Genomic DNA, 71,845 nt, shown 5'->3' with positions numbered 1-71,845 from the left:
TACAAGCACTTGATCATCACCATGGCATCACCATCATCATGATCTTCACCATTGCTTCATCACTTGGAATAGTGCCACCTATCTCATGATCACTTAGATAAACTCACTTAGCACTTAGGGTTTCATCAATTCACCAAAACCAAACTAGAGCTTTCACTATTCAAGAACTTGTCCATGTTGAGCAACCACTGGGCTTTGAAGATCACAAGTTTCCCAACCATGTCTACAAACTCCAAAAGACGCTCTATGGGCTTAAGCAAGCACCAAGAGCATGGTATAAATGCCTTAAGGAATTCTTACTTAAACAAGGCTTTGAAATAGGCAAAGCCGATATTACCCTTTTCACTCACAAAGTTGGCAAAAATATATTTGTATGACATAATATTTTGTAGTACTAATCATTCTTTTTGTGAGGAATTTAGTAGGATCATGACCAAGAGATTTGAGATGTACATGATGGGTGAATTGAAGTTCTTCCTTGGATTTCAAATCAAGCAAGTGAAGGATGGAACTTTTATTAGCCAAACGAAGTACACCCATGATATACTCAAGAAGTATGACATGGTGAATGCCAAGCCTATCAAAACTCCCATGCCAACCAATGGACATCTAGATCTCAATGATGAAGGTAAAGCCATGGATACTAAGGTATATTGCTCCATGATCGGCTCTCTACTTTATTTGTGCGCATCTAGGCCTGATATTATGCTTAGTGTGTGCATGTGTGCTCGATTTTAGGCTAACCCGAAAGAGTGTCACTTAGTGGTTGTTAAGAGAACCTTGAGATATTTAGTACATACTTCTAACCTTGGCTTATGGTATCCTAAGGGCTCTAGGTTTGATCTACTTGGGTATTTAGATTCTGATTACGCCGGTTGCAAGGTAGATCGAAAAAGCACTTCAGGGACATGTCAATTTCTTGGACGGTCCCTAGTGTCTTGGAGTTCTAAAAAGCAAAATTTTGTAGCCCTTTCCACCACCAAGGCCGAGTATGTTGCAGCCGGTGCATGTTGTGCTCAACTACTTTGGATGAGGCAAACCCTTCAAGATTTTGGATGTCACTTCACTAAAATCCCACTCTTGTGTGACAACGAAAGTGCCATAAAGTTAGCCAACAATCCCGTAAGCCACTCAAGAACTAAGCACATAGACATCCTGTAACACCTCGGGTGTTTAAATATTAAAATCTGACATGCCATCATATGCATTGCAAAGCATCTGGCATTTGGTGAAAACTTTGATGTATATTTACTAAAACAAGTTTACAATTGTGTAATGAATGTTGAATTGTATTGTTTGACTCAAGTTCAATATTTGTATGGATTTTGAATTTTTCTAGAAAACCCCGCTTTTCGACATTTAGATCCTACCCTGAAAATCCATTTCTAAATCTAGGCATATTTTGGGGTTGAGCCTTAAAGCAAAAGTGTAGGGCTTGACTAGTTAAGCAAAGTTTATCTTTGGAGTTTTTCAAGTTGTTTAGAAAAATTTTGAGTAATTCAAAAAGGCGTAATTCGTTAAATATCCCCTATTCAAGTTCAAAAGTTCATTTCAAAATCTAGACCAAATTAGGAGATGGTTATAGAAGCAAAGTTGTAGAACTTTTGATTTTGAACAACTTTTGTTTTTGGAGATTTTTAAGTTGCTATACAAATTTGAGAGTAATTTGAATTTGAAACCGAATGGCAAATCTGTAAATTCGGTGAACAGTACTCACCGCCCTAGCTACATGGCCGGCGATCTTCGGTTTGCTTCCAGGCGCGGTCGTGGCCATCTTTGACGTCGCGCTGGCGCGGTGAAGGCCACAGCGCAGCTTCCTTGCGCTTCTGAGCCGCTCTACTTAGCCTTGGTCGTCGTCGTTTGCCTCTGCTCTCTTGCTCTGTTTTTCCGACGCCACGGCCATAACACCGGCGAGCTCGTGTCGATGTCGTAGTGCTTCACCGTCGCTGATAAGCTTGTCCCGGCTCCGTCTCATCCTTGCGCACCTAAATAACTAGCCCTGGTCGCTTGCCATCATTGGGAAACGCCATTCGGCGCTTTTCTTCCTCACGGCCGGCAGCACCACCGTGGAGTGCACGTCTCCGTGGTTAGCGCGCTACGGTGAGCCTCTGCCCTTACTGAGTCTTGCTTCGGCTTCGCCTCAATGATGTAGTGCTTTGTGAACCTTTGAATTCTCATTTTGACCACCACAGCTACCGGAGCATCACCGTCGTCGAAGATCACTCCGCCGTGACCGCTGTCAACGTCGACCCGTGTCACCGAAGCTTGTCCGGTCCCGTTCTTTGTTCCAACGTGTTCGTGGTGAGCTACTGGACCTTCCCATGTCCTCTGTTTCACCGTTTTCGGCTTCATTTCGCCGGCATAGCGTAGCCGCGCCGTCGTGGCCGCCATGGCCGACGTAGTGCTCGGTCCAGTCCATAGTTAGTCAGGCTTGTGCTCAAAATGGATGCGCCTAGTCTCGGGGAGGGTGTAGGTGTCTTGGCCGTCGCCGTTGGACTCACCAGCGGCGAGATATCGCCGGTCAGCACCATCATCGCCGTAGTCAAAGCGCGAGGTAGAAGATGACAGGTGGGGTCACCATGTCAGTGACTGTGTAGTTCAAAAATGGATTTTTCTATTTTCAGATTTGAATGAATAGTGTCTATTTTTGTTATTTTTGTGTAGATTTATTTATAGCTCCAAAAATTATGAAAATTTTTGAGTGACTTCTATGTGATGTATAGTATTTAATAAAAATATGAAATAATGTTTTTCAGTACTTTTTGAATGTGATAAAAATTGCTCAATTTATTAATAAATGGGTTTCCATGATTTTTCTAGGCTTATTTAATTGTCCAAAAATTATGAAATTTGTTTTGCCACTTAGTTATCATGTAATGAACATTTACTAAAATTTTGAGCTCAATTAGAATAAGTTGATTTATTTCATAATTTTGAATTAAATAATTAATTCATAAAAGCAAATAGTAACCTTTAATGATTTAGGTTTTGTTTGAAATTTTGGATTGAGTGATGACCTTGGGTCATTTGTTGATAATGATCCTTGACAGTTGATGTATGGGTTACGAAAAAGATTTAGTTTGTTTGACTTGCAACTGTACCGCGAAGGAAAGTTGTATTCAAATTGTTAATTTTTGTATCCATCATCGAGCATCATGTTTCGTATTCCACATCATGTTAAACATGGCATTGTTATTATGTGTAGTTAACGAAGGTGAAAACGTGGTAGTTAATCAAGCTGTTGAAGAGGTTAATCCGTCTGTTGAGGTCGGATCGAATACTTGTGTAACGTCGCAGGAACCGGACTTTTCCGTCAATGAAGGCAAGCCCCGGATGCATACAACCCTACCTTGTGTTTTATAAATTAATTTCGCTTTTGCTTTCTGTTACTGCATTAAGTGATTAGGAGTTAAGTAAGAGCCTAATTGGTGCATTACCACCCTTGTTATTCCATATTTACCATATTACCAATTTTAAACTCGTGTATACCTAGCCTTGCTTAGCTATGCGTAGAACGAGGAAAGTCGGGTGACTACCTGCCACCTGCAAGTTTAAACAGAACATTGGTTAACTATGTTAGCATGTGATATGGGAATGTGGAGTAATAAATCTAGACCGGGCGGACTCGGTGTGTGTGAGCCACAAGACATGGAGGTCTTGTGAGTAGGGTCTTTCTGCCTGTGTCAATTAAGGCACGTCCGTTGTTGAATTGCATGAGGTGAGAATTTGTAGTACTAACCACATACTCCGGTAAGCCTGAACTTGGCAATTCTATTACGAGAATGGCTACTCGCGCACTGGGAGTGGAGAGATGGCGGGAATAGCGTGTACCCACGTGGCCATGGGCTAGAATGGTGGAGTACTGTGTTCTCGGGTGGCGCGAACCCATTCTTGTTTTAGGGGATCCGAGGATAGGTTGGTATATGTAGGTCAGGGACCTGCATATGTCGTGTGGTCTGGAATTCCCAGCTGGGTTTAATCGGTTCGAATCATCATTGCTCCTTGGTTAAGGAGACTCAACTCACTGTTCATCATCGTAGAATTAATAACCGGAACTTGAATAAGGCTTGTGAAGGTGTTGGATGTGAAGTTTCATGATCACAGTGCGGATCGTGTCAGCTTTGTATATAATTCTTGAGAAGTTTTTGATATAAAGAATGTTGTTAAAAGAGCTTTTACGCAAAAGAACTTTGATCATTGTTAAAGCTATACCTTGAATCCCTGAGCATGCATTACTGAGTTTATCAGTTAATATTTCGGATAAGTCTTGTTAAGTACTTTTGTACTCAGGGTTCGTTGACCCCTTGTTGCAGGTGAGCCTCATGAGCAGATCTGTTTTGGATCGTGCTGCATGACTATCATTCGTTCTGAGGATGAGATGTAAATGTGTGATCCTTGGGCAAGATGTTTATTTTGTGTGATATGTCTATATTAATTATGCCACTCCACTACTACTATGGGTTGTAATAATCATCGAACTTAGTTTGTAAGGTTTGAAACAACTGGTTTGTAAGCTATGTTATCGTAAGACTTCCGCTGTTTTTACTCTGGTTTTGATATTTGAATAAATGTTGTAATACTGCAATGACTCTGTAACATGATCCTGCTCGGAAATCATGGATGATTCGGGGTTCCCCGAGGACACCCGACAGTCTTTTTAAGTTAATGGAAACATATGCATAAATGTCAAAGGTTGTCGGACAGTGACATGTGCATGTGGGCCCTATAACTTAGGAGGTTCTGCCACAGAATGGTATCAGAGCCTCGTTACAAGGTTTTTGTTGTATTGTTTTACAAAAACTTCAAAATGATTTGGATGACTAAATTTAACTTGGTAATTTAGTCCAAATTGCTTCTGACTTATCTTATTTCTTTCTCACCATTCCCTATTTGATTAAAAGGTTTTTGTGTGGTGGAGTAGTAATCATACTGTGCCCTATATAAAAATAAATGTTGTTTATGTGCATTATAAACTTTGATGTTTTTGTTCATAAGAACGATTCATGCATCAGGAATAATTCACTTGTTACTTCCTTCACCTCTTAGTCTGGAATTAAGTAGTGAGTCTGGTTGGAGGAATGTAGTCCATCTTAGCTACTCTTTGGATTTTGATCAAATGGGCTTACTTGGATTAAACTGGCTTCCTACAGTATGGCTCGTGCCAAGATGACGCCCTGTAAGTCCACCGGACCCAAAGGAGTTCCTCGTCACCAACTTGCCCCGAGAAATGATGGTGCTAGCAGTAGCAGCTCTAGGCCTGATCCCCAGGCAGAGATACTAAGGGTTTCTATGGAGTTAGCACAATCTACTAGAGATAGGGCTTTGGATGTTATACAAATAGGAGAATTACAGGGTCAATTGAGGCAGCTCACCACCGCGCATAGGAACTATGAAAGTATGTTAGTTCATACGATGGAAGGAAGAAATGAAGCTTGGCACAGGGAAAATGTAGCTAGAGCTAGAACTCATGAGCTAGAATTCTATGTAGAAGATTTAGAAGAACATAATACATATCTACATGAGGAAGTTCATAGGCTTAGCAATCTATTAAATCCGAATCATGAGCCTCAAGCTGATGCCATGGACCCTGGTGTCATCCTTGCCGATGATGATGAATCGGGAGAGGAAGAAGAAGAAGATCCTGAAGAATTAGTAATGATCGATGAAAGTGATGATGAAGGCGGTAATAATTCCAGAATGGATACCGAGCCTAAAGTTTGAAGAAATTGAGGAGAAGAGTAGAGTTGTATAATAGTAGCTCTAGTTAAGCTTTGTAGTTCTGTTTTCGTACTCGTGGGTTTGTTTGTACATTAGTAAACTCTATGTAAGGTGTCTAGAGTAAGCTTTGGTACAATTCAATAAAGACATGTGAATAAAGTTTGGTTTGTTATGAGCAGATGCGTCGTACACGGGGTTCGTTTATTCCGGGAACTTCACAAGATGAGGACGGTATTCTAGATCCGCCACCAGTTCCAACCAATTTAGCTGATGCTATAACTGCACTTGTCAATGTGACGGCTGAAAATTCTCGTTTGCTTCATGAGATAGCTCAGAGTAATCAGAATCAGATGTACGGAAATCGTGGACGCCACCATAACCGACAGGAGGCTACATATGTTGATTTTACAGACACAAGACCCCCGGTGTTCACCAAGACAGATGAACCATTGGAGGCTGATGACTGGCTTCGAACCATGGAGCAGAAATTTGACCTTATCCCATGCACGGAGTATCAGAAACCTACGTTTGCCGCCCAATAACTTAGAGGAGCAGCAAGTGCTTGGTGGGCAAACTTAGTGGCTATGCAACCAGCTGGCATTCCAATAACTTGGGCTGAGTTCCGTACATCCTTCAGAGCCCATTATATTCCCAAAGGAGTGATGGCTATGAAGCTAGATGAATTCCTTGCTTTAAAACAAGGAGATCAAAGCGTGATGCAGTATGTGGGAAGATTTAATCATCTGTCCCAATATGCATCCGAACATGTCAATACTGATGCCAAGAAGAAGAGGTGGTTTATGAGAGGCCTGAATACCAAGTTGTAGACTATGATGACCACTTGCACCAATGTCACTTACCATGAGGCAGTAAATATTGCAATTGCTTCAGAATCAAAGTATCGGCAGCATAAGGAGCTCAAAAAGAAAAAGAGTGTACCGTCTGGATCTTTTGGGGGAAATCAGAAGAGGCAGAGGGTGATTTATCATCCAGTACATCATAATCGTCCTCCTTATCGTCTGCCGCCATTCCAAGCCAGGCAACAGTCAAATGTCCATCTTGCTATAACCTATCCGAGTTCACAGTCAACCAATGCTCCTGGTGGCAATGCTCCAACATCCCAGGGTCACAACTATCCGTGCTATAATTGTGGAAGAACTGGTCATTTCTCTAGGGAATGTCCATATCCTAGGCAGGCTAATCAAAATTATCAGAAGGCTCCTGCCAATCAACAACAGGGTCAGGCACCAAACAAGAACCCCAATCAGAATGCTCAGAAGGGCAAAGATGAGAGGAAGACAGGACGGGTGTTCTATATTCAAGCTGGAGAAATTCCGGAAGGGGAGCCAGTGATGATGGGTATGTTTCCTGTTGCCAATCACCCTGCAGTTATACTTTTTGATTCTGGCGCATCGCATTCATTCATCAATAGAACATTTGTCGTGAAGCATGAAATTTCAATTGGGGCAACAAAGGAAAGTTTCTTTATACAGTCACCCGGGGGACATCTGTGTACTAAGGAAATGGTATACCAGGTACCTATAAACCTGGGTGGGCATATTTTTCCCACTACCATGATTATCCTTAAGGATCAGGATATAGATGTAATTTTGGGAATGAATTGGATGTATCAGCATAAGGCTGTTATAGATGCTTTGAATAGGACCTTACGAGTGAATTTGCCTGATAGTAATTCTCAACTTCTTATCCAACTTCCAACCCTAAGAAGATCAGTGAGCAAGATTTGTGCAACTATTATCAAAGAGATTAGAGATATTCCGGTAGTGTGTGAATTTCCGGATGTGTTTCCTAAAGATTTACCCGGTCTACCACCTGATAGGGATGTATAGTTCAATATAGAATTACAACCTAGAACAGCTCCGATTTCTCGGAGAACTTATAGGATGCCACCTAAGGAATTGGCCGAGTTGAAAACTCAGTTACAAGAATTGATTGAGAAAGGGTTTATCCAACCTAGTTCTTCACCTTGGGGATGTCCGGCAATTTTTGTGAAAAAGAAAGATGAGACCCTGAGGTTATGTGTTGACTATCATCCATTGAATGAAGTGACCATCAAGAATAAGTATCCATTACCTCGGATCGATCTGCTTTTTGATCAACTGGCCGGAGCCAAAGTTTTCTCCAAGATAGATTTGAGATCAGGATATCATCAAATCAAGATAAAACCTGAGGATATTCCCAAAACGGCATTTACCATAAGATATGGATTATATGAATACTTGGTAATGTCTTTTGGTTTGACAAATGCTCCAGCTCATTTCATGTATCTAATGAACTCAGTATTCATGCCTGAACTAGACAAGTTTGTAGTAGTGTTTATTGATGACATTTTAGTATATTCCAAGAATAAGAAAGAACATGCGGAACATCTCAGAATTGTTCTGACCCATTTGAGAGAACATCAACTATATGCCAAGTTCAGCAAGTGTGATTTTTGGCTTAAGGAAGTGCAATTTCTTGGACATGTCTTGTCAGCCGAAGGAGTTGCAGTTGATCCAAGCAAAGTGAAGGATGTGCTTGATTGGAAACCGCCAACCTCAGTTCATCAAGTTCGGAGTTTTCTGGGTTTGGCGGGATATTACTGTCGGTTTATTCCAGATTTCTCAAAGATATCAAAGTCCATAACTGAATTGTTTAAGAACCAAGTTAAGTTTGTCTGGTCATCAGATTGTGAAGAGGCTTTCCAGACTTTGAAGAGACTGTTAACCACGGCACCAGTATTAGCCCAACCTGATATCGAGAAGCCGTTTGATGTTTATTATGATGCTTCAGATATTGGTATTGGATGTGTGTTGATGCAAGAAGGCCAAGTCATTGCCTATACATCTAGGCAACTTAAGCAACATGAAGAACATTATCCGACACATGACTTGGAGTTAGCAGCTGTGGTTCATGCTCTAAAGATTTGGCGGCATTACCTACTTGGTAATACGTGTCATATGTATACAGACCACAAAAGCCTAAAGTATATCTTTACTCAGTCAGAGTTGAACATGCGACAAAGAAGATGGTTAAAACTGATTAAGGATTATGATTTGGAAGTACATTATCACCTTGGAAAAGCAAATGTGGTTGTAGATGCCCTCAGTCGCAAAAGTTATTGTAATTGTCTGACAGTGAGAACAATGGGTTTGAATTTATGTCAAGAAATGGAAAGGTTGAATGTAGAAGTAGTTCAACAAGGAAGTTTGACCAACATAATTGTTGAAGCCACTATTCAAGATCAAGTTATTGCTGCTCAGAAGGAAAACAAGGGTATAGCCCATATCAAGGAAAGAGTCAAGAATGGAAAAGCGGAATGCTTTAGTATTGACAATGAAGATGTGTTGTGGTTCAAGGATCGCCTGGTGGTACCAAAAGTTTTTGAGTTGCGGCAGTCAATTCTAGATGAGGCACATGCTACTAGGTTATCAATCCATCCGGGAAGCAATAAGATGTACCATGACTTGAAGCAAAGATTCTGGTGGACTAAAATGAAAATAGAGATTGCCAGATATATAGCAAAGTGTGATACTTGTCAAAAGGTGAAAGCTATACATTTGAGGTCTGCTGGTGAATTACAACCATTACCTATTCCCTCTTGGAAGTGGGAGGACATAAGTATGGACTTTATTGTTGGTCTACCCAAGACATCAAAGGGATTTGACTCAGTTTGGGTTATTGTAGATCGACTCACTAAGTCAGCGCATTTTCTTCCAGTCAAGACAATATATCCTACGATCCAATATGCCAAAATGTACTTAGCAAGAATCATGAGTCTCCATGGAATACCCAAGACTATTGTGTCAGATAGGGGTACACAGTTTGTCTCCAACTTTTGGAAACAATTACATTCTTCGTTGGGTACTAAACTTCTATATAGTACAGCTTATCATCCACAGACTGATGGACAGACTGAAAGAGTTAATCAAGTGCTTGAAGATATGTTAAGGTGTTGTGTCCTTAACTATTCCAATAAGTGGGATGAATGCTTACCTTTGGCCGAGTTCTCATACAACAATAGTTATCAGGAAAGCATTAGAATGGCTCCATTTGAAGCACTCTATGGTCGTAGATGCAGAACATCATTGAGTTGGTCTGAACCTGGAGAAAGAAGATTCTTTGGAGTTGACCTTGTGAAAGAAACAGAAGACAAGGTTAGGCAAATACAGAGTAATTTGAAGATAGCTCAATCCCGACAAAAGAGTTATGCGGATAGAAGACGGAGACCATTGGTATTTACCAAAGGAGATTTTGTGTATCTCAAAGTATCACCAATGAAGGGAGTTACCCGTTTTGGTGTTAAAGGAAAGTTGGCACCTCGATACATTGGACCATATCAAATTTTAGAGAGGTATGGAAAAGTGGCATATCGCTTGAGATTACCTGAACATCTCGTAGCTGTGCATGATGTGTTTCATGTTTCTCAATTGAAGAAGTGTCTCCGAGTGCCTGAACAAAATGTTGAAGTTGAAGGAGTGGAACTAGAACCGGATTTAACTTATTCCGAATATCCTATCCGAGTGTTAGATCAGAAAGATCGTGTTACTCGAAGACGGACAATCAAGTTCTATAAAATACAATGGAATCAACATTCAGAAGAGGAAGCTACTTGGGAATCAGAAGATTACTTGTTAGAAAAGTTTCCAGAGTTTTTAGCGTCAATATAGAATAGAGTAGTGTTAGTTGTACTCGGTTACTACAAGTTGTGTTTTGTAAAGGAACCTCAGCTGTTTTATAGGCAAGTTTTGGATGTTTTTGGACTGACACATTTCCTTTTCCATTACTTACCCTATGGCTTTGAATCTCGGGACGAGATTTCTTTTAGGGGGAAGGATTGTAACACCTCGGGTGTTTAAATATTAAAATCTGACATGTCATCATATGCATTGCAAAGCATCTGGCATTTGGTGAAAACTTTGATGTATATTTACTAAAACAAGTTTACAATTGTGTAATGAATGTTGAATTGTATTGTTTGACTCAAGTTCAATATTTGTATGGATTTTGAATTTTTCAGAAAACCCCGCTTTTCGACATTTAGATCCTACCCTGAAAATCCATTTCTAAATCTAGGCATATTTTGGGGTTGAGCCTTAAAGCAAAAGTGTAGGGCTTGACTAGTTAAGCAAAGTTTATCTTTGGAGTTTTTCAAGTTGTTTAGAAAAATTTTGAGTAATTCAAAAAGGCGTAATTCGTTAAATATCCCCTATTCAAGTTCAAAAGTTCATTTCAAAATCTAGACCGAATTAGGAGATGGTTATAGAAGCAAAGTTGTAGAACTTTTGATTTTGAACAACTTTTGTTTTTGGAGATTTTTAAGTTGCTATACAAATTTGAGAGTAATTTGAATTTGAAACCGAATGGCAAATCTATAAATTCGGTGAACAGTACTCACCGCCCTAGCTACATGGCCGGCGATCTTCGGTTTGCTTCCAGGCGCGGTCGTGGCCGTCTTTGACGTCGCGCTGGTGCGGTGAAGGCCACAGCGCAGCTTCCTTGCGCTTCTGAGCCGCTCTACTTAGCCTTGGTCGTCGCCGTTTGCCTCCGCTCTCTTGCTCTGTTTTTCCGACGCCACGGCCATAACACCGGCGAGCTCGTGTCGATGTCGTAGTGCTTCACCGTCGCTGATAAGCTTGTCCCGGCTCCGTCTCATCCTTGCGCACCTAAATAACTAGCCCTGGTCGCTTGCCATCATCGGGAAACGCCGTTCGGCGCTTTTCTTCCTCACAGCCGGCAGCACCACCGTGGAGTGCGTGTCTCCGTGGCTAGCGCGCTACGGTGAGCCTCTGCCCTTACTAAGTCTTGCTTCGGCTTCGCCTCAATGATGTAGTGCTTTGTGAACCTTTGAATTCTCATTTTGACCACCACAGCTATCGGAGCATCACCGTCGTCGAAGATCGCTCCGCCGTGACCGCTGTCAACGTCGACCCGTGTCACCGAAGCTTGTCCGGTCCCGTTCTTTGTTCCAACGTGTTCATGGTGAGCTACTGGACCTTCCCATGTCCTCTGTTTCACCGTTTTCGGCTTCATTTCGCCGGCGTAGCATAGCCACGCCGTCATGGCCGCCATGGCCGACGTAGTGCTCGGTCCAGTCCATAGTTAGTCAGGCTTGTGCTCAAAATGGATGCGCCTAGTCTCGGGGAGGGTGTAGGTGTCTTGGCCGTCGCCGTTGGACTCACCGGCGGCGAGATATCGCCGGTCAGCACCATCATCGCCGTAGTCAAAGCGCGAGGTAGAAGATGACAGGTGGGGTCACCATGTCAGTGACTGTGTAGTTCAAAAATGGATTTTTCTATTTTCAGATTTGAATGAATAGTGTCTATTTTTGTTATTTTTGTGTAGATTTATTTATAGCTCCAAAAATTATGAAAATTTTTGAGTGACTTCTATGTGATGTATAGTATTTAATAAAAATATGAAATAATGTTTTTCAGTACTTTTTGAATGTGATAAAAATTGCTCAATTTATTAATAAATGGGTTTCCATGATTTTTCTAGGCTTATTTAATTGTCCAAAAATTATGAAATTTGTTTTGCCACTTAGTTATCATGTAATGAACATTTACTAAAATTTTGAGCTCAATTAGAATAAGTTGATTTATTTCATAATTTTGAATTAAATAATTAATTCATAAAAGCAAATAGTAACCTTTAATGATTTAGGTTTTGTTTGAAATTTTGGATTGAGTGATGACCTTGGGTCATTTGTTGATAATGATCCTTGACAGTTGATGTATGGGTTATGAAAAAGATTTAGTTTGTTTGACTTGCAACTGTACCGCGAAGGAAAGTTGTATTCAAATTGTTAATTTTTGTATCCATCATCGAGCATCATGTTTCGTGTTCCGCATCATGTTAAACATGGCATTGTTATTACGTGTAGTGAACGAAGGTGAAAACGTGGTAGTTAATCAAGCTGTTGAAGAGGTTAATCCGTCTGTTGAGGTCGGATCGAATACTTGTGTAACGTCGCAGGAACCGGACTTTTCCGTCAACGAAGGCAAGCCCCGGATGCATACAACCCTACCTTGTGTTTTATAAATTAATTTCGCTTTTGCTTTCTGTTACTGCATTAAGTGATTAGGAGTTAAGTAAGAGCCTAATTGGTGCATTACCACCCTTGTTATTCCATATTTACCATATTACCAATTTTAAACTCGTGTATACCTAGCCTTGCTTAGCTATGCGTAGAACGAGGAAAGTCGGGTGACTACCTGCCACCTGCAAGTTTAAACGGAACATTGGTTAACTATGTTAGCATGTGATATGGGAATATGGAGTAATAAATCTAGACCGGGCGGACTCGGTGTGTGTGAGCCACAAGACATGGAGGTCTTGTGAGATGGGTCTTTCTGCCTGTGTCGATTAAGGCACGTCCGTTGTTGAATTGCATGAGGTGAGAATTTGTAGTACTAACCACATACTCTGGTAAGCCTGAACTTGGCAATTCTATTACGAGAATGGCTACTCGCGCACTAGGAGTGGAGAGATGGCGGGAATAGCGTGTACCCACGTGGCCATGGGCTGGAATGGTGGAGTACTGTGTTCTCGGGTGGCGCGAACCCGTTCTTATTTTAGGGGATTCGAGGATAGGTTGGTATATGTAGGTCAGGGACCTGCATATGTCATGTGGTCTAGAATTCCCAGCTGGGTTTAATCAGTTTGAATCGTCGTTGCTCCTCGGATAAGGAGACTCAACTCACTGTTCATCATCGTAGAATTAATAACCGGAACTTGAATAAGGCTTGTGAAGGTGTTGGATATGAAGTTTCATGATCTCAGTGCGGATCGTGTCAACTTTGTATATAATTCTTGAGAAGTTTTCGATATAAAGAATGTTGTTAAAAGAGCTTTTACGCAAAAGAACTTTGATCATTGTTAAAGCTATACCTTGAATCCCTGAGCCTGCATTACTGAGTTTATCAGTTAATATTTCGGATAAGTCTTGTTGAGTACTTTTGTACTCAGGGTTCGTTGACCCCTTGTTGCAGGTGAGCCTCATGAGCAGATCTGTTTTGGATCGTGTTGCATGACTATCATTCGTTCTGAGGATGAGATATAAATGTGTGATCCTTGGGCAAGATGTTTATTTTGTGTGATATGTCTATATTAATTATGCCACTCCACTACTACTATGGGTTGTAATAATCATCGAACTTAGTTTGTAAGGTTTGAAACAACTGGTTTGTAAGCTATGTTATCGTAAGACTTCCGCTATTTTTACTCTGGTTTTGATATTTGAATAAATGTTGTAATACTGCAATGACTCTGTAACGTGATCCTGCTCAGAAATCGTGGATGATTCGGGGTTCCCCGAGGACACCCGACAGTCTTTTTAAGTTAATGGAAACATATGCATAAATGTCAAAGGTCGTCGGACAGTGACAGGTGCATGTGGGCCCTATAACTTAGGAGGTTCTGCCACACATCCGATATCATTTCTTGAGAGACCATGAAGCCAAAGGAGATATCAAAATTCACTATGTGAGCACCGAAAAGCAACTCGTCGATATCTTCACTAAGCCTCTTGATGAGTCAAGGTTTTGTGCTTTGCGTAGCGAGCTAAATATACTTGATTCTCGTAATGTGGTTTGAACTATAGCACACCTTGATTGATGAACTAGCATGGATAGGAGAAATGAATTGAAAAAGTATAAATATTGTGCTTAAAATGTTTTATCATAAGAAACAAGTGCATTATGATCATTGTTTGTATTGATTATTTATTGTTGATCATAGTGTGCTTAAGATATGTGTCCATATCCTATATATATAGAGGTATTTAGTTAGTAGCTAAATTTACTGCACTGGGGAGTGTGGCTGTGCCACGCTGCCGCACTACGGTAGTGCCGCGTGTGGATTGCAGCAGTGCCGCACTTTGAAGTTCAACTAAAATTCAGCCCACGATAGCAGTTACTATGAGGGCCCATTTTCTTACCTCTTATTTCACCTGGCCCCTAGGGTAACCCTCTTCTCTTACTCAACGTAGACGCCTCTCCCTCTTCTCTCATGCGCACGCAGCCACTGCCGTGCCTCTGTCCAGCGTTGCCGCCACCTCTGGCTATGTCGTGCCCTGCTACTGCTCTTGCTCATCATCACTAGCAGCAGCTGTAGCTCATGGACAGCACCATTCTCTTCCTTTCCTCCTCAATCCGCATAAATCAAGGTGAAACCCTAACCTAATCCTGATCTATGCCATGGAATTTCTATATTTGTTGGAAGATGGTTTCTAGTGACTGCATGATTAGGGTATAAACTAGTTTGATGGATGAATTGAATCAAAATAATGACTCATTAGTTGAGCCTCATCTGTACCCACGACAGTGCCGCATGTTGGGTGCGGTAGTGCCGCACTCAACAGATTAAACTTGTAAATGCAGATGTTGTTCCATTGATGACTCTCTGTTTTGGTTGGATTTGTGCACCAAATTTGTTTCTATCTTAAACAAGTAGCCACTTTATCTATATTGTAGACAACTCTATGTATTTGTTTAGGTCTACTCATTCTGAGATTGTCTAGTGGTTTAGGAGAGTGTTTGAGAAATAGTCTGAATAGTTGAGAAGAATTGAATCATGGGAGAGGTGAAGCACTAGGTGCGACAGTGCCGCTCCTAGGGTGTGGCACTGCAGCATCCTCTAACCTGATTAGTTCAGAGTGCTTTCCTAACTCAAGATTTAAATCATCTCATCTATCTAGAGTGTTTTAAAAGTGCTCTTCTATACCCCTTATGTACAGTTTGTTATTGGGACCTATATTTGTTTGCATAGATGTCCTCCAGAGGTGATGATAACCGAAGGGGGAAGAGGAAGATGATCGAGCCTCAGGATAAGTAGATGCCTCATCATGGTCATGGCAGGACCATAGGGGGTAGCAACAGTGCAGCAGGTAGAGATGTTGCTAGAGACAGGGAGGAGAGATCATATGATCTAGGATGAGGAGAACCTGGAGAGGGCTGGTCACACCATTTCTCTAGGTGTTTGCCTAGATACTCCACCTCATCTTGAGGAGTTTGACAGGAGCTACATCAGAGAGTATTCTGAGGATGTAGTCATAAGGCGTCCTATTGACACACGTGCTCATCCCGTGCTCAACTATGCGAGAAAGCTAAAGATGGTGGAGGATGCACGTGAGAACAATCCCTATGAGCAGCCAAAGGATTTGGAGATAGATTACAGGTTTTGGAATGAGTTTCATTTCAAGTTCTATGCATCTGTGAACTTTAACTCCAAGAAATCCAAAGTTGTCAAGATACAGTATGTTGATTGGGAGGAGATGAAGGCAAAGAATGAGCCAGAATTCAATAAGGTGATCAAGGCTTGTGACTTGTTTGGCCTCACTGATATTATAAGGTTCAGATATAATTAGAGTGATGAAGTACTAGCCTAGTTCTATGACACTTTCTTCTATAGCATCTACACTGATGAGATTCACTAGATGACTAAGGGATTGCATTATAGAGTTGATTTTGTGACTTTCAGCTGGATCCTTGGTTTTGGAGAGGAGGAGCAGGGCTTCACTTATATTCATGATGAGGCTAGAGTTGAGATCCATGATATTGCCTATATGTGGATTGATAGGAGAAGTGTAGATGGGAAGGTCAGTGGCCTAAAGAGCTATTATTATATTCTAAACAATTTGATCAGGCACACTATTAATCCCAAGAATGGAGCAGCCTTTGATCTTAATGGCTATGTCAGAAATGTGCTTGCTAGATTTGCTCTTGGAGGTGACAGGTTTAAAGTCCCTTGCTTCATGTGGCGTGAACTAAGGAACGCCATGGAGGATGGGAGAAAGGGGATACCCTATGCCCCCTATCTCATGTTTATGATTGAGAGGGTCACTGGATATAGATTTGAGAAAGATGGTCTTCACACCGTCTACAAAATGAGAAGACCCGAGGGGCAGGTGCTAGCAAGGCAGTGAGACGCTCTCCATCAATTGAGGACGTGCCTGAGTCATCTCAATCTAGGCCTCGCAAGGAAAAGAAGATGGAGAAGTTTGGGAGATGGATCAAGGCCATCTTCACTTTCACTAAAATGTGAATCTTGGCTTCTTATGCCAATTTGAGAATTCAATTCTCTATTCACATACTTAGGGGGAGGCTCTACACCCATGGCTCAAAAATCTCAGTATTTATTTCATATCTTTTGTAAGCTATAATTGGGTTGTCATCAATCACCAAAAAGGGGGAGATTGAAAGTGCAATCAAGCCCTAATTATAGGTTTTGGTGATAATGACAATGCAATTAGAGAACTAATGAGATTTATCGAGATGATAAGCAGGGAATTTATGTTCGAGGATGCTACATGAAACGGAGGAGCCCCCAATTATAAATGTAGATGGCTTCAAACTCAAAGGAGGTTTAAATTTTTTTATAGTTTGAATTTGAGTATAGGAAAAGCTGTACTATAAAGGGAGACACAATGCTTAAGCTAATATGTGCTACCAAGTGCTCAAACATACACATGCATCCTTAGATTCATAGCCAAGACAGTCTACACTATAATCTTACCCTTGCTGCCTTGCGTGGTGCAGCACTGCCGCACTTTAGCTGTGGCACTGCCATGACTTAAATGATCGTTGGGGGCTAGGGGTATTTATACTCTTCCCCTTCCTCCCCAATGGCTCTCTGCCTCTTCTTCCTCACTCTAGCTTGTCCAAAACAGAAAGGAGCCTCTCTCTCTCCCTCCATTAGTGACCTTGAGCCCTCAAGCAAATCTATTGATTTCCCCATCAATCCTTGAGAGAAAAGGGTCCAAAACTCGATTAGAGAGCAGCTCCATTGATTCCTCAACTCAAAAGAGCGCTTGGTTCATGTTTTGTCCGGCAGTTGTGTTTGTTACTCTTGGAGCTTGGCTCCTAGCCGGCTAGAGCGTCGTCCGTAGAGCTTGCCAACTTGTGTGGCAGCCTCGGGAGGTTTGTAGCCATCTCTTGAAGCTAGTAAACTCACCTTTCATCTCAAGAGTTAAGTCTCTTGACTTGAGAACGAGAAATGATTGGAAAGCCCCAAGCCTTAGTGGCTAACCTCAACAACGTGGAGGAAGGCAAGCCTTGGTGGCGAGCCGAACCATGGGATAAATCATTGTGTCACTTGTGTTTGATTTATATTACTTATATTTTATATTGTTGGTTGAGGTGATTTCTAGGGTTTCTAGTCGATCTACTTGTGTGTGGTGTTCCTACAACTTCTAGCTCTTGATATGTGACTATCATACCTGCAGTAGGCTGAGAAATTTCTCCAATCTAAGCTTCCGTTCACTGATTTTGAACTGTAACTCAAAGTTGTCTACAGGTGCGGCAGTGCCGCTGTTCTGGTCTGGCAGTGCCGCCCTCCAGAGCGATAGTGCCGTATGGTGAATTTGATAAAAGTTTGAAAGTTTATTTTGACAGGCCTATTCACCCCCTCTAGGCCAACCAGAGATCCTACACATTGTGAACAAAAGCTTGCAACATATGTGTACAACTATTGCAACATATGCAATATCCTAGTCTACTTTTGTAACATCCTTATAAAATATTTGCAACATACCTATGAAACATCAGAAACACCTGAAACATAGGCATGCAACTTGTGTTTTTCACCCTTGCAAGCGGGGGATGGGCAGGTGGAGGGCACCGTCGTTGTGGCCCCTTCTGTAGGCGGACGGAGGAGGCGGAGGGGACAGGCCGCCGGCAAGCTTTGGCCAAGATACAGGCTGCCACCATCGTAGGTAGACGGAGGGGAAGGTGGGGACAAGCCAGCGATGGCGCAGGCCACCGTCGGGCTCTGGCTGAGCAAGCCTTGGCCGGGCAGGGGCGGGGGGATGGGGTCGGCGGGGAGCTCTGGCTGGGCAGACGACGAGAAGAAGGGGCCGGTGGCAGGCGCAATGACCGGCGATGGGCAGAGGCGCAACGATCGGCCGTGGATAGAGGAGCCATGAGGGATGTGTAGGATGGAGGCGCCATGGGAAGAGAACGAGCGGACAGGGTTTTTTGTTTCAGGAGCACGTCTGGACGGGAGTCACGGACAGACACCCTCATGGTATCATTATCGATTCACGAATAATAATTGACAAAGTTGGAGAGCTACCTTCCTAGTACCTGCTGAGATGAAGGCCAGCATGTGTTACAACCTTGCAGGGGGCGAACGTTTTGGATCGAGACAAGAGGAAGAAGATAATCAAGCATGAACCGCAGATCAACAGCCTGTGCTCGTTCACTAAAATCAGTTGGTTACACTTTATAATACAAAATATATTGTTCATACTTCGTACAACAAATATATTGTTTACACTTCATACAATATGTTATGTTTTGTGAGATCAAATCATGATAATGAATAGAAAAGTTAACTGAAAACGAGATTTGGCTGGGCACCCCTTTGCTGCCGCGCCAAATGGAGTAGGGTGAGGTCAAATTTGTGATGCTAACTTGGTAGCCTTGTCACACCAATACATGTGTGAACGTGTCACGACAGTGTGATTTAGTTATGCCACGCAGGCTGCCACAACTAAACAGGTCAGATCTAATTAAGATAATATCCTCGTACTGACCTCATCGATAGCATGGAGAAAAAAAAAACTTTTTGCGTTGCTTTGAGTGATCGCTTAACCATCTTCGGGTCCGAGCTTTTGTTGAACAAAATGGCATTATATTATTTTGAGAACAGGTAGCTAGGGATTAATCATTTCTTCATTTGTACCGCCAAAAATCAAATGTCTCCTACTTTTCTCTATATATTTCTCACAATTAAAAAGACTAAAGTCTCTTCTTTCATCACAGTAAAAAAAACTAAAGAATGTACATCGTTTTGGTGCGATATTTGCCTCCGTAGTTGTGCCTGCTGCATCCTTTTGGTGCGATCCCACACCCCTTGCTCTATCCTGTCCACCCTCACAGCACCGCCGCCGCACGTGCCCGCCCGGCTCCCGCGCCCGATCGCAACTTTCTTCGTGCCCGTGTGTTGATGCAGTTGCTACGGGATACACCGGTGACGAGGCCGGCTCCCTCCACGCGCGCCTCGCCGACGTCGATCCAGGACGCCCGCGCCAACGCCCGCGCCTCCGAGATCTTCACGGGCCACCGCGCCGCTTGGATAGATGCCGAGCGTCGCCTCCAGGTCCACGCCGCCGCCGCCGCCGGGGAAGAGGCCTCCTCCCTCCGCGCGTGCCTCGCTGACGCTGAGGCTGCGCCGCGCATCCCGCCTGCGTCGCACAGCACCAGGCTCAAAACCAAGGTACACACCGTGTCACATTTTCCACGTTCAACAAAAATATCCAATCAATTCGCCCATCTCATCTTAACCCTATACGAATCGCGGACTAACTGTGCTTCTGTTTCCGATTGCCCAGGCAGAATCGTTGATCGAGATGTTGCAGAAGCCGCGGAGCCTGAGCCTCCGCGCGCGACCAGCAGCTGTCGTTGAGGCGGAGTGACGGGCCCCTCCCAATCCCCCGCCCCCACCTTGGTCGTGCGTGCCTGCATCCTTCTCTTCTTCAGCGAGATGAGCCGGCGCCGGTCGGCCGGCCACCAGCAAGGTTCATGAGCGGTCGCTTGAGGAGGACATTGTTGCGACAAGGTGATGCGTTCTTGCTCTCAGCTCGCCTATTTTCCTTGCCAGTCTTCACCCGGGCGTTCAGTGCAATCGGTTGGTCAGTTATGTGTGTTCTTTTTTACATCGGTGCTGGTGGAATTGCAGAATAGTGTATTTGAATGTTCGACCATGCGAATAAGAGAATCACTAACTAATGAAACATTACGCATCCGACGCTGTGTTTTGGGGGTTGAGATACAAAATAAGGTTGGGCACTTAACTATGGATCAAGGGTACCCAGCTTATATATTTCTGAATCTAAATTGTAGGTTCATATGTCAGTGTCATGAAATTGAAAACTGATAGTTGTAGCATAGGAGTAGGACAGAATCATTTTCTGACTTTTCCGCTGCTATAGGTCACTTGATTATTTCTCCTAGGCATTATCCGGGCATAGATATTTATTTATTGGTTTTATTTTTGCCATGTAGGCAGATTGGTGGCAATGGAGGGGACCTGCTTTATGTCGTCCTTCGATGCAAGCGGAACTGCCTGCTGCTGTGCTGATCAACAACTCCCTGACCAAATTCGGGCAGCTTGGGACTGCATTGTTTGGTGCCATTTCAAAATACAGGAACATTTCAAGATTCATTTCTCCCATCACAGCCATCTACAAAGAACATAGGTCCATATTGGAGCTTCACCTCGTCTTCGGATGGCAATGTATACATGGCTGGGAACTTTAGCGAGAGTGATGAAGATTAGTTAATTCTAGTGTGCTAAAAGCAGGTAATTCTTCACACAAGGTGGTCTGCTTTTATATGGAGAATGTCATGCTACATTCAAGTTTTACTTAAGCTTTGTTTATTTGCTATGCTAGACTTAATTTTCCGATGTGATCAGTTGTTTGACTTCTATGTTCTGCTCATTTAGCACAAGTATCTTACTATGTGATTTTTTTCTCAAGAGTTGGAAATGGCAAATGTATTTGAGCTGGATTTGAAATTCTCATATTTGGATATGGTAAGGACTCAGGTCGTTCGGATATGGCCTATTCGATTCTTTATTTGGTGTCCTTTCTAGATGCGGCAGATACCAAACCAATAGAACAACAATTTTTGAAAGAACGATTGGAGCAGTCAGTCAAACACAAATATTTTGCCACCCAGATTTAACATGGTGATTCAGCTAACTCAAAAAAAATAGCCTGACAATTGATGATTTTGATGGTCTATGTCGACAGAATATGCTCGGCAGTCCACCGAGGGGTATCCCGCGATGGTAGATTTATCGGTGGGGATGCGCATAATCAGGAACCAGATGGTGACACAAGGCGTAGAGACAGCGATTTAGATAGGTTCGGGCCGTCTGATCGATGTAATACCCTACGTCCTGTGTCTTTGATGTATTGTATTGATCTGTATGTAGATCCGATCTGATAGATCCTATCTGCTAGGGGACCCCTGCCTCTCCTTATATAGTTTGGAGAGACAGGGTTACAAGTTAAGTATCCTATTTGGTACTATATAATGTCTTGCGGTGCACGCCGAGCAGCGCCGTGCACGCCTTGATCTTGTGGGCCGGGCCACCTCCGATAGTGCGGCCCATGTCTTAGGGGCCATACCCCCATAGCTAGTCCCCGAGCCTGACAGTAGGTGATGCAGTTACGTGGTGCCAGGGTCATAAAGTAGAAGACCAGCCGAGCAGGCAGCCAGTCTCCGAGCGTAGCCTCGAGATGAGAACAAGCACATTCACCGCAAGGTGAAGTGTGTCCACTTAGTCCTCGAGCCTGCTGGAAGATGAAGAATGAATCTTGTAGCAGGGTCAAAGAAGTTTGAAAGCTTGCCGACATCGTCTGACATGCGCGTATCAAGACCCCAGACGTGTTGCCCAAAATCAGCACCCTGATCCGAACAGCATGGAGCAGCTTGATAGCACACCGACGAGACGTAGCAAGATCCGAGCAGCAAGGGAGTACTTAGCGTCGCTGGCGATGACTGAGCACCGAGGAGCGAGGAGTCTCCGGTGTTGCTGGCGATGACCGAGCACCGAGGAGCGAGGAGTCCCCGACGTCACTAGCGATGTTCGAGCACCAAGGAGCGAGGAGTCCCCGGCGTCGCTGGCGATGACCGAGCACCGAGGAGCGAGGAGTCCCCGGCGTCGCTGGCGATGTCCGAGCACCGAGGAGCGAGGAGTCCTCAGCGTAGGTGGCGAGGTCCGAGCACCGAGGAGTCCCCGACATAGGCGGTGACTGACCGAGCACCGAGGAGCGAGGAGTCCCCGATGTCGCTGGCGATGATCGAGCACCGAGGAGCGAGGAGTCCCCGGTGTCGCAGGCGATGATCGAGCACCGAGGAGCGAGGAGTCCCCGGCGTCGTGGGCGATGTCTGAGCACTGAGGAGCGAGGAGTCCTCGGCGTCGCTGGCGATGACCGAGCACCGAGGAGCAAGGAGTCCCCGGCATAGGCGGCGATGTCCGAGCACCAAAGAGCGAGGAGTCCCCGACATCGCTGGCGAAGTCCGAGCATCGAGGAGCGAGGAGTCCCCAGCGTCGCTGGCGATGACCGAGCAATGAGGAGCGAGGAGTCCCCAGCGTCGCTAGCGATGTCCGAGCACCAAGGAGCGAGGAGTCCCCAGCGTAGGTGGCGAGGTCCGAGCACCAAGGAGTCCCCAGCGTAGGCGGCGACTGACCAAGCACCAAGAAGCGAGGAGTCCCCGGCGTCGCTGGCGATGACCGAGCACCGAGGAGCGAGGAGTCCCCGACGTCGCAGGCGATGTCCGAGCACCGAGGAGTGAGGAGTCCTCGGCGTAGGCGGTGGGGTCTGAGCACCGAGGAGCGAGGAGTCCTCGGCGTTGCTGGTGATGACCAAGCACTGAGGAGCGGGGAGTCCTCGATGTCATAGGCGATGACCGAGCACCGAGGAGCGAGGAGTCCCCGGTGTCACTAGCGATGTCTGAGCACCAAGGAGCGAGGAGTCCCCGGCGTCGCTGGTGATGATCGAGCACCGAGGAGCGAGGAGTCCCCGGCGTAGGCGGCGATGTCCAAGCACCGAGGAGCGAGGAGTCCTCGACGTCGCTGGCGATGTCCGAGCACCGAGGAGCGAGCAGTCCCCGGTGTCGCTGGCGATGACCAAGCACCGAGGAGCGAGGAGTCCCCGGCGTCGCTGGCGATGTCTGAGCACCGAGGAGCAAGGAGTCCTCAGCGTAGGTGATGAGGTCCGAGCACCAAGGAGTCCCCGGCGTAGGCGGCAACTGACCGAGCACCGAGGAGCGAGGAGTCCCCGACGTCGCTGGCGATGACCGAGCACCGAGGAGCGAGGAGTCCCCGACATCGCTGGTGATGTCCGAGCACCAAAGAGTGAGGAGTCCCCGGCGTAGGTGGTGGGGTCCAAGCACCGAGGAGTCCCTCGGCGTAGGCGGCGACTGATCGAGCATCGAGGAGCGAGGAGTCCCCGGCGTCGCTAGCGATGACCGAGCACCGAGGAGCGAGGAGTCCCTGGCATCATAGGAGATGACCGAGCTCCAAGGAGCGAGGAGCGAGGAGTCCCCAGCGTAGGCGACGATGACCGAGCACCGAGGAGCGAGGAGTCCCCGGCGTCGGCGGCGATGACCGAGCACCAAGGAGCGAGGAGCCCCCGGCGTTGGCGGCGATGACCAAGCACCGAGGAGCGAGGAGTCCCCGGTGTCGTTGGTGATGATCGAGCACCGAGGAGCGAGGACTCCCCGGCGTCGCAGGCGATGACCGAGCATCGAGGAGCGAGGAGCGAGGAGTCCCGGGTGTAGGCGACGATGATCGAGCATCGAGGAGCGTGGAGTCCCCGATGTCAGCGGCGATGACCGAGCACCGAGGAGCGAGGAGTCCCCGGCATAGGCGGCGATGATCGAGCACCGAGGAGCAAGGAGTCCCCGGTGTCGCTGGCGATGACTGAGCACCGAGGAGTCCCCGACGTCGCTGGCGATGACCGAGCACCGAGGAGTGAGAAGTCCCCGGCGTCGCTGGCGATGTCCGAGCACCAAGGAGCGAGGAGTCCCCTACATCGCTGGCGATGACCAAGCACCGAGGAGCGAGGAGTCCCCGGCGTCGTTGGCGATGTTCGAGCACCGAGGAGCGAGGAGTCCCCGGCGTAGGTGGCGAGGTCCGAGCACCGAGGAGTCCCCGGTGTAGGCGGCAATGTCCGAGCACCTAGGAGTCCTTGGCGTAGGCGGCGAGGTCCAAGCACCGAGGAGTGCCTGGCGTAGGCGGTGAGGTCTGAGCACCGACGTAGCTGACGACGTCCATGCGGTGAAGTGTGCCCACTTAGTCCTCGAGCATGAAGAATCCAAGGGCCGAGGAGTAACCGGCGTCGCTGGCGATGAAGCACGAGCGACGAACAGTCTGGTCGACTGGTCAGCGGCGAAGTAAACATTGAGTAGAAACGACCGGTGAATAGTCTGATCAACTGGTCGGTGATGGAGTCCATGAACCAAACAGTCTGACCAGTAGATTTGTCGGTGGGGATGCGCGTAATCAGGAACCAGATGGTGACACAAGGCGCAGAGACAGCGATTTAGATAGGTTCGGGCTATCTGATCGATGTAATACCCTACGTCCTATGTCTTTGATGTATTGTATTGATCTATATGTAGATCTGATCTGATAGATCCTATCTGCTAGGGGACCCCTGCCTCTCCTTATATAGTCTGGAGAGACAGGGTTACAAGTAAAGTATCCTATTTGGTACTATACAATGTCTTGCGGTGCACGCTGAGCAGTGCCGTGCACGCCTTGATCTTGTGGGCTAGGCCACCTCCGATGCTGCGGCCCATGTCTTAGGGGCCATACCCCCACAGCTAGTCCCCGAGCCTAATAGTAGGTGATGCAGTCATGTGGTGCCATGGTCATAAAGTAGAAGACCAGCCAAGCAGGCAGCCAGTCTCTGGGCATAGCCTCGAGATGAGAACAAGCACATTCACCACAAGGTGAAGTGTGCCCACTTAGTCCCCGAGCCTGCTGGAAGATGAAGAATGAATCTTGTAGCAGGGTCAAAGAAGTCTGAAAGCTTGCCGACGTTGTCTGACATGCGCATATCAAGACCCCAGACGTGCTGTCCAAAATCAGCACCCTAATCCGAACAGCATGGAGTAGCTTGATAGCACACCGATGAGACGTGGCAAGATCCGAGCACCGAGGAGTCTCCGGCATAGGCGGCGATGACCGAGCACCGAGGAGCGAGGAGTCCCTGGTGTCGGCGGCGATGACCAAGCACCAAGGAGCGAGGAGCGAGGAGTCCCAAATGTAGGCGGCGATGACCGAGCACCGAGGAGCGAGGAGTCCCCGGCGTCGCTGGCGATGATCGTGCACCGAGGAGCGAGGAGTCCCCGGTGTCGCAGGCGATGTCTGAGCACCGAGGAGCGAGGAGCGAGGAGTCCCCGACGTCACTGGCGATGACCGAGCACCGAGGAGTGAGGAGTCCTCGGCGTCGCTGGCGATGACCGAGCACCGAGGAGCGAGGAGTCCCCGGTGTTGCTGGCGATGACCGAGCACCGAGGAGCGAGGAGTCCCCGGCGTCGCTGGCGATGTCCGAGCACCGAGGAGCATGGAGTCCCCGGCGTCGCTGGCGATGACCAAGCACCGAGGAGCGAGGAGTCCCTGGCGTCACTAGCGATGTCCGAGCACCGAGGAGTGGGGAGTCCCCGACGTAGCTGGCGATGACCGAGGAGCGAGGAGTCCCCGGTGTCGCTAGCGATGACCGAGCACCGAGGACCGAGGAGTCCCCGGCGTCGCTAGCGATGTCCGAGCACCGAGGAGCATGGAGTCCCCGGCGTCGCTGGTGATGACCGAGCATCGAGGAGTCCCCGGTGTCGCTGGCGATGACCGAGCACCGAGGAGTCCCCGGCGTAGGTGGCGATGTCTGAGCACCGAGGAGTCCTCGGCATAGGTGGCAAGGTCCGAGCACCGAGGAGTCCCCGGCGTAGGTGGCGAGGTCTGAGCACCGACGTAGCTGACGACGTCCGTGCAGTGAAGTGTGCCCACTTAGTCCTCGAGCACAAAGTATCCGTGCGCCGAGGAGTAACCGGCGTAGCTGGCGATCAGTTCGATCAACTAGTCGGCGACAGAGTCCATGAACCAAGCAGTTCGACCAGTTGATCGGTGGAGAAGTCCGAGCACCAGGTGGACGATGATCCTACAATACAAACATGTAGAACGGGTAGTACATGATGTAAAAATAAATGAGCTCTGGAGAAAAATCAGCAATGGTGATGAAATGGCGTATGCAGTTCGGCGATCAGTTGGCGTGAAAATATATTTATGTTTAATATAAACCGCCCAAACAGTTAGTGTGTAGCTGAGTCTCCAGCCCTAGCTAGCCCATAGTCCATAACGTCGAGCACAGAGCCCGTGCACGTGTAGGAGGAACAGGCGTGACCAAGGAGCCACTGTCGACCACCCATAACGCAAAGCGCAGAGCCTGTAGCACGTGTAGGGAGGAGCCAAAGATAAGGCCGTCTCTGGAGGCGTCTGAGCATCAACGTGACTGTTCGAGGGTTCGGAAAATCGTTTGGAGAGCAAATATGGAGAAAACAGCTTGGAGAAACATTATGGCGATATACGAAGATTGGAGAATATTTAGAAGAATATTAAAACGTGACTTAGCTTTAGACGGAGCGTCTGGTCGGCGGCATATGGCGTTGTCTGGTTGGCATTGACGGTGAGCACCTGGTAGGCGGTGAGTTGTTGGTGAAGACGACCTCAGAGGTGGTTCCAAGATCAGATCTGCTGTGGCAGAGGCTGGTGTAGCAGCGATGAATCATCGTCGTGGTCCGGGATGGATCTCCACGAGATTGACGATGAGAACGCATTGTTGATTTGAGGTCCATCTGGCTCGCCATGGATCAAGTGCACACTCCTACCTGGCGTGCCAACTGTCGATAGAATATACTCGGCAGTCCACCGAGGGGTATCCCGCGATGGTAGATTTGTCAGTGGGGATGCGCGTAATCAGGAACCAGATGGTGACACAAGGCGTAGAGACAGCGATTTAGATAGGTTCGGGCCGTCTGATTGACGTAATACCCTATGTTCTGTGTCTTTGATGTATTGTATTGATCTGTATGTAGATCCGATCTAATAGATCCTATCTGCTAGGGGACCCCTGCCTCTCCTTATATAGTCTAGAGAGACAGGGTTACAAGTAAAGTATCCTATTTGGTACTATACAATATCTTGCGGTGCACGCCGAGCAGCGTCGTGCACGCCTTGATCTTGTGGGCCGGGCCACCTCCGATGGTGCAGCCCATGTCTTAGGGGCCATACCCCCACAGTCTACAACTATTCAATGGGTGTACATCATTTTCTTTAACTACTCTGTATCAGCCATCTTGAATATCATTAAGGCACTGGTCACCACTCACCAGTATTTGATCTCTAAAACTATTACCTTTCAGACTGCAAATGGAAGGCACAAGCAGGGAACATTTATGTTAGGTCATTCTTTTTTAAGACCACAAGACAGGTCATTCAACTGCAAGTACAGTGAGTTATATTAGGATGTACTCCCTCTGTCCCAAATAGATGACAATTGTCTAGATTGTAGATTCATAGCTAAAGTGTCATCTATTTTGAGATGGAGCGAATAACTTAGTTGTCTGGTAGCTTGCACTTGAGTTAAAACTATACTTTGCAAGTATCATGAGGGCATGTTTCAAAAATCTGACATGTCATTGTTTCTGAATTACATGCTACTCCTAGGGCTGGAGGATGACCATGTAGTTTCTTTGCACCCATACAACTTCCACGAAGTAGTGAGGTCCTAGGATCATGTGACTAGGAGGTCATATAGTGTGGAGGGGATGATCAAGGAGTAGAGCTTGTTTATGAGGGGGCAGTCAAGCATGGGATGATGCTTTGATGGTGTTGAAAACATTAGACATGTTGAGGTTCACTGGAACTGGATGGTGCTCCGGAGGTAGTAAACCTGACAGCCATCAACCTCAATGAAGAGTTGATGCTTTTCTTTGCCAAGCAAATTTAAAAACAAGTGTTATAAGGTGGACAAAACTTGATTTTGTGGTTTCCTGAGAAGATAGTTTTCCTTGTGATATGGTTTGAAGTTTACCCCAGACATTTTCCCCTGAAATGGCATTATTTACTCTACTTGTGCGTTTATTTCCATGTGTTAATACATTTGCTTCTATTTTCATTGTAATCCATTTATCTGAACAATGTTTGAGGTGAGGGCACGGTTACAGTTTTTAGTAGCTTTGCGATATTGTCCGAAGCTATGAGATGATTGATGGCTTGCAATGATCCTTTTATTAATTTATTTTTCTATCTATGTTTAATTATTTATTCAGTCTATTTTATAGGCATGCCGGTAGATAATGGATGACAAAATTCAAACATCCATAATTTATCTCTTTGACTTTGAGCATGAGTTTTGTTTTATTTTTAATTGATATATTGTCATTTTGTTTTTACCGTAGCATTAGCATGGGCATGCACGAAAAACGAAGATGTCTTTACACTGTAGAAATCTTTCAAGTAGAACATGCATAGATTATTCTTGTATTGAATATTATATATATACAATCACCTAAATATTCTAATTAAACTACAAAATTTTGAATTAGGATATGAGCTGTTACACTATAAATCATTTACTAAAACATGTCATGAGCATCATATTTATGTGTTAATGCATGTAATAAAGTGTGTAGATCAAATTCTGTAACTTGAAACGATCGACAGAAGTGGAAAACGAAAGTTTATTTGATAGTTATGTTGTATCACTTAGGGTTTAAAACCATTTTTTATTAAGAAAAAGTACTATAAAACATATATGTTACACCTTAATAAAGTTTGAAGCACACATTTTGTAGACGATAGTGCAACTTTTGTTTTAACAATATAGTAACGATAGATAACTTTTCAAATAGCTTGGAAATCAAATTTGAAACAAATTCACCGCAGTGCGACGCCACTAAACTCGGCCGCACGTGGTCAGCTTCCCTCAGCTTCCCTCTGCCCCAACCATCACTTCGGGTAAACTCGCGGTGTGTCATTAGTGCTTAGCCACCACCTCTACCGACCTATTAGTGTTGTAGCTCGACGGGTGGCCGTGCCATCGTCGTGGGCGGTCGTGCGTGGTGGCAGCTCGCTTCGGTTCATCCTGTGGCTCCGTATCGCTGCGTTGGGTTAGCGTTAGGGTCATAGGTAGTTTCGGCTTGTTGGTGGGGTCGACGCAGGTCCAAGGTGGCTAGCGGACCGCTTTGTGTCACCGTCCACCGTGTCGACGCGCGCAGGGACGGTCGAGGACCTAGCCGTTGTAAAGATGAGTTGTTGCGAGGGCTATTTTGCTTAAGTGCTGACTGTAGGAATAGGCTGCATAGTAGTCGCATGAATAGCAGATAGAGTGGGGGCATTTTCGCAAAAGTACCAGCATGCACGGGCTTCCCTGCCGTAGGCAATTTTCGCGCGTAGGCCGCGCCTCGCGCGGGCCACGTTGTGCCAGAATCCGTTTATCATTTCGGCTAGAAAATACAAATAGTTTTATATTTTACATTCTAAGTTGAACTTTGGAAATTAATATCAATTCACATAAGTATTCAAAAATTGTGAAACAAATTCTGTTGAGTTCCTAAAAATATTGTCTATCTAATAGTATGGTTAGTTTATACATGTTTGTGTTGATGCTAAGGTCTATTAAATCATTTGAAAGTGTTTAATGTTATTTAACTTAATAATTTGTAGGAATTTTTGTGGCAATTTGGTAATAGCTTTGGCTATGAAATTTTTACAGTAGGTTCATTAGATTATTATGTGCTCACTATAATTTTTGTAGCCTTAGAATAGGTTGAGAAATATAGTAGCTAAGTACTCCTTGTTTTAGGATATAGATTAAATCGTTAACAAAAATAAGGATGCCTTTAGTTGCTAAGATAATACTCGAATGTTTCATACCTGTTTAGTAGAAAAGATGGGTAGCTTAGCATCTTAGTCATTATAGTTAGCTTGATAGATGTATTCTTATTTTAAGAGTTGCTATTGCCGTATTACTAAGTGTTGCATCATCATTTCATGCATGTAGATAATGAGTTGGTAGAGTTCGTGACCATGGGCGAGCAGGAGTACAAGGAGGAAATTCTCGTACAGGAGGGAGCCCCGGAGCCACCAGTGACTGACTTTGCTGACACCCCACCTGCCTAAGGCAAGCCCCAGTGCATAACCCTTATTTTGAATAAGCACTGAATATATATATCTGTGATGTGCATTTATGTTATAGGCATTTTATGAAAACTACATACATCGATATATCTACCTATGAGTCCTACCAGCTTCGGGCGAGTAGCTACCATGCTTTGGTTTTTCAGTAGCGTGAGTAACCTACCGTTACTCACAATAGGTGATTATTGTTATCACTCTCATGGTAAAATGGTGAAAGGAAAAATGGAGACCGGGTAGGGATGTGGTATGGGTATTGGTGGGTGTAAGATATTGTGTCTCGCCGCTAATAGTGCATAGCCTGGTTACACTGTTTTCCATGTCCGTGTTGGTTAAGGACCAGTCATTGTATTGGGTTCTAGGCAAGTCACAGATTTATTATCCCGAGCACATACTTGTTTATGGGAACAGGGAAGGCTCGTTGCTCTCTTGTCATAAGTTCTGGCTCTTTCTGGACTAATTGATTGGAGGCAGAGATGGTGGAGGTCTAAGCACTACACTGAGTCCGGGACTCATGTGTGGGGGCTTGGAGTCCAAGTTGGGACCGGGACCTGGACCCCTTAACAGAAGAGTGGTGGGTTGGTCCTGCTTGTGATTGGAGCACAAGGGGGGTGTTTTTGGGGTACTCAGCTAGGCACATTAATTCATGAATCGTCGGGTAATCCGGTACGGCTTGTCTATAGTCTAGCACCATAGTAAGAACTGGAAGATGAAAGATGCTAAAATTGATCTATTTGCTCAACTCTTGCTTAAAAGTAGAACATGTGCTTACCTAGAATGGTTAAATAATGAACTAATCATGACTGCTAATAAGAAACCTACATAAGAATTCACTACCGGTCTTGCTCTCCGCAAAAAGAAAACCCAGGAAACCAAAAAGCTTATCATATCCTTTGGAGTTGAGAAATTATTCCTACTAGTTGGGTAAGTCTTGCGAGTACATTGTGTACTCAGGATTTATTTATCCTGTTGCAGGTGCAGCTTGAAGAGTACCTGTTGTGTGGAGGATTCTTCTGGTGGGTACAGACGGATCCTTATATTTCTACCGGTAGATGTTTCTTGTAATTCCACTGTTTAAATTCCACACTCTGAACATATTATTATAATAATGTATTTCTAAGAACCCTTGTTGTATAAAATGTACTAAGTATTGTAAACGCGTTCTCATTATTGGATCCTAGAGGGAAAATGTGGATTATTCGAGTTTTTCCCTTGGGGTGTGCTCGACAAAATTCGCCCGATGTAGCTTGCTTTCGGGGTGCTTAGTGTCTAGTGGAAGGCGAGCGCCTCCGAAAGTGTGCTATTTTGGACGATTCCGCCACACGAGGTAAGATATGCAAATAGATATTTCAAAACTACATGTAGAATCCAAAGAACTTTGTAAATAAATCCTTCTGGAGACTATGCAAATTCTCTCTAATCTTTCATTTTATTAGGGCAGTACAAGGCTTCCTCCAAAGATCAGGCAACTCCTTCAACCCTAGAAATTGTATCAATTGATTGCTGAAGAGAAGATGTAAGGTAGAGATGCCAATATCCTTGAGGCAGATCACATAAAGGATAAGAGTCTCTTTATGAAATTGCTCTAAAGAGACTCAAACTTATATTTGATCATGGTAATGTTGAATTGTTTTGCATCAAAAGCATCGACAATGATAAACGGGGACGTAGGTTTTAGTATGCATAGTGGAGGAAAACTCAACATTGGCCTTCTCAATAACTTTTCTGAGCTTTTGCAGTGCTAACTTGTCCTTACTCAGATAGTTAAGAGGTGCACCATAAAATTATGCACCACTAAGAAAAGTGTCACCATTGGTTGTCTTGACCTGAAAAATATGTCAAAAAATAAGAATTACAACACCTAATTCAACATCTCGAAACTAACACTCAAGTGGATACTTTATTCTATAATATATGTCTATGTAGAATAGTTCTAAAGCCACACATATTTATACGGTGAGTATAACATACTTTGTTTTAAGATTTTGTGAGAGATTTTTTAAAGCACACAGTATTATCCATGTGACAGGCACTAATATTTACATATATACTCGAACCTGTGTGTACAGGATTATATGGAGATGCAGCGGAACTTATTCATAGATTTATTGGCGCATGAAAGAAATGAATATCGAAGAATTCTTTCTGTCGATATAAAATATTATTTTAGTCGTATCACGGAAAAGTCTATACAGTAGAGTTTATGAGCCTGCGACGTCGCGCTCTCCGTGACTGTGTTAATTTTATGAACTTTGCTTTTTGAATTAAATATCACTTTAACGTCGGTATTTAATTTCACAGTATTGTTATCTTATTGTGCGATCCATGTGTTTTTAGTACAAAAAATTTAGTTGTCCCGTAGCAACGCACAGAGACGCTACCTAGTATATATAATATATTAGAGCATCTCCAAGAGTACCCAATATTTTTTTCCCCAACACATGGAGTTTTATAACTTAAAAATATAGAAAAGAATAAAGAAGATCATCTCCAAGAGTTTCTAATAATTCAGTCTAAAATATAGAAGACAATTTTACATCCAAAATCCTATATTATTTATAAATTATCCTAATCACTTTTATATATTCTTTCTCTCTTCTACGTTTGCATCAGGAACCCTTTCGTACTCTTTATTCTTTCCACACCCTTTTACATCTAGCAGCCTGTTCGCTTGCTCGTAAACGATCGTAAATTTCCAGCCAGGAATAGTATTTTTCTCTCACACCAAACCAGCCAGCAGTAAATAATCCACGATCGTTTACGGCCTTCCGAACAGACTGTAGATTGGCCGACAAACACGCGTGGGGAGAGAAGATACGCGCGACTCCGAAGAGCGTAACTTTACGCGGAACATAGTTACTTTTTCCAAATTCTAAAAGAACAGGAGGATAGATTAGGAGTTGTTAGAGAGTTTTTTTTCATCTTGCTAAAAAAACAAGATAAGAAAAAGGGATTTAGGAAACTCTTAGAGCATCTCAAGAGATCTGCTAAAAATAGATGTCAAATTTTTTTATTTAGCCATTATATAAAATAGAAAATCTCTCAAAAAGAAACTGAACTACAACAGTTGCTCACCACATCAATCTTTTTTGAGGCTCCATGGTGCAGTAGTCTGCCGCAGGAACGTCATCGGGCCTTTGCTTCCTCCGTGACCGGCCACCTAGACACAACCATCACGGTGGTAGCTCGGCTCGTTGGCTAATTGCAGCCAAGCTACAGCAGCAGTCATGCTACGTATTCTACGCCCGTGCATCTGGCCTTGGAAGGGATTGGCACCGTTCTAACTAGGAAGGATGGGGAACGAGTACGTACAACGCAGGGCAGAGCTCTTGCAGATAGCGGATGCGACAAGCTTGCGTAGTGTCACGGCGTGATTTTTTGAGGAGCTCGAAAGGGCGGGGCAGCGTGATGAGGAACATGCGTGTGGAGTACTGAAAAGGGCAGCCGGCGAGTCGGCGACTCGCGACGAGGAACGGCTAGGACAGTGCGGCAACCGGCCGCATGTGTGCGAAGCCACATGGGAAAGCGAGATAGCAAGCGGCGCTCGCTAGCTTTCTTTGGCCATCGAGATTCACGGAATAGACGGCTGGGTATTTTACCACTCCAGATACAATATATGTTGGAGTCTATTTTGTAGCACAAAACGTCTAAATCTGATTTCATACTAGGAATAGCAACTCTCTTGGAGTTGCTCTTAGACATGCTCTTGTATATACAACTAATACATACGGAGGAGAGACTCTACCCGGCAGACCATCGCGCGTCGCCTCGCTTGGCTCTGCCCGGCAATCACCTCGCCGCCTCCACGCGTGAAAACCCACCCGGCGATCCAACGCGTGAGCATGAAAAGAAAAGGAACGGATCTGCAGGCGCCGCCATAGGCAATCCAGCGTGAGAAAAGAAAAGGAATTAAGGAAAGGAGCGAGCGAGAAAAAGGAAAGGAATTGGCATCCGGAATTCCGAATGTCCCCCCCGGCCGTCAGTTTCGCTCCATCCATGGCAAATCGGCATCCGCCTCGCTCCCCCGTGATTCATCCGCCCGACAATTTAGCTCCACGCGCGTCCGTCGTCGCCCTCACCGGCCAAGATCTGGCGCCGTCCTCGCCGTCGCGCAGCCCTCAGCCGCCGTCATCGCTCTCGGGCAAGGTCATCGCCCTCGCCCCCGTCATCTCGAGGGCGCCTTCATCCTCGCTCGCGCCCTTGCTCCAACTGCGGCCGTCGTCGTCAACATCCGCCGCTGAGCTATGCTGTTGTTGTGAGGCGGAAGCCACACCTCGCTCGTCCTCATTGCCAATGATGCCATCGTCTTGTCCAGATCCACTCCCTTCAGTTTCTGCATGGGGAGCAACAACAGCTGGTAGAGGTGCGGGAACTCGACGGCGACGACGCAGTTGCTGTTGGTGCCATGCTTCATTACACACGGTGCATCTCAACCGTGCACATTCCTTCTGCACATGTTCACCACCAACGCAGGTGATCATCTCTGATGTAGCTAAGGTTGCTCTCCATTTTTTTTCTTACTCACGACACAATCTGGGCACAGCGTGCATATTTCAACTATCTCAATTATGTTAGTGATCACACTTGGAAATTGGAATGTTAGCTTTTGTGCTCGGTGTAGCCTAAACATGTGAAGTTTGATTTTCTGCGGTGACTAGACATTGAAGCTACAACTACTTGCTTGCTTGAGGAGAGCACACAGAGAAGAGGGAGAGGGAGAGCGTTGTCGGTCTGCTGCCGTTGCCGCATCTCCTTTTGCTGCACATTTGGAGGCTTACCAGGTCCATTTTGGTACTAATTACCTCGGGTTAACTGACAGCACCTGATGACTTTTTTTTTTCAAATGGTGTTTAGTGCTGTTTGGATTGATCACATTGCTTACTCACATGAATAATGTGATGAATAATGAAATTCCAATTTTATCGCGATGAAGCTGTTACCTCGGGATTAATACATTCTCTCTGAAGTTGGAACTACTACTCTTCTTGCTTGCCACTGCATATCTTGAGAATGATGCTTTCCTCAATACCTATCAGATGCTTTCAGGAATAAGCCCAGAGAGCGTGTTTTCGCTAAAATTTCGAGATTTCCAATATTGGATGGGATGACACTGATATCTTGTTGCTGGGAGCTCGTAGCCAAAACTATTGATTCTGATGTAAGACCTCTCGAGCCTAGAGTGATTAGTTAGCAACTTTGGAAGGCCTGAAACTGCAGACTGCTGGAAGTTGCGCCTCAGGTAAACATCGCTCTGATCGGGTAGTAATCTACTAATCTGCATCGCCTCAACTCTTGGATAGAGAAACCTGACAACTCTGAATTTCCAAAGCCATTTGACAAGGGTGCTTGGAACTATAGGGAGTCGAGCAATGGTTTGAAGGTTGCTTTATTGAAATCTTGGATACTGCCCTTTTGATTTGTAAATCTCTATTAGTGCAATGTCAATTCACTTTGTGTTAGTTGCTACAATTTAAGCCTTGCAGATCATTGAGGCAAAAAAATCACTGAAAGAGTGTAGCTCTTTTTTTAAGATTCTCTTTATTTCAATTTGCAGCCTGCTGATATTCAACTCATATATCCCTTGAAGCTTCTATATGTTATATAGGATCTGTAACCTGAAATTCGAATTGATCTGTGCATTATTGCCTCAAGCCCCAAGGATGCAATAATTTTTTTTTCTTGCTATTATCACACTGGCAGCTGTAAATGATGGTCATTCAGTAACCACATGACTTTATTTGCTCTTTTTATTTATCTTTTCAGACTAAGCTTCCTCTTGGACAGTGACTGGAATACCATACTCCCAGCATGCTGGGCCCTTCTGATTGGAATGACGCTTTTGCATGTCCAATGTTCAGGTTGGTTACCTCTACCTAATTCTCTTATATTTATTGAACAATTTTCGCTATGGAAATCAGATACATTGTTTAAGTACATGTGTATCTTCTTAGAGGTTTGTTGTTGTTGATCTGTGAGAAATTGATATTTGGAAGGAGTCGACCAAGATTGATTTCATTTCCATCTGTGTCTTACATGTTTTTGGTGAATGTATTAAACATTTAAACATGACCTGTTTAAGCTGTGATTCCAATTTCATGTCAATCGGATTTTGGTTTGTTTTGTTGATTTTGTCAAATAGATTGAGCTGCAGTTTTCTCTGTTCAGTCTCCAGCAGCAGCTCGTGATCTCTCTGTTTTGTTTTTCAGTGTGGATCAGCCTAGCAGCAGCTTAACTCTCCTTTTCATTTGTTTTTCAGTGTCAGTCTACAGCAGCTCAACTCTCCTTTCATTTCCAGACCAGATTTTACTTGAGTTTGGTGTATTAGTTGACATGACTTGGTACGCCCACGTTTTCATGAGTTTGGGCCAATGCAAATGCAGTGTACGGCTTTTATGGTAGGAGCAGGCGTAGGGCAAATAAGGGTGTTATTGAGCTGAATTTGATGTGTATGGGGAATTTTTAGACGACTTGGTCTGACCTACTTAGGAGCTATTTTATTAGGATGGTGACTTTGTTTTGTTGAGCATAGTTGCGTGGGCATTTAACCATGTTTCTACTTGCTTCTTTCATTGCATTGAAAATATTTTGGCTCATGTGAGGCCGCGGGAACGCACGGGTATAGACCTATCTCTACAACTAAGAAGACTTAAACAGGGTGTTCGGCTGCTCCACTCCCGACTTGTTTTAGCTTATTCTCTCTCACAGAACACTATTGAATCAGCCGAAATCAGCTGCAACTGGATGCCCATGCTAACGTTACGGCAAAAAACAAAAAATACAATATATGTCTTGAAAATGAAGTAAATACTGAGATAGCACATGTCTCATACACAAAAGGTACCAGGAATAAATACATCACAGGAACCTGGAAGACCAAGCCTAGACACAAGCCGAGATTTTTGTGGTGCAAGCAATCCTGAAAGAGGAAAAATATTAATCATATGTGAACAAAAAAAAAGAAGGGCGGGCCTGGTGCAAGCGGTAGAGTCTTACCGCCTGTGACCGGAAGGTCCCGGGTTCGAGTCGCGGTCTCCTCGCATTGCACAGGTGAGGCTAAGGCTTGCCACTGACACCCTTCCCCAGACCCCGCACAGAGCGGGAGCTCTCTGCACTAGGTACGCCCTTTTATGGTCCCGTTCGCTGGTCTGAAACTTAGTTGAAACTGGCTGAAAACACTGTTCCGACTGAATTATTGAGAGAAAAACACTGTTCCGGCTGAATTGTTGTGTCGAACAAGCCGAATATGAGGTAAGCCGAACAATATGTGACCAAAAAAAAAGAACAATTCTAAACACATCAAAAGACAACATCTAAAAAGCTTGAACTTTGGGTTCAGCTTAGTCACGATCAACAGTTGTATGGTAATCTAAAACTATGCAAATTCTTGTTTCAACCTAATATTGCAAATGCAGAATATGACCATTCAATGCTACATCAATGCAGAATATGGCAATTCAATGGTACATCAAAAAATAAAATCGATAAAACAGTATGAATATGATCCTTCGATATTCCATACAAGAAGGATTTTTTTCTCACTTGTTACGGCATTCAGGAAACTCTCGAAGGTCAAATCCTGCAATCCAAAAGCCTACAATGAATTTAGCAACAAAAGCAGTAGGTTTTTCCAAATCCAAAAGACAACCTCTCTGGTAGCTGCAAGTTATCACAACTTGGCCGTGGTTTTGATGGTGCGTCCTGTGTCTAGTTCTGGTAGCTGCAAGTTATGTGCTTATATATCTCTCCTAAAACTAATATAAATAGTTTTCATCTCCCCGAAGCAATGTATAACTCCAAGGAAATGTAACAGATTGTATCAGTCACCTACATAACAAAATCCAAAGGTACCAGGAATAAATACATCACAGGAACCTGGAAGACCAAGCCTAGACACAAGCCGAGATTTTTGTGGTGCAAGCAATCCTGAAAGAGGAAAAATTTTAATCATATGTGAACAAAAAGAAGAACAATTCTAAACACATCAAAAGACAACATCTAAAAAGCTTGAACTTTGGGTTCAGCTTAGTCACGATCAACGGCTGTATGATAATCTAAAACCATGCAAATTCTTGTTCCAACCTAATACTGCAAATGCAGAATATGACCATTCAATGCTACATCAATGCAGAATATGGCAATTCAATGGTACATCAAAAAATAAAAATCGATAAACAGTCTGAATATGATCCTTCGATATTCCATACAAGAAGGATTTTTTCACACTTGTTACGGCATTCAGGAAATTGCGATGTTATTCAATACTCTCTCCAAGGTCAAATCCTGCAATCCAAAAGCCTGCAATGAATTTGGCAACAAAAGCAGTAGGTTTTTCTAAATCCAAAAGACAACATCTCTGGTAGCTGCAAGTTATCACAACTTGGCCGTGGTTTTGATGGTGCGTCCTGTGGCTAGTTCTCCTGAAAATCCATTCAAAGACAGGCCTTCCTTAACATCAATGATTATCCTCCACAGAACCTAAAAAACCCTAAGAAACATGGGTGGCAACCATCCTACCATCCGTGGTATGGGACAAGAATCGAGGAATGGAGTATGTGGCCGACGATGCTGTTCAACTTGGGGTTGTTTGAAAAGCTCCTGTGTCCACTGCAAACAGCAGACATGTGGCAGGAGTCAAAGCTAAAACTTGCATGAAAATAAAAAGGCCAATCCAATCTTTGGCACGGAATCGTGGTGGTGAAGGCGTACCAGTCGTGGCCTAGGACGAACACCACCCAGAACATGGTGCCCTACGCGGCCTAGTATAGCGGCTAGACGAGCCAGCTGTCGAGGCACACGGCTGTTGTGGCGAGTCCCAAGACGACGACGATGACGTCGCGGAGCACATAGCTCATGGAGCGCCAGGGGTCCATGACCAAGCAATGCTTGGGGATGGCCGCGCGGATCTCCGCCAGCCCGAATGGCGGCGGCGCCCCCGGGTCGAACTCCCCGTCCGCGGCGCCGTTGGCCGCCACGTCCTCCTCCCGAGCGGGGAGCGACTGTCCGCGGTCGCACGCAGCAGGTCCCGGTGCTCCCGGCACAGCGCGGCCGCCAGGGACATGTCCACCGCGTCCGGCCGCTCAACAAGCCCCTGGGGCCGTTCATCTCCTCCGACTCCTCCTCCGGCAATCCAGGCCGCCTTGTAGATCCGGCCACCTCGCGTCCTTGCGACCGGCGGCGGCGCCTGGTGGCCGGTCCCCGGCGTGGCATGGTGGTTGGCGCCCTGGCCGCCTGCCCTATCGCGCGTGGGAGAGATCGCGGCCTCATCCCCGGCGGCGGCTGCGCGGGCTTGGAGGCGACGCTCGGCCACCAACCCTCCATCCAGCGGCGCGGTGGCAGATCGAGGCCGCCCCGATCTCCTGGCCATCGCACCATCTCCTTGCCCGCTACTTCTCCTCCAATGGCGGGGAGGAGCTACCGCCGTCTCCTGACCCTGGCCTCGCGTTGAGTTTTTTCACTGTTCGCTGGCTGATATGCGAGGGTTCAAAGTACTGTTGCAGCTTATAAGTCAAGTGAATAGGGCGATTGTTTTTTTGAATGCCGATATTATTCGGTGATGATTACAGGCTTCCATCCCTGGTCGCGAGGTGAGTGGGGCGCCGGGCGCGTTTGAAGACCGCGTGCGTGGGATAGATGGCGCGGGGGCGAGAAGCCTGGCATCTCACATTATCACATTAAAGATCAGCCATTAGATTCGGTTGAGATCACTGTTCGCCTACACGGCCGTGTAGCCCGTGTACACGCCGTGTACACGCTACACGGTGGTGCGCCGTTTCCGTCCGTTTCCGTTTAATCGTCCGTTTACCCCGTTTAATTGATCGTTTAGCCCGTTTAATTGACCGTTTAGCCCGAATAATAGCTAAACGGTAGGTGACCGACTGTTTACCGTTTAGCGTTTAGGAAAACACTGGTTGAGATGTTTTATTAGCCCTTGATTTGAATGAATACAAATTGTTGTGTGCATTTTTCTAGATGTACAATGGTTGAAGGCTCTCAGCGAATGACGTTTTCTTGGAAGACCTAGTATAATTTTGATTGGTCTATTATAGTAGAGATCGTCTAGCCTGCATAACGATTCTCGTCACCCTCGCTCCCCTGAGAAATTTACATTTTTACCATTATAACGATCGCACTCGTCCGATTCTTATTGTTAGAATGGAAATTACATATTTACTAGAGGAGAGGGACGAAATCCTAAGCGTTTTTGCGTACGTGGCGTGCCAGTGCTAGCGTGGACGTGCATTGCCAAAAGACGAAGCTGCCCCTGCCTTCTCCTGTCTCTCCCTCTCCGATAGCTGAGTCCTGCAGCTCCTCACTGCCTGGTGGGCCCCACACCCGTCAGCTTGTCTCCCACAGTCCCACCTCCATCCCAACAAGAGCAGAGCAGAGCAGGGCGCGCCGGCGGCCAAAGGCCGGCCGCGGGGAGGCTTCCCCGTCAGCGAACGGCCACGCCGCGGCTATCTCGGGCCCGCGCTGCTGCAGGACGTGTGGGGGCGCCCCTGGGGTCGAGCTGGGCCACAGCCATGGCCACCTGCGCCGCCGCTGGGGCTGAGCTCGCTCGCGGCCGGGGCTTGGTCCGGCTGCGGCGGGAGCAGCGGGCCATCGAGGAGCAGATGGCCGCGATGTGGCGCCGCATGCAGGAGACAGAGCGCCGCCGCCTCGTCTCCGGGGCCGGGGCGGGCGCCGGCGGCGCCGGCAGGAGCGACGCCGGTTCGCCGCCACGGAGCCAGACGACGGTGCGAACATCAAGAGGCCTCGGCTGCTTCACAATGCGGGTTGCTCAGCGGGGAGGCGGATGTCGATGACGAAGGTGCCGCCCTCGTAGGGGCTGTCGGCGGTCCCGGCGATGGTGCCGGTGAGGTGGGAGATGTTGGCGTCGTCGTGGAGTGCGATGGAGACGCCCGACACCTCCCGGTCGCGATTGCACTCGGTGAGCTCCTTCTGCACGCGCGAGACGTTCACCATCCTCGATCGATCCCTTCCTTCCTCGCGGCGCCGCCGCCACCTCCGCCTGGCTCTCTCGTCAGGATCGGCGCGATGGGATGGGTTGGGATGCGAGGACGGGGCGGGTGAGGACTGAGGCGGGTTGGGATGGCCATGGCTGACGGGGAAGCCTCCCCTGTTCTGCTCTGCTCTGGTTGGGATGGAGGTGGGAGACGAATCTAACGGGTGGGGCCCACCAGGCAGTGAGAGGAGCTACGGGACCCAGCTGTCGAAGAGGGAGAGAGAGGAGCACGGCAGGAGCAGCTTCGTCTTTTCACAATGCACGTCTAGGCACCGTGACCTGGCACGCCACGTATGGCGTAGGCAAACTTATCAGATTTCATCTCTCTTCTCTCTTAAATATGCAATTTTCATTTTAAAGAGAATCGGACGAGTGGCGATCGTTACAACAGTAAAAATGTAAATTTTTCCGCTCCCCTTCTTCCTTTTAACCCCGCTAGCCAGCATGACGATCGCCTCTCCCTCCAACCTTGCTAGCTAGCATGACGATCTCCGCAAGACATGTCACTTTTTGACAAAGTTACTCTGATAGCTAGCATGATGATCCACAGGCATGTCACCTTGTGACAAAGTTACTCTGCTAGCTAGCATGGCGATCCACATGACATGTTACCCTGTGACAAAGTTTTGGCTTCCGTTGCAATGCACGAGCATGAACAGTAATAAAAAAAAGAACTAAAGGATGTGAATATATCTTCTCTAGTGGCTGTGAATCGCTTATTGGTGATGAAATTCACGCTTCATCTCTTATCCTCTTAGGCAACAACTCTGGATGTCAAATTATGCCATGCCTTGTCTCTCTTGTTCCTTAACCTGTCAGCAATGGCGAAAGCCAGCTCGAGGGACTGCGACGCGTTCAGTCTGGGGTCACAGTGCGTGTGGTAGCGGGCACTGAGATCATCAAATGTTACCGCCTTAGATCCCCCGATACACTCTGTAACATTCTGCCCTGTCATCTCCAGGTGAATCCCTCCAGGGTGGCTTCCCTCTTGCCCATGAACATCGAAGAAAGCCCCGAGTTCAGCCTGCACATGCAAGTACCAACTAGTATCAAATACAGAGTGTAATGCAGTTCCTTAAAGAATCATGACAAAAAGATTGTTGTTACCCTGATTGCATCAAATGATCTTGTCTTCAGTCCGCATGGTGCGCTGATTGTGTTTCCGTGCATAGGATCACTAACCCAAGTAACAATCATCCCAGCTTGGCGCACTGCTCTGATCATTCGTGGAAGCTTAACACGCATGTTCTCAGCCCCCATTCTTGTGATAATCGTCAATCGCCCGGGCTTGTTGTGAGGGTTCAGAGTCTCGCACAACTTCACAAGCTCTGATGGATCAATCTTATCACTTACCTATATAACATATACAAGTTAATACCGGCCATGTAATTATTCTTTTAAGATAATAATAAAAACAGTAACTAATACGCTTCTCTTCATAACTGCTGAGAAATGGCATTGTGCTGACTACTGTACTCAACAATACAGTAATAATACTAAAGGCTACAGTATAATACTGCATTGTGAACGTTTTCTCTAAAAAAAAGGATGAGCCCTAATAACTAATAGGGTGTTTGGTTTGAATGAGTTAGTCAATCATCTAATCACTCCTCACTTTTTTGTTTGGTTTGTGGAATGTAATGGGTAGATCCATCATCATCTCACTCTTCATGATCTAACAGTTAGTACTAGTGCAAGAAATAGAGTCATTCCACCAAATTTGAGTATGGACTCATGATGCACCACATCATCTAGAATATAGTAATTTCTCAAACCGAACACCCTATAAGAGTATTACCATGTGCCATGTGAATTGAACCTAAAGCACCTCAGCTGTTATTTGAGACCACAGATGAGAACTGCATCAATCAATAATAGTAAGATGAGAACTGCAACACTACTTCAATAATACTTTTCAGCGAACGAACAGTGTTTTCCTCTCACAAAAAATCAGCATAAGCCAAATTTCAGCGAAACGAACAGGGCTATATGAAAAGATGCTAACTGTAAATGTTATCCAGACAGTCTCTCGTAGGTGGCTATTACCTTTATACCCAGAGGATTTGAAATACCACGAAGGAATTCAACATGAGCACCATCCAGCTGCCGAGTCCTCTCACCGACCCAAAGCATGTGTGCGGAACAGTCATAGTACAGGCCAGTAATGGAATCCTTCCTAGTCAGTGCTTGCTCGTATGGTAAGTGAATCATGGGATGTCCATAACTCAGCTGTGGTCATGATGGGGTGTTGAGGGGTCAGCCCAGCGGCAACCATAAACCCAATGGCGTCATGAACCCTCTGAGAAAGCTCCAGATACCTGCCAGCGCAAGGAGTTAACATATGATCTGCACTTCTGTAGATTAATTATTGTATAAGAATGAATACCACATTAGCACTAATTATGAACCTATTATATATAGTGTGCCAGCATGACTGTACTAAAATGGTCTGATGCTGTCGTAGCAGTAGGATAGACAAAATATTATATTATATTATATTTGTTGATTTTGCACTCTCAATTTTCTGCTCGTAGAAAAGGTAAAACACGTGAAGTTTTCAATGACAAATTTTGCACCCTGATGCTGTCACTATATTATTATAGTGAAATGAGTATTTTCATAAAATTAATTGCAGAAGGCATAGTTACTCTGACGACAATAGCTAAGGACCTGTCTCCTTGTGTGCTGTGCCTCAAGAAGTCGAGATTCCACTGGGTGACTCTCTGAAGATCCGCAAAACCTCCATGGGCAAATGCTCTGAGAAGATTCAGGGTGCTCGCAGACTGGGTATAGGCTCTAATCAACCTTTCAGGATCTGGTACACGAGATTCCTCATAAAAAGCCTGATCGTTGATGATATCTCCTCTGTAGGATGGAAGGGTTACCCCATCTCTAGTCTCAGTTGGGTTCGATCTTGGCTTCGCAAATTGACCACCCATCCTTCCAACCTGAAATACATTGTCGACACCTCTTATAAACAACTTGATACCACCTTTTATATAAACCACTTGATAATTTGCTCAGTCAAAAAACAGGATACTGTTTTATTTTGCTAGTACGGAGTGGTAAGTCAGGAAAGGACAAAGTGCAGATGCGCTAATGGTGATTTGAATTTCTTTTTCTCATTTCTTCCAGTCATAATCAAAGAGCAGATTAAGAGAGAGAAAACAGAATATTGCTTTCGGAACATCATGAATTCTTATTTTCTCATTTATAAATGTCCACTCCAGTTATGCTAGACAAATCTGATCCTAGTTTTATTTTTCTCCAATCACCATGGTTTTGATTTTCTTTCTTTCTTTGTATCTTTTTCTTTTTGAAGTCTGCATCTTGTTATTATATTCTCGAATCTAGCCATTTAAATGTCCACCTGAACGTGCCACATTCTAGATGATGCATCCTCCAAAAAATCCAGCACCACAAGTCACTAACTCAGTACTCTTGTTAGGGGAGTGCAAATCATGGATTCAGACGCGGATTTACGATCGGAATAACGGATCACCTGGGACGAAGAAACAATGCTTTGTATTACGGGGAGAGGAGCAGAGGAGGCTGGGATGGAGGCGAAGGAACGACCTTGATGGTGGGCATCTGTCCACCGAAGGTGAGAACGACGGCCATCTGCAGTATGAGCCGGAAGGTGTCGCGGATGTTCTTGGCATTGAACTCCCTGAAGCTCTCGGCGCAGTCGCCGCCCTGCAGGAGGAATGCCCCACCCATGGCCGCCTCCCCGAGCCGCTCCTCCAGCTTCCGCACCTCACCCGCGAACACTAGGGGTGGAAACTCCGCCAGAGTTCGCTCTGTAGCCTCCAGTGCCGCCGTGTCGGGGTACTCCGGGATCTGCCGTGCAGGGCGCGCACGCCAACTTCCCGGCGTCCACCCATCCGTTGTTCCCTCTGAGGCCGCGCGCAGTGCCGTCAGGCCTCGCCGCGGCCTTATCCGTGGGACGAGAGAGCGCGGGGCATGGGGAGTAGGAGGCGGTGCGGTGGCGAGAGGCGCCATTGTGGCGGTGAGGGCGGTGGCGAGAGGCGCCATTGTGGTGATGAGGGCGGCGGTGGAGTGGGAGATCGAGTCGAAGGGGAGCGAGTCGGAGGGCCGCGAAACGCTTTGCGTGCAACGCGTTCAGCCCCTCTCGTGTGTGCACGTGGACGTGGCGACGCGTGGCAGAATGCACAACAGCACCAAGTCAGGAAAGAAAGAAAACGAGACCGGATATAGAATAATATATACTCAGTTTCAATTACAAATATGTTCTAATATTTCTAGACAATAGCCTATATCTAGATGTATATATTATTTGTGAGCACCCAGTCCTCATCAGTCATCACTATGATTGGAAGTAAACTGCACTCACATAGCAAAGGTATTACTTAAAAATCAGAGCTCCAATAAACAGATTACTTTTCCAAGCAACCAGCAGGCCTCCAGAGGCCCCAGCAGAAAAGCAGGAACTCAGAAGCGTCATGCTGAAATGTTATGAGAGAAAAATACTGTTCCGGCTGAAAAAATAAGTCAAACAAGTCAAAGTTCAGCTCAGCCGAACAAGCTCCCTTGGCAAATCTGCTTAACAAACCGAAGGTCAATGTTTTCCTTCTTTGTTTCCTGAAAACATATGAAATCACAAGCAGAGTGCAAGACTTTATCTTTTATTGTATCCCATTTTGCCTCAGAATCCAAACCCTCATATTCCATCAGAATGATTTTTATCAGAATTCGGACACCAACAAATTATTTTTTCCATCATTAGCCCCCTTTGAATTGTAGGAAAACAAAGGGAAAATATAGAATTCACATTTCTATGGCCCAAGTTATTGTAGCATCGTTTGGTTCGCAGGAATCATCTACAAGAAAAACATAGGAAACTTTCCCTTGTGCTTGATTTCACAAGAAAAAATATTATCCACTCAAACCTCACGTCCCTTGCTTCTTGTGTTTTTCTTGCGATTGATCCAAACATATATTCCTACAAAATTTCTATATTTTTTATTCATCTTTTTTTTGTATATGTATTCCTATTCTATTGTTGTGTATTTTCTGCATTTTTCAATCCTGCATTTTAAAGAGGGCCTAAGCAAAGGATGTAAACCATCTGATTTGGAACACAGGAATTTTACTGATAGCTTAGGTAGTTTGAAGAATTTTGCCATGTCAACTTCTCTAGTAGATTAGTTTGTCCACCACCTATCTATACCTAATATAGTAGGGAAGCAAATTCTGAGAGACCTGGTCTTTCCCTTATCTGAAAGACATTCCTCTTTATTCGACACGTCATATGTACTAATCTTAAAGCAAGCTGAGCCTCTAGCTGCAGTTCCATTACTCACGCCGTTAGCATGCACGACGTTTCGTGGCCGCCGGGTGCAGCGGCTGTCTTGCATAGGAAGACACTGACACAAGTGTTGTTTACTTGCACTAGAAGATTCATGCGGTCACTGTTTACTTGTTCCTGCTATCAACCGGGGGTGCCAAGAGATCAAGAAAAAGGAAAAGGAAGCAGACAAAGCTAGCGCTCAGGAGCTTCTTCAATCTTCACCTTCCTGCTAACGGCATGTTGCCAGATTTGCCATCCGCCTCCATATTGCAGCTGACTGTTCCTGGTGATGTGGGCAAAAACTCTTCCCCCAACTTTGAAGATGGTGATGGAGATTTCAGGCTGACGAGGAATCTGAACAAATTGCGGCAACAGATTTGGAGGTCAGTGAGACATTTCTGTACCCAAGTGATTCATAAGAAATTTACTACTTATTAAGGACGAATTCAGTAGAAGTAAACTGATATGGGATAATATGTTTTGTTTCACCAAGGGTTGGCATGACCTTTACTTCAGAGGAAGATGCATATAGGTTTTATAATGCATATGCTAGAAAAGTTGGATTCAGTATAGAGAAGTGCCACACAAAACAAAGAGCAGATGGCACATTATCTTCAAAGTACTTTGTTTGCAGCAATAAAGGTCAAAAGAACACAAATCCAAAATATCAACTAAAGAAAGAAAGAGCTTCAACAAGGACATGTTGCAATGCTCGTGTTCAATTCTACATTTCTCGAGAAGGAATCTGGACGTTGCAAAAAGTCATTCTCCCTCACAATCATAGTTTTATAAGCCCTGACAAGGCACACATGCTTAGATCATAGCGGTGTATGATAAAAGCAGATGAGCATATCATTAGCAAAATGCGCCAAGCTGGAATTAAGCCAACTGAAATATATGAATTTTTTCAGCGATGGTCAGGTGGAGCTGAGAATGTGCATTTCTTGAAGATGGATTGCAATAACTTCATTGGTCGTGAGCGTAAAAGATACTTGGAAGCCCAAGATGCACAAACAATATTGGAATATTTAGAGAATAAGCAAGTTGAAGATCCTTCTTTCTATTATGCTGTTCAATTGGACAAAGAGGATGGTCGAATATGTAACTTGAATGAAAAAGAAGCACCACAATGTTTTCTCATGTGTTCCCAAGAGGTCGCCGAGGAGCGCATATCATTTAAAGTACCTCCACATAAAAAAGGTCCGACACTTAAAAGATCAAAAAGTGTACTTGAAGGAGGAAATAAAAATCCTTCGACAAACAAAAAAAGAAGGAAAGGAAAATGCTCCTAGAACTAAAAAGAAGAAAGGTATGCATAATAACTTGTGTGTGATCTGCTAATTTTCACTATATAGCAACTGATTGTTTGCACATGTCTACAGTAGATGAATCAAGGCAATCATCCAATATAAAACTACCTGGAACTTCACAGCAGCATGTAAGATTAACCAAAACCTGGATTTCCTTTAGTAACAATTTATTTCAGTTTGTAATGCCTTTTTCATTCTGAGACTATACATTGGTACAGGGGCACTTCAACTCAGCTGCTACTGCAGTTGCTACAACATTGGCAACAAGCAATATGACGATGCCATTTGGAGATAACTCCATGTTCATTCCGCCAATCCAAGGAGAGTTTACAAATCTCTTACTTCAAGTTCATCATAAAGTGCCTACTTCTCATCGCTTAGAATTTGATAAATGAAATGATGATTCATGTGCTAATATTCGTGCACTTTGCAATTTTATGGAAGCAAAGAGCCAGCAGGATGTCGCCTTTCTCATTGTTATTGATATACTGCTACACAGTGAAATCATCTTATCATATTTTACTTGTGTATGTATTTTTATTTTTGTCGGGAAGGTTCCTTGGTGTAGCAAGAAGCATCCTCGTCCATCAGGGTGTGAGGAATTAAAATGTACATGTATTGCTAGAAGTGAACAAATCAGTTTGGCAGAGACGCAAACAATTATGCCCCATCAAGCACATATGTGTTTTCCAGACATACCTGAGCTTTGAGACACATATATTTCATAGTGTTGATTATCCCATTAACTCTCTAGTCTGGCAGAGATGCAATCGGTTTTGTCCGAGGAGTGTCAGCAAAATACTCCCTCTTAAACCTACTTATATAGAGCGGGAGAAACAGCTGTAGCACAAAACCGAACCCTTTCAAGCACAGCTCTAATCTTCTTACAAAATAACTGCAAAGGCGTTTCATTAGATAATGCTTTGCTTACATTTGTAGAAGATCATTAATGTTCCTTCTTGCCCGATGGAAGAGATCGATATTGTTATGAGGCTGCAAGGGAGAATAAAGATAAATAATGCTCATCATGTATTATTGGAGGAAAAAGTAATGTTCAAGATGCAGTCTAAGTGAAATTGAAGGGGTTATGTTATTCTAAAAGAGATATATGCTTTTCTATTCAGACGTTCATTTCTTGCTAGTATTGAATAATAGAAATGATGATTACAAAACTGTAAACAGAGTAAAGTAATAAAAGGAGAACTATACAAAGCTAACATCTCTGAATATTTGTTTCTATTTGATTAAGAAGCCTATTATTTTCCTCCAGAAGATGCTGCACTGGACAATCTATCTCAGATGCTACATGATGGAAAATACAGCATTGTCATATCATCATATTACAAAACAAGCATTGGTTAAATCTTGCCGAAGTTTAGGACATGAATCTGTTATAGTGCACTACTTGAATCTCAGATGCTACTTGAATCTGTTATAGTGCACTACTGAAAACTACAAGGATCTCAAGTGCAATTTATATGACTAACAAAATCTACTGATTTACAGTATCTCGTTAACCAAGGACAGAACAACATGCTACATGTTTGTATGTAGTTCCAAATACTAGCAAGTAGAAGGCTGTGTAATCCCAAATTTATTCTAACAAGTTCCACATACCCAAAGCTATTCTCATTCATGTTCTTGAAAAGTAAACATCCAAAGTGTCAACTTTTTTTATCCCTTTCTGTCACTTGACACTAACTCTGACAACATATACAGTTATAGGTTTCATCAGTCACAGATCTAGAGGCCATTGTTATTGCTGAACGCACTCCATCAATGGTGTAAAGTCCATTGTCGAACAGTTGGTTGGCACAGTGCCAACCTCGATGTGTTTGGGCATGGCCGTAGTCTGTGCTGGTGTCACAATGTCCCAACGTCGAACACTTGATGTGCGTGGCCGAGTTATGCTTAACGAAACTGCAAGACAGGGCATAGTGGTGGAGCTGAGGTTGGCCAAATGTGAGGGAATTACAGCTCGAGCAGCGGGTCGCCTCCGCAGCGAAGCCATGGAGCTCCGCCACGCCCGAGCCCGCCTTGCAACGGCTCGGCCCCGACATTATCTAATGAAACGCCTTTGCAGTTATTGCTTCACGGACCTGGGGCAATTCCATTGCAGAACAGGCCGAGCTCGCCCGAGCGCCTTCCGCGGTTGCCGGGGTTGAGCTCGCCGGCCGCCGGTGTGGTGCCCATGGGAGCGCATCTGCTGGCGCTGCGCACGCGTCAGGGCGAGCTGTCGTCGCCGTCGCGCATCAGACCGCCCCGCCGCCGCTGCGAAGAGACTCCGCGTGCGCCGTCTTCCTTAGGGCCGACGGGGAGCCGCTCGACGGAGCCGCGTGCAGCCTCGGGCGCGCGCGTGCTCCGGCGAGTGGGCCCGCGACGGCGACACCGCTTTTCCCTCTCGCCTTTCCCCTGTCCAGATGCGGATCGAGGCATTTGTGTCGGTGGCGGACACCTTCGACTTGTGCGGCTCCTGCTGCTGGACGATCTGAACGGAGGGAGTATAGGTAACGGCGTCGTTAACGGTGACGGGAGTATGCGGTTCAGCTGTTCAAGGATGCGTTGAGATTGTTGTGGGGGACACGTATGAAGCAACGAATTAAGCTCTTTTAGATAGGGAACTCTCAGAATTTGCTTCCAGCAGTACTCCCTCCGTTTGAAAATATAAGTCGCTTTGACTTTTTCGGTTCATCAATTTTACTATATATTTAGACATATTATTTTATCTAAATGTATAGCAAAATAAAGGTATAAAAAAAAAGTCAAAGCGACTTATAATTTAGAACGGAGGGTGTAGCCTTTACATTTCACATGGAAATAAGACAAATAGATACGTATATAACATCCCCGTCCTCATTTCCTATATTTTTTTTCGTGCCGTTACAATGCATGGGTATTTTTGCTAGTCAAAAATAAAAATAGATTTTTTAATGTAAAAAATAAAAATTGGAATAATATCTCATAATATAACTTCATAAAACTTGCCGTCATAACTTATCACTTATATATATGGAACATGTCACTTGTTATAATTTCTAGAACATGTCGTTGTAACTTATGAACAGCTAGTACTAGTAGCACTGTACAGCTTGAAACAAAATCGCACTGCACATTGGATGCACAGAATAACTTCAGGTTCGCAAACATTTTTCCGAAAATATCGTGTGCAAAAAAAGAAAGAAAAAACAATGGCGTTCAGGCGGTTCAGCCGGATCGACAGTAAGCGCATACCGTATACCGCGTATGGTACAGTCTTTATTTACCGGATACCGAATACGCTAGTTGATCCGTACAAGGCAATCTGCAATTGTACAGCGCTATACAGACTTATTATACAGAAGAGTAAGAATGCAAACATCCGTTATCACACCGCACGAGTTAGGCTCGGCGGCGCCATATCTGCAGCACAAAGGGCTCGACACCATGAGTGAGCAGCTGCTGAGCTGCATGCAGGAGCGATCAGTAGGTGTCATCGGCGTCTGCCTCTTCGTCGTCGCTCTCCAGCTTTGCCATCTCGGCCAGCAGCTCCGGGTCGATCACCTTGGACATGTCACCGGGGGTCTTGGCCTCCTGAACGATCCGCATGATCTCGTCCACGGCCTGCGCCGGCTCGGTGGCATCCGAGTCCTTGTAGTTGGCCTTCTCCCTCTCCGAGATCTCCCTCGGCAGGTTCTTCAGGAACCACGGGTGATGCTTTATCTCCGGGATCGTGATCCTCTTCAGGCAGACAAAGTTTTAGAAGAATTCACTTTGTCAGTCATCACGTTGAAAATTATAACTCCAGGGTTGCAGGATGCAAAGCTCATCTAATTACTTAATCAGCATATGAGATATTTGCCTTTTGGGGGGTAATCTGAACTCCGAAGATTAGGCTAACTTGGATTTACTGAACTGAGAGAGGAAGTACCTTTGAAGGATCGGCAACGAATATTTGAGACAGAAGGCGTCTGCAGTCTGAAGACACTCTCACATAATCCGGGAAGGAGTATTGCACGCCAAGAATTCTCTGACAAGCACAAGAGACACATTTGAATTGCTTTCAGATTCACCAAACAAGCAACTGAAGCAAGTTGTGATAACCGACAGAAGGGAAAGGGAGATGATTACGCTGATCGTTTTCCGGAAGTTCCTTGGATCCTCAGGATCTTCAAATGGATATGATCCCACAAGCATCACGTACAGTGTGACACCACAGGACCAAACGTCTGCTACCTGGACGACGAGAATTAGTTCTCTCAGAACATGCAGTGTTGCAAGCTACCGATGTAAAGTATCAGAAAACTCAGAAGCCTAAAAGCAGCACTTGAAGGATATACAGCTTCATATTCTCTGCTCGTCTTCAGTGCAAGCATTTTCAGTGAAAACGAGGCAAGAAACCAACTGGTACCTAAACGGTAAATTATTGTGCCCACACAACATTAAAAAGAAAGCCCAATGCTAATTCTATATGCAACACATCCTGAATCAAACTCAGTAGTCAGTACTTTCAAGGGCTTCTCTTTATGAGTTGCAGAAAGTACTGCTGCAGTATTTGGAAAACAAAACATGTCTGTCTGAAGGACGACGACTTCAAGTCATAAAAATACATGATACAAAAAAGGGGTTTAAGCGTTTACGCCCCCGTTTTGCAGCAGAAACACCAAAATTCCCTAAAAAAAGAACTAAAGGAACTACAAGTTCCAGTTTTGTTAAGTGCTGCCAACCTTTTACCTCGTTGGTTGATGTAAGAAAAAAGCAGATACACATACAGCAAGGAACTGAGAATTGTCAAACATACAATGAAGTAAATAGTAACTAACCTTTCCATCATACTCTTTTCTGGAAAGAACCTCGGGCGCTATGTATGCTGGAGTTCCAACTGTTGATTTTGGTTTCGAATGCAGCAAAGCAGACTGAAAAGCAGACTAGCAAAGTTTGTAACTGATTCAACGAGATGGTGCAGTCAGTTGCTAGTAAAGTTAGGATGCATAATAGAGCTGGTGCAGTATCCATATACAGCACCTTTGAGTAACCAAAGTCACAAATTTTCACGCGAGGTGTTGGACTCCCATCAAGGAGGGTATTCTCAAGTTTAAGATCACGGTGACAAATTTCCTGCATTTGCAGTTGCAGTTCATTAAAACTTACACTCCACTATTCATGAACTTGTCAACTTCTCGAAGCAAAACCATACCATAGTGTGACAGTAGCTGACCCCTGATATCAGCTGCTGAAAGAAATACCTAGACTGTTGACATTTACAACATAGGGAACACATAACATTAGTTAGACACAGTTCGGGGCGAGAAAATAGGTTGATGATAGGACGAATATAGGGCCAAAACAAACCTCATCTTCACTGAATCGCCCTGCTGTGGTGATTTTCTCAAATAGCTCTCCTCCAGCAGCATATTCCATGACAATAGCAAGATGTGTGGGTGTTAAACAAACCTATTACCAATATATTCGCAGAACAAAGTATGAGCTTTGCAATGCAATTTGGTATTAAGATGATAAATTGTTCATTTTTTGAAATGGTTCAGCAAGGGTCTGTTATGTGGCTGCTGGGATTTGAGAGGGAGAGAGAGCTGAGGGAGAGGCGACGATGGGCGGGCTACAGTACCCGTGGTGCTACAGTAAGGCCGGTACTGTTCACGCCCGTAATTGTGGCGGCGGGGGCTGCGAGGGAAGCCGGAGGCCTTGCCCACGGCCGAGCAAGAGGGAAGGGATTTCCTTCTTAATTCTGGCTTGATTAGATTAATACATCTTCTCTCCTTGTATAGAGAGGTTTACTTGACTCTCAAGCAAGGCTTACTTAACCCTTAAACACGCGACCCTTATCTCTAAATAACCCTAACACTAGCGGCTATACCGCCAGCCTAGGCCCAATAGGCTCATGACGTACTCTAACAGGGTCATACTTCTTTTTTTGGTCATACTTTTTTTATTGAAAAGGACAGCAAGAGCTTTGCCATAATTTTCTTAGAAGAGAAGAATCGGCCCAGCTTTTAGGGAAAGCCATGCCCAAAATCCTTACAACTATAGGGTGAAAACTACCCAATAAAAACAACTAAAAAGCAGCTCAATTAATCATGCAACACCTTTCTTAGGGCTCTCAAGTCTCAAGCCTGTAACATTGAGCACAACTAAACACACACTACCAATCAACTAGACAACTCACAGAAAAAAAAAACCAAGAGACACAGGAGTTGCAATGGAAGACTGCACCAGAAAACAGCTAGACTCATAGTTTACGATAAAAACTAGGATACCTTAGAATTCTGAAACGATATAGTTTGTGCAACTCAGCTAACAGTGCTTTCAGTGCTGCTTAGTGTTACAAACTGGCAGATTTAGTCATCAAGCAAACAGCCAAAAATAGCACGCTATCCTTTATTATGTTCCAAAAGGAGCACCAGTGCAGTGCCATGAAACAATCAAATTCGACAGAAACAGCCAATAAAGATATCAATCAATTGGTGAATCCAAAATTTCCGAATTACCTCCTTGAACCGTACGATGTTAGGGTGCCGGAGCGACTGGTGATTGATGATCTCCCTCTGCACATTCTCATCAATCTGCGCAGACAGACACAAATCAAGAAAGTATCCAAGAAACACACAGAACTCAAGTCAGAGCCTCCTTCTGGACTGAAACTCCACCCCCCCCCCCCCCCCCCTTTTTTTCTTTTCATGAAACGACCCTCCCAACACCCCACCGATCCGATTTTAGAAGCAGCACCAGCAGTCCCCAAACTCAAGCACGAACAGTAGACAAAAGCCAAGCCGGGAGACTGCTACGTACCTTCTTGCCCCTCTCGATGTCCTTGACGGCGAGGAGCTCCTTGGTCCGCTTGTCCCTGACCAGCCTCGCCACCCCGAAGTTGCCGGCCCCCAGCTCCTTCAGCGCCTCGTACCTCTCCTCCATCAGCACTCAGCAGCGGTCCCGACCTAGACCTCCCAAGAATGGCGAGTTGGCGACACCGAACAAAAGGAATCTCCCAGCAGAGAAGAGCCAAGCGACGAACTCTAACCAAACAAGACGTGACCGGATAGAGAATTCTCTCGGTCGCAGTCTGCAGTCGCGGCTCGACGGGAAAGCGACGAACTGGGGGGTGGGTCTGTTGGACTTGGAGGCCAAGCTACGCGAGGTCGGCGATGACAGCGGTGACGTGGCTGCGGAAGGCCGGAGCAAGGAGCTGCTTGGCGGGGCGAGGGCCGGGATGCGCGACACGTGGAGGAGACAGCGGTGTTCCTCTAAAGGGCGGTTCTGGCCGCGTGGGCCCGGAATCGGAGTGGGCCGTGGGGTCGCTCTACGGCTCAGCCGCTCAGGTTGGGTGGGAGAGCGCCTACTAGTGGCCTAGTGGGTCGCTTGTCAGCGGGATTTGGTGGCACGTCCACAATGCCACGTGGCCTCTGCCGCGGGCCCCTTCATTCTCCCGTGCCACGTATGCAGGCCCAGTTTGCTTGAACATCGCACATGATTTTGTTATTATGGACCTAAAACACATGCATCAACATCGTTGGCTGCCCATCTCTGGTCTTCATCATATACTACATCGATACATGCGCCAATGGACTATCTATTCAGTATATCTAACCATAATATATGGTTTTGGCATAACCCTTGGTTGCCATATATAAATATCAAAGTCCTCATTATGCTTTACCAAGGGGCCAACTGTAACGGGCGCATCAAGCATTATGCTATTGCAATTGATCGGTGTTCAAAAGCAGAATTATACAGTACGCTCGAATCGCTCTTTGTTGTTATATTGCAAGAATCGTATTTTATCCGGATTGATATGATCATAAAACAAAAGATGGCCCATCAATGTAGTTGATCATCATCCTTACGTTAAATTGTCCTAGTACGCAAGCTTTACTAAAAAAAAATAGGAGAGTATATGTTCGCACATAAAAACTAGCCAACTTGGACAAATTCAAGCAAACAACAATCTAGACTGGTTTCCAAATCAGCCTAGGACGATTCCATGACTTTCTCAAAAATATAAATTACACTTTATCATTGGATTCCTCTCATCGAGGTGATCCAAAATCATATATATAAAGTCAAATTTGAAGTACGGATGGTGAAATTGCGCTACAGGGGTGCCCCCAAAACCGACCTAGGCTGGTTTCTGGTACTGTGCAAATTGGTTTAGGCCAATTTTTGCTATCTGAGTTGGGCCCTGTTTAGTTAGCACCCAAAATGCCAAATTTTTCAAGATTTCCCGTCACATCGAATCTTTGGACGCATGCATGAAGTATTAAATATAAATAAAAAATAAAACTAATTACACAGTTTAGACGAAATCCACGAGACGAATCTTTTAAGTCTAATTAGACTATGATTGGACACTAATTGTCAAATAACAACAAAAACGCTACAGTGCTCATTTTGCCAAATTTTTCGGATCTAAACTGGGCCTTGGATTCATTTTGCGCGAATTTGCGAGGGATCTCGACCCCCCATAGGACAAGACCATCTCTATCCCCTCTCTCTATATACGAGAGATGACAACCGATCATGGCATCCAATCAATCAAAACACAAACCAACCTACTATTTTACATTTCCCAAACCTTCAGCCTGTTCAGTTGGCTGGTTCGTATCGTTGCTGATTCGTGAAGAAGTACTGCTGGCTGGTTTGTGTGAGAGAAAAATACTGTTCCGGCTAAAAATTTACGATCGTTTACGACAAGCCGCAGCCAAACGAACATGCTGCTTAGCTTTCCAACCCTGTGTCTACTACTCTACAAGCTCCTCGACAGAGTTTATGGATGTTCTAGGTGGCCTTGTTGACTGAGAGCAACCTTAGTTGCGCCTCCTCAACGAGCTCCTTCCCAAGCGGCATTTCAAGATTTTTTTGCCGAGTCTGGCCCAATCGGTTTTCTCTGCCTCACTGCATTTTCGATCTTCGAGTGACTCGTAGAACTCTCATGTGATCCGGACATGATAGCCTTTTAGGTGTGTGATCGGTCTTCTTGTTAATACAAATAATTCCAACTTTTACATAACATGTCAATCTAGTTGTGGAAAATATTCACCTTTCCCATAGCATTTATCTAAAAAATGGCATTCCTAAATCCTAAATTGTACAGGTAATGCCTTTGATTTGATCTGGTAGTTAGCTTCGCTTCATGAGAAGCGTGGGAGAAGCAACATGGTGAAGAAAGCACACAACTTGAGATAAAATCAAACGCCATATTGCGTTAATCCCCAATCAATCACAATCACGTGCAAGGGGCAATGACTGTAGTATAATAATCTATAATCTACTCGGCCCTGATCTTGATCTTATATATAGGACAAAAATCTTGATCTTATATAACTCTAGGACAAAAACCAGATAGGGCCGCCCAACGGGATAGCACGAAGAGAAGCCATGATTTGACCCAACGGTAATGACATTGACAATGTTGTTAACAGACGGTAACTCAAGTCCATGCGAAGTCAGAAACAAATTCTGATCAAAATGAGTCAAAACAGAATAACTCCGAAGGAAGACATACTAAGATGTCGTTGATTCTCTGAGCTAATAGTTAGCTACTAAAATTATTTTAGTAGATCCAAACACTATAACAAATAGCCCAACTACTAATTTAAAATGAACTATTTAGTCAATAAAAAATATTAACTGGTTCATATAAGCTAAGATCATATTTGAACCATAGAACTAATAATTGGCTGCTCTTTTGAATCTGAACAGATCTAGCGAATAGTCTAATCAATTATGAGCTTGTTTGGATCCTTTAGACTCAGGTGGTGTTTTGATCCAGTGACTAAAATTTAGGAGGTGTGTCAGGAGGATGTTACATGGGGTGTTCGGATACTAATAAAAAAATAAATTATATAATCCGTCAGTACTCCACGAGACAAATTTTTAAGCATAATTAATCCGTCATTAGCGTATATTTACTGTAGCCCACATTGTCAAATCATGGACTAATTAGGCTTAAAAGATTCGTCTCGTAAATTAGTCACAAACTATGCAATTAGTTTCATAATTAGTCTATATTTAATACTCCATGCATGTGTCCAAACATTCGATGGGACAACGACTAAAATTTAGGAGGGGCAACCAAACACCACCTTAGTTAGCTGCTACTGCCTTACCTATTAAGAGCTAACTAAGTTGAGAACCTATTTGGATTCTCAGCTAAACGGCCTGTTCGCTGGTTGGTTTCTGGGCTGGTTTGGGCTGGCTGATGCTGGTTTATTGTGAGAGGAAAATACTGTTGGCTGACTGGTTTGGGCTGACTGAAACCAGCAAGCGAACATGGTAAAAATGTCAGGTAATATCTTACCTACTACCAAACTGACAGTAGGCTATTAGCTGATTTCTCACAACTAACCTCTAATAATTAATTGGATGGATCCAAGCAGTAGATATCTTGATCAAACCTGTTCTAATTCATAAGCTAACAATTAGGCTCAGCTTTTTTCAGATTATCTCGATAAAAAACGCATGGTCTCGCGAATTCCGTCTCCGGAGATCGAAGGTAATCAGAATAATCGACCAGAATCTGAGACGCCGTCGCCGTTGCCGTCGGCCGGCTGCGGGCCTGCGGCAGCTGGCTCCGCAACTGTAACAACCATCCAGGTTGGTGCGTGCGCCACCACCCTGCCGTAGTGCCGTTAGGCATGGCGAGCGACGCGCGAGGCTGAGAATAGCCGCACGGTGCGCTGTCGCGTGCCGAATCGCTTGTGCCGTCACGCGGCTTCGTCTCGGCTACCTTTTCCGCCGCACGTTTTGACCCTTTTCCAGTAGAAGAAGCGTCGAAGGGGACGCGCACATGCGCCGGCGTGGCGGAGACTGACCCGAACGAGGGGAAGGGCGGCCGCCCCAGCCTCCCGGTCCCGGGGCCAGGGGCTCAGCTCCCCGCCTCGTCTCGGCCTGGCTGGGTCGGTTCGCCCTCGCTCCGACGCGTGGTCGGCGCGACCAGGGCGCGACTCCCCCGGCTCCTGGTCCGTTCCGCACCCCGCTTCGACCAACCAATCGCCGCCGCATCGCGTCGCCTCCTTTTCCCCCCTCCCGCCCGGACGGCGGCCTCGCCTCGCCAGAAGAACCCAGTCTGCAGCCGAAACCCCAGTCTGCGTCATCCGACCCGCCTCGACGGCCCAGATACACTCGCCCCCGTCGCTCTCGTGCCCCTCACTCCCTCGCCTCCTCCGCGGCCGCGGCTCCGCGGCGGCGGGGCCATTTCTAGGCGGGAGCTATCGCGGGCGGCGGGGCTAGCAGATTGGTCGGTTGGTTTCAGTGCTCGTGTCGGTTCTACGAAACGCCCCGCCGCGGCGATGGGGTGCTTCCATTCCACGGCGAAGCGGCAGCAACCTGGCTACGAGGACCCCGTGCACCTCGCCTCCCAGACCGCCTGTGAGTTCGCCGATCCCATCCCCTGCCCTACGCGTACGAGCTACTTACGTGAGTTCGAGTTTTTTTTTCTTATTTAGTTTTCAAAACGATGATTGCCGTGGTTGGAATGGGATTGGAGATGCCAAATGTTTCGTCTATATATCGGTGTCGTGTACTAGGATATCTTAGATATCTGTGTACGAGCACTGGATGCGTGCTGCATGATCCTTGCGTTTTCTGTAATTTCTAAGTTGTCCTCACTAGATCTTGCTAAGTACGTGCTTTTGTTTTGCTTATGTAGTCAGCGTTAGCGAGGTTGAGGCTCTATTCGAGCTGTTCAAGAGCATAAGTGGTTCGGTGATTGATGATGGCCTGATCAACAAGGTATATTCTATTGGTCATCTCTGTATTCCTTGTCATATTGTCAGTTTTGGGTATGAACATCAAATATGCTCACTAGCCATGTTCTAGTTAGCTCTCCTTGCTGATTGTAAGACTGGAAAGTGAAACTTGTAATCCTACGTTTTGTATTTTTAATCTCTTAAGCTGCAGAAATTATGCGGCAATGCCATTTGTATGTACTTTTAATAGTTGTAACTTGTAGGCACCAAGATTTATGTTCAAATGTTTGTTTTCGTTCTGCTCATTGTTGTTCCTCGCCAAATGTTCCTTATTTACAAGACAACCCAATGATACATGAAGTGCTCTACTTTGTATATCAAATTGATCTCAGACTTCTACTACATTTTTTTTTCAATCAAAGATGCAATAGTCGAAACATACTCATAAGTTATCTGTCTAGATTGGAGTGAGGTACCATCTCAGGTTGTGGGCGTACAACAACGAAATACCTGTTCGAAAATAAGCTATTGTATCCTGTGCCATTCATATTTTGGATAAGCTAAATTTGAACTGCATAACTAGAGGAAGTGTCTTTCGGTTCCATATTTATTTCAAACATCATGTTATGTAAAGTTTTTGAACTGTTATGCTAAGTCATGCGGAATTATCACTTTATGCCATTGAGAACTAAAATTTTGCGGACATAAAAACCTATGAGTGATTAATCTTTGCCATCATTTTATATTGCACAGGAAGAATTCCAGCTAGCATTGTTTAAGAATCAGAGGAAAGAAAATCTTTTCGCTAATCGGGTATGCATCTGCTTGACAACTATACTCATTTGAATTTCATCACTATTGTATTGTGCTTTAAGCACTATTGCCATCAGTTAAATTTACATGAAACTGGACTCGCAGATATTTGACCTTTTCGATGTCAAGAAAAGGGGTGTCATTGATTTTGGTGACTTTGTCCGAGCTCTAAATGTGTTTCATCCAAATATCCCAATGGAAGAAAAAATTGATTGTAGGTTCTTATCTTTTCATTTCATTTCATTATGATTTGTTTTATCTCATATGTTTCTAAAAAGTTTGAACTACCTGACAGTCTCGTTCAAGCTATACGATATGGATGGCACAGGGTTTATTGAACGGAAGGAGGTAATTTTCTGGACCCTTCTGCATATATTTTCTGAATTTTAGTTTCTATACATGAAAACTAGTAAAATAGCTATAAAGAAGATTTTTGTTGATGTTTGGTTGATTGGCCAGTGGCATAGACGATTATTTACTGATGAACTAAGGAAAAACGATTCACGATCATTTACTGCTGAACAAAGGAAAGCTTTGTGCCCTTTATCGGCTAGCTAAAACTTGTGTTATCCTCCTGGTGCAGGTTAAGCAGATGTTAGTTGCTCTCCTAGGAGAATCAGAAATGAGGCTATCTGATGAGATCATTGAGACAATCCTGGATAAGGTTCTTTTAAACATTTCATCAGAAATCAAATGGTTACTTGAGTCACTAATTGTTCCTCTGACCTATACTGGAATAAGACTTACAGCAAGTTATATCGTGATGACAGACATTTTCGGATGCTGATGCAAATCAGGATGGGAAAATAGATAGAACGGAGTGGGAGAATTTTGTCACAAGAAATCCTTCCTTGATGAAGATAATGACTCTGCCATACCTCAAGTAAGAATGTACAAAATAGAAATTTAGAATCATTTTATGGAGACTACAGCAAAATGTTTCAAAATAGAAATTCAGAAGCATATATATCTTTATCTCCTCATACCTAAATTAGTGAATGATGTATCATTTTAAATCCTAACTGATGCCTCTGCCAGCAAAAATGAAATATCTAAGATAACTGACAGGATCGCTGCTACTCACACAATTTATTTGCCAGGAGTTCAGAATGTTTACTTGATTTGTAGTTATTTTTCTGTCACCTGAAGGCTGAGATATGAAACTTAGAAAAAAGAAATATCTACTTTCTATGTGCTGCTGCCTCTTAAATCAGTTGTTTAGAGATTCAATGTTACTATCACAGTCTTACATTTATCTGAACCAGAACTGACCAACATAAAATTTCTGCTTTGTGTTTTGCATGAACTTTGATTTGAAGCAACAAAAATACCTGCTAACGGTTTACCTTGGTCAATGATTCAGGGACATAACAACAACATTCCCCAGCTTTGTGTTTAATTCTGAAGTCGACGATCTCGTCACGTGACCACGATTCTCTCTCCGATGTATAGTTAACAAGGAGTTTTTTCTTCCCTAAACCAAAAAAAGGAGAACCTGTGGAGGGTTACGTGTGGAGATTTCCTCCAGCTTTCTCTGGCATTATGAATGGAGGGTATATTCATGCGGCTAGCAGGAAGGGTGCGTCAAATTGGCTGCCACAGATGTACGTGACGAGCTGTAGTTTTCACTCAACTATAATGATGATGATTTTGTGTTGGTGATGATTGAGACTGAGAGTTAGTATGCAGAGATGAACATTTTTCATTTTTTTCCAGTGGGAAGTCTCTGTTTTGTTTTTGAAACTGCGATGTGCTTGTCTGTACTGATCTGACTCTTGTCAAAGTAGTACTGCATTCTACTCCTATTTTAGAGTAAAATACACTAAGTCTCAAAAGTTGCATCGCATGTCATTGAGGTCTCTGAGTTATTAATGTCCACTTTTATATCTCTTAACTTACTACTACATCCTAAAATATAAGGATTTTGAATTGTCTTGAGTTGAAATGTTCTAAGTTTGACCAACTTCATAAAAAAGAACAATAATACTTACCGCATCAAATTAGCATCATTAGGTTTGTGAAACATAATTTTATAATTAGACACTTTGATGTGGTAGATATTAATATTTTCTTCTTTACAAACTTAGTTAAAATTAGAATAACTTAACTTAGGTTAACTTTTGACCCTTACATTTCAAGACTGAGGGAGTTGGTTCTTTAAAGAGAAATCTTAGGGCTTGTTTGAATTGAGCCCTCGCCTGGGAGCTCTAGGTTACTTGGGATTGATGTCTAGACTAGGTAAAATTCTTAGGTTTGCATCCAAACGGCCTCTTACTGATTGATTCACGTGAGTTCAACAAGGTCTGTGATGAACCCTTCTGCTGCTAACATATACTAAGACATGCTATTGCTAACATGGATGCTAAGACATGCTAATGATGAGGTGTGAAATAGAAAGGGAACGATAAAGATGTTAGACGATTCCGTTCAAGAATAAAAAAAGATTTTAGGCGAGGATAGTTTCGTCACAATAGAATTTCTCTTTCTCATTGAAAGGTATATGACATGGATACTAAGACTGTTAATGATGAGGCGTGAAATAGAGAGAGGAACGAGAAAGAAGATGTTAGACGAGGATAGTTTGGTCCCAATAGAATCTCTCTTTTTCGTTGAAAGCTCTATGGGGTCTGAAGGATGTTGAAATGACGAGGTGATAAAATCTGACTGACAAGTCACCAGATTGGCACATATTAGAAAGGCTTTGGACCTTGGCTAAACCACTTACCAAATTTAGGGATAAAATTATAAATTAATAATTTAAGAATCTAGATGATATCATCAGATAAATTTAGGAACCATACCTATTTTACCTTATTTGTGGTTTCAAAGTGCACATTATTCATGGTTTAAGTCTCACTTCGTACATGTGATAGCTCTCGATCAATTGTACTCCCTCTATTCTAAATTATAAGATATTTTGGTATATATTGTTTTTATTATATAAATAGACATGTTGTGTATCTAAGTACATAACAAAAGCTACATATCTAAAAAAGTGAAAAAAGTCTTATAATTTGGAATGGAAGCTACATATCTAAAAAAGTGAAAAAAGTCTTATAATTTGGAATGGAAGGAGTAGTAAACAAGCAGGGGTGGAGCTAAGGTTTGGACATCGCACTAGTACAGAAAACTTAATGGAGGCGGGCATTGCAATAACCTCCAATCAAAGGTCACGATTAATCCAACCTTTTTGGAGGCGGTTGCTTTGCCCGCCTCGGTTAATCGATTAATGGATGCAGTCGCATTAAGCTGCCTGCCTCCATTAATTGATTTAAAAAAATAAAAAACCCCTAGCGAGCCCAATCGAGCCCACCGCCGGGCCCAATCGAGCCCGCTGCCGTCGCGTCCGCCAGATCTAGCGGCGCCTCCTCCCCGCCGGATCTGGGCGCGACCGGCCTCCTCTCCGCCGGATCTGGGCGTGGCATGCCCAAAGGAGGGAGCCACCGCCATGGTGGAGCATGCCGCCACCGCCTCCTTGCCGGATCCAACACCTCTAGCACCACCGTGGCTGGAGAAGGAGCGGCCACGCCTCCTCGAGGCGCGCCGCCGCCAAGCACCTCTCTTGCCGAGCGGGCGCTGCCCACGCCGCCGGGATCAGCCCTTTATTACAAGGATCTAGCCTCCGGCAAGAGAGAGAGCCACCGCCGCCACCACCACCCGCACGAGCTCGGCCTGTTGTGTGACGAAGGAGGGAGGGAGGGGAGGGGAGGTGCGCCAGCCTACTGCGTGGGGGAGAAGGGGGGCGGCCTGCTGCGTGAGGGAGGGAGAGAGAGAGAGAGAGAGAGAGAGAGAGAGAGAGAGAGAGAGAGAGAGAGAGAGAGTGGAGGGAGGGAGAGCGCCGCGGAGGGAGGGGAGGAGCGCGTGACGCGGCGCTGCGTAGGAAAGGAGCGACAGGTGCGAGAGAGAGAACTGAGTGAGGGGCTGGTGTTGTGAAACCCTAATTCCCCAATTTATATAAGCCCAGTAGAGAATGGGTTGTGGGCTTTGGCTGGACTCTAGTATTTTCGGAGGCAGACCTTATAGTGTGTCTGCCTGCGAAAATAGATTTATGGAGACAACCGCCTTCGAAAATAGACTATTTTTTGAGGCGGTTGTCTAAAGATGTTCGCCTCCGTAAATCGATTTTAGGATTAACCGCCTCCGTAAATAGATGTACGAAGGTGGGCAAACGTGACCGCCTTCGTAAATGAAACAAACTGCCTCCGTTAATTGATCAGTATTTTTTTAGGCGGGCAAATTTTGTGATCGCCTCGGTTAATATTTGGGCACCATCTTGCAAAATCATTTGTGTAGTAGTATGGGGAACCATTATGATAATATCAACAACATCATATATATGTATGATGTAAGGATAATGTGCCCATACTTATATCTTTTAGAATTGATGATTGAAATGATAACAAAGTCCAAGACTAACATGTGTGCTAAAACTATGTTAGACAAGCTATAATATATCCTATGAATGCAAGAAGAGAAGTGACGTAAAATACATGTGATAACTTAGAGCACTTGTTAGCTTTAGGCTAATTTTTAGGATTGGCTCTTGCTTGTAAATCTCTCTGTGGGTCAACGGTAAGTTGGAGTAGACTAGAAAAACCTTAAGTGCACATCTTGCTAAAGTAGTTTATGGTTTTTCTAGTTGTAGTTAAATTAACTCCTAGGACTTAAGTTTTAATTAGCCACCCAATTCACCCCCTATTGGGTGCTCATGGACCTTTCCGATACAATACACACACATATACTTACATTGACTTGTCAAGAGCATACGTAACAAACCATATCAACATTAGTTTGGCGGTACAAAATATCGATAAAAAACTAGATAAAAGAATACATTTTTAGAGTTTAGGGCATACCCCTTGTGTTAACATTGCAAAAGACCATAAACATTATCTTTCAGATGGGATGCATCTATAGTTAAAAAAACAGTCCGAAACAAACATTAACTCCTCTTAAAATACAAACGATCGATACATCATGTATGATGCATCAATCTAATTAGCACTAAGTTTCTAACATCCACCCAATCAATCTAATTCATTGGCAAAAACAAATCACATCAACAATAGAATCATAGAATACGGGAAATATATATAACATGAACACTAATCCTAAATCATACAAATACATTTGGAGATTAGTATAAAGAAAAATAAAATGAGCAAAGCACTAAGAGCATGTTTGGTTATGAGTAATTGAAAGTAGGGAAACAGAGTTTGTACACTACTGTAGATTGGTATATCGACGGTGTGATACTTCCACCATCGGTTGGAACAATAGCGAGGCCTCCTAGGAATGAAACTGGCAGTTCAGACTTCTACCACCGACGGTTTAATAATAGATGCGGCAGTGGTATTGCGGTTGTATTTGCTTCGTCGTATGAAAAGCTGGGCCAACTGGGATACACATTTTGCCCGTCGGCCCTAAACTAGCGTTTGGTCAACCGGTGGTAAATTCAGCGTAAGTGTTGGATTGCCTCAACTTCCAAGGCCGTCAAATCACCATTACTTCCACTGCCTGAAGCCTAAGAGCCGCGTACCCACTGCTCTACATATACTTCAAGCCCGGTGCCCTCTAAAACGACCACTGTTCTTCATACATCATCCCCTTCTCTTTCAATCTATAAAGAAAATGTCGGACAGCCCCAGCAAGTTTCCAAGCAGTCCGTCATCCAGCGAGGATGAATTGCCTTCCCACCACTCCTTCGAGGAAAATGTCTCCTCCTCTCACTGGATGTCGTCTGATTATAGCCTTCCATGAAGCTCCGAGAAGGAGGACCCGAAGGAGAAGGAGGAAGACGAGGACGAGGACGACATCGACGCCGACGCCAACAAGATGATGACTCCGACTCCGATGACTCCAACTCCGACTTCGACTAGCCTCCTCCCAAGCGAGTGAGGCGATCATATTTAGATTAAGTAGTTTATAGTTAGTATAAGTAGTTTTAATAGTTTAGGTTAGTTATTATGCTTCCGGACGAGTACAATCATATACTCGTCCAAATTGTATCTATATGTTATATATATATAATGAATCAATGAAAAAATTCTATTCGCGCAGATTTGATCTCTTCAATGCCACCATTTTTTATATGAAATGCAAAGTAAGTTCTTTCCAATACTACTTCTAAAATGCCAGTGCATGGATTTGATCTCTCGACAAATGCTTTTTTGTTTTTCTGTATATATATGAATGAATGAAAAGGAAAAAAAACTGTCATGTACGGTTGCAGTTGTTTCCAGGAGAATCTAAAAGCAGTTTAACCACTGACAATTGTCATATTATAGCATTGGATTAGCGTGGCAATGGTCGGCTTAATACGGACATTGTTTAACTTATCCCGTGCCGTCCGTTCTTGCAGCCGATCAATCTCGACCGTCCGTTTGACAACAAACCTAGAAGCACCCGACCCGTTCCCAACTCTCCTTGAGCCCTGTCGGTGCCATGGTGGTGGTTCGACCAACTAAAAAAACCCAATACGAATCCATTAGTTCTCCCCACCCATTGTTGCTTCATCTTCATTCTCCCCACCCATTGCTTCATCTTCAATTTGACCTATCGCCTGTACTTGCTCTGCCTTGAGCACCTTGCATTGTCGTCGTGGACAACGCCCCATGAAGGTTAGATGGATTCGGTCACCCCCCTGTTTGCATTTGGTTCCAATTGGTTTTGGGTTCGGTATCAGTTTTGTTCATATTAGGAATTTCTTTATTGCAACAGATGTCTTACTTCGAAAGAAGCCATTTCAATGCGAGCAACCTTGCGTTTTGGTGGCTAGGGGTGGCACCAGGACACCAAATGATGTTGTTTGCTACTTGGGGATGGAGCATTCACTTGGACCGACTGTTGATTGTTGAAGCCGCTGTTCGTCACCTTCTCAGACCACAAAATTTGACAAGAATCGTTCAAGACCCTGTTTGTGGAGAGATTTTTGTGCTTTGCTGGACTGGACAGGAAGTAGACATACTTTATAGATACAATGTGTTCGTTGTTGGAGATGCTGTCATCTTCACTATGGTTCACTACCTCTAGCTTTCGGGACCGTATCAACCAATTGAGTACTTTAGCAACTGCCTACCCATCCGACATTAAATCTTAGAATTTGTGAAACTTTTATGTTAATGAAGTTTATATGTACTGATGAAGCCTCTAGATTAGTATGTATGAGTACTGCATAATCGTTGAACTATTACTTTGATTGAAACGTTAATTGGATCAGTTGGTCTTGATTGTGATCCACGTGTACACCTCTATGTAAGCACAGAGGATCCAAAATAGACCTTCTTCTACATGCGGATAGTACCCTAAACCGTTGGTGACACCGCATTTCATCTTGGTAGGAATACGAGAGTTTTCAAGGATGTTTTGGCGCCTTGGCGGGAGGCAAAAGCGTAGACAAAAGACCTAGGCCGACCTCTTCACTCAGAGTGTGCAACACTTTGAGCCCTAACTGCTCCATGGTTGCATCTAGCTCCAACTCCTCCCAGTGGTCGGCACATCCTAGGGCGGTATCACGAGAAGAACATCGGCTTCCAGCGGAGGAGGCTACAATAGGAGGGGGCCACCCATCCCATGCTGTGTCGAGAACCACCCCTATGCATATCAGCCACCACTTTTGTGTTGTTACGGTTTGAAGATGCCTCGATGGATTTCGTGGAGTGATACAAACCCAGGACGTCGGAACCACAGATGCTGTAGGGCAAATAATGTAACTCGATTTCTTTCTTGTTCATTCTGTTTTCACAATGCAAATGCTGAAATCCTACTGTACTTATGGTAATTTGGTTTTTTCGTAGTCCGACTTAGATTGCGGGTTTTATGAGTGGTATGATCCCCCATACGGAAAATATCAGAAGACTTTGATTTTGGATTTACGTAACAAGATTTGGCAGCTGAAGGTGGAGGCCAATGTTAGAACAAATGAAGAACAACTGCAGGAGGTGGAAGAGATTATGGCATAGATTGAAGAAATGGCCAGGGTTCCAACGAAGATGATGGAAGATTTTGTACCTTTGAGAAATAAATGTGCTTCCTGTTCTTCTTTCACCTATTTTTTACTTACCTTAGTTCATTGGCAAGTTGCTTAGTTCATCATCGCAGTAGATTCAAGTATCAGTTTATGTATCGGACTAAAATCTATCACTTTTGTTTAACTATTGTTGAACTAAATGCAAGGTGATTAACCAGGTGTTCAATTTATTGAATTGTAAATGCTAGTACATCTAAGTATCAATTGATGTGTTGGAGGCATCCTACTTACCTAGATGCTGGACCTTGGTACAGGGGCAACCAATTTATTAAACTATTGAAAGGTCTTAATGGCTAGAGGGGGAGGTGAATAGCCTATTAAAAATTTCTACAACAACACTTAACAAACCGGTTAGACAAATATGAGGCAAAGCGAATGCTGCGCTAGCCTACTAAAAGTGCAAGCCACCTACCACAATTCTAGTGACTATGATCTCTAAGCACACAAAGGTTATGTCACTACACTAAGTTAGAGTGCTCTCAAAGACTAACTAAAGAGCCACACTAACTACTAGACTCGACACAAGCTTGCTCTCAAAACTAATTACACTAAATAGCGAAGCAACACTAGAATTGTTAATACAAGAGAGGGAATGTGATGATTATACTGCCGTGTCGAGGATAGAGCCAATCAATCACAATCAATCAAGAAATCCTTGAAACAAGATGATAGAAGATTTTTTACCGAGGTTCGCTTGCTTGCCAGCAAGCTAGTCCTTGTTGTGGCAATTCACTCACTTGGAGGTTCACGCGCTAATTGACATCATATGCCAAACCCTCAATAGGGTGCCGCACAACCAACACAAGATGAGGATCACATAATCCATGAGCAATCTACTAGAGTACCTTTTGGTTTTCCATCGGGGAAAGGTCAAGAACCCCTCACAATCACCACAATCAGAGTCAGAGACAAGCACCTTCCTCTGCTCGACGATCCTCGTTGTACCAAGCCATCTAGGTGGCGGCAACCACCAAGAGTAACAAGTGAATCCTGCTGTGAAACACGAACACCAAGTGCCTCTAGATGTAATCACTCAAGCAATGCACTTGGATTCACTCCCAATGTCACAAAGATGATGAATCTATGCTGGAGATGGGTGGGAGAAATTTGGCTAAGCTCACAAGGTTGCTATGTCAATGCAAATAGCCAAGAGAGTGAGCTAGAGCCGGCCAAACACCTTATATAGGTGTCTCCTTGAAATAGAGCCGTTGAGCACTACGGGTAGCTCACTGTGTGGTGACCGAACGTGCCGGTCAGATCGACCGGATGTGCCTATCAGATCGACTGGATGCTCGGTGTGGTAGAACCGCCCAATCTAATGCCTCCCAGGAGTACTTGTCTTCCATTAGACACTAAGTACTCATGAGAGGACACCAAATTATGCAGTTCCATCGAGCACACCCTATGGGAGAACCCGAAAATCCACATTTTTTCATCAGGATCACAAATGGGACAATAAAGCTTACAACATTTAGACATTTCTTACATCACTTTTTATGCAACATCAGAGGATAATTTTTATTGTTTATAATAGCGAAATATGATCATGTTATCAGAGTTATGAACAATTTAATTTAACAGCGGAATATAAACATGTGATCAGAGTTACAATAAAAATAAATATCTATTCATGACATAATGAAGCATTGATATATAAACTATGACAATAGATTATAAACCTTCTATTTATAAAACATTTAGCGAGAGTTATAAATAAAAACTATGCTCGTAGCGTAAAGGAATCCTCTCTGAGCCTGGCAAGAGGAATCCACACCCAAGAGTCAGCTCTAGCATCCGCCTGTCACCTACAACAAAGGGAAATAAAACCCTAAGTACTTAATTGTACTCAGCAAGACTTACCCAATCGGAGGAAAGAAAAGACTCTAAGGATATGCAAGGCTATTTGGCTTGTGGGTTTATTGCATCTACAGGAAGCATTACTAAGCGTGCGTCCTTATATCCAATTTTATTAGCAGTCAGCATTAGTTCATTAACTAACCATTCTATGTAAGCATCTGTGCTACTTTCAAGCAGGTGGTAAGCAATCAAAATCATTTTACCATCTTTCATCTTCTAGTTCTTACTACGCTGCTAGACTGTAGACAAGTCATACCGGATCGCCCGGGGATTCACGAACCAATGTATCCCAGCTAGGTACCCTAAAACACACGCCCCGCTTGTACCCCAGGCACAAGCAAGACCAACTCACTACCCTCCTATCACGTGGTCTAGGTCCCCGTCCAAACTTAGACTCCAAGCGCCCGCTCCTGAGTCCCGGACTTAGTGCGATGCTTAGACCTCCACCATCCCCGCCTCCAATTAGTCGGTCCAAAAAGAGCCAGAACCCATGATAAGAGAGCAATGAGTCTTCCCGTGCCCATACACAAGTATATGTTTAGGATAATAAGTCTGTGACCTGCCTAGAACCCAATGCAATAGCCGGTCCTTAATCGACACAGGCGGAACAATACAATCTAAGCCTCGCTCAAATGCCAAACCAAGTCCAGATCCAAAGTATCATTCCACCCGATCTCCAATTATCATTCATATATATTCTAGGTGATAATAATATAGTAACGACAATAATATATTTTCTATCTCTCATGAGTGATAGGTAATCACTCGACTTCTATCAGAGTCCTGTAGCATAGCAATCTACACGATCCTATCATACTAGTAAGACTCATAGGATAAAGATATATATATGCAAGTGGGTTTCATTCAACTCCTTAAAACTTAATGCACAAACATAATATGAAGTGTAGAAAAGTAGGGGTTATGCATCGGGGCTTGCCTGGGTAACATATAACCAAAAGTTAGTATTCCATCTTGGTGACACGATCTCCAAAAGTACCATCTCACCAGCAACTCCCAATGACTCCGTGATCCATCGTCATCCCTATTATGGTATGCAATGCGATGCAGAGATGATGCAATAGTTAATTAATAAGGCAACAACAACTCTTAAAACAGAGTACATACTACGAACTAAGAAGCTAGATCTAATGACTAACGTACTAATCTATGTACCAACATCGTCGAGAAAGGTGTCATTTCCCATAAAGTGTTTTACTTATACAATTCCAAGGTGTTTCTTTATTTCATTTATTTAATTTACTATATATTCAAACTAGGGCTCATTTGTTATCTTAGCAATTTAATTACTCTACAGCTACAAAAAATTACTGAGAATACCTAATAACAATTCTAACCTACTATGAAATTTTTAGAGCTAACACTATCATCGATTTATCACGGAAATTCCTA

At 44.5% G+C, this 71,845-nt stretch overlaps 2 protein-coding genes, 1 long non-coding RNA gene and 1 pseudogene across 4 annotated transcripts; 2 read left to right on the top strand and 2 right to left on the bottom strand.

The window, feature by feature from the left end:
* Nucleotides 1–34,200: 34,200 nt before the first annotated feature.
* On the top strand, nt 34,201–37,004 carry LOC136539331 (uncharacterized). 2 transcript variants are annotated; one of them, XR_010779639.1, is made up of 4 exons: nt 34,201–34,908; nt 35,094–35,674; nt 36,199–36,293; nt 36,692–37,004. It is a non-coding gene; the product is annotated as an uncharacterized lncRNA (long non-coding RNA). The 2 variants fall into 2 exon arrangements; XR_010779638.1 differs by having other exon boundaries at nt 34,210–35,674.
* A 3,422-nt stretch (nt 37,005–40,426) lies between these two features.
* LOC136527686 (phospho-2-dehydro-3-deoxyheptonate aldolase 2, chloroplastic-like) lies at nt 40,427–50,552 on the bottom strand (annotated as a pseudogene).
* Nucleotides 50,553–51,293: 741 nt separating this feature from the next.
* Nucleotides 51,294–55,207, bottom strand: LOC136527676 (serine/threonine-protein kinase SAPK3-like). The gene is made up of 9 exons (XM_066520471.1): nt 54,842–55,207; nt 54,541–54,615; nt 53,387–53,488; nt 53,232–53,285; nt 53,060–53,152; nt 52,858–52,950; nt 52,166–52,270; nt 51,966–52,064; nt 51,294–51,775 (listed from the first exon to the last, which is right to left on the bottom strand). The coding sequence occupies exons 1-9, from the start codon at nt 54,962–54,964 to the stop codon at nt 51,518–51,520; spliced, it is 1,002 nt and encodes a 333-aa protein (XP_066376568.1). The 5' UTR covers nt 54,965–55,207; the 3' UTR covers nt 51,294–51,517.
* A 3,594-nt stretch (nt 55,208–58,801) lies between these two features.
* On the top strand, nt 58,802–62,410 carry LOC136527667 (calcineurin B-like protein 1). Its single transcript, XM_066520460.1, has 8 exons — nt 58,802–59,416; nt 59,697–59,779; nt 60,490–60,549; nt 60,655–60,763; nt 60,845–60,897; nt 61,133–61,213; nt 61,320–61,432; nt 61,913–62,410. Exons 1-8 carry the CDS (start codon nt 59,338–59,340, stop codon nt 61,974–61,976), a joined length of 642 nt encoding a protein of 213 aa, XP_066376557.1. The 5' UTR covers nt 58,802–59,337; the 3' UTR covers nt 61,977–62,410.
* Nucleotides 62,411–71,845: the final 9,435 nt, after the last annotated feature.

The sequence above is a fragment of the Miscanthus floridulus genome, chromosome 2 (genome assembly GCF_019320115.1).
Source record: "Miscanthus floridulus cultivar M001 chromosome 2, ASM1932011v1, whole genome shotgun sequence".
In the NCBI taxonomy this organism is placed as follows: domain Eukaryota; kingdom Viridiplantae; phylum Streptophyta; class Magnoliopsida; order Poales; family Poaceae; genus Miscanthus; species Miscanthus floridulus.
The sequence above is the reverse complement of the archived record's forward strand: the minus strand, read 5'-3'. Positions and strand labels throughout refer to the sequence as shown.

What these genes read in the sequence shown, in the direction of transcription:
- LOC136527676 (XM_066520471.1), bottom strand. Translation starts at nt 54,964, where the DNA reads ATGGAGGAGAGGTACGAGGCGCTGAAGGAGCTGGGGGCCGGCAACTTC. An exon ending in ACATCGAGAGGGGCAAGAAG is followed by an intron (nt 54,616 to 54,841) that starts GTACGTAGCAGT and finishes CTGTCTGCGCAG; the next exon opens with ATTGATGAGAATGTGCAGAG. An exon ending in ACTTCCGGAAAACGATCAGC is followed by an intron (nt 52,065 to 52,165) that starts GTAATCATCTCC and finishes TGTGCTTGTCAG; the next exon opens with AGAATTCTTGGCGTGCAATA.
- LOC136527667 (XM_066520460.1), top strand. Translation starts at nt 59,338, where the DNA reads ATGGGGTGCTTCCATTCCACGGCGAAGCGGCAGCAACCTGGCTACGAG. An exon ending in AAAATCTTTTCGCTAATCGG is followed by an intron (nt 60,550 to 60,654) that starts GTATGCATCTGC and finishes CTGGACTCGCAG; the next exon opens with ATATTTGACCTTTTCGATGT. An exon ending in ATGACTCTGCCATACCTCAA is followed by an intron (nt 61,433 to 61,912) that starts GTAAGAATGTAC and finishes TCAATGATTCAG; the next exon opens with GGACATAACAACAACATTCC.